Consider the following 60948-nt stretch of genomic DNA (forward strand, 5'->3'; position numbering starts at 1 on the left):
AGGCCCTGCCCATGGCCTAGCCCATCAACCCTCTCAAGGCCCCGTCCGGCCTACCCAAGACCCAGTGTCTTTTTTAGTGAAAAATTATAAAATTTTGATAGAAATTTTTTTAAAAAATAAAACAAAAATGATCAGGCCCACCCAAGCTCAGCCGTAGTCCATCAGGCTGGCCCGAGGCCCGGCTCTCTAGCTCACCCAAGACCGGAATACGCTTGAGCCTGGGCCTAATTTTTTGGTCTCTGGCCGGCCCAGCCCAACCCGAATTTTGAAGGGAACCCGCGAGGCCCAACATGGGCATGACCGGGTCAGGTCAGGCCAGGCCAGATTTATACCCCTATAATCATTCAAAAAAATTTAGTTTTTAAATATTAAAAATTTGAGCAAATTACCTACATCGCCATTGAGATATAGCTAAATTACTAAATAAAATAAAAATTAAAATTTCAAAAATTACATCTCGCTCTTCGAGGTATATATTCGTATAACAATTTATCCCTGCCATGAAGCAACGGTTAAGAATTGTTGGCAAAAGCATGCTGACATCACGAAAATAAATCTTAATGAACGATATTGCCCTTGGTACCTTTCCAATGCACTAAGCAACCTAATTTAACTTGAAATCCTTTTGATTAGCCAACAAAATTTACCAAAGAATTACGTTAAATGAAATAAATAAATAAATAAATAAATAAGGCTCCGTTTGGTTTAGTTTTTGAATTATAATTTGAGTTTGGGGTTATATTTTGAGTTTTGAATTTTTGAAATGAGTTTTAAAAAGAGAAAAGCTGTTTGATTATGAGTTTTGAAAAGAATTTTGAGTTTTAAAAAAAGTTTTGAAGTATATTTTGAGTTTTGAGTTATATTTTGAATTTTTTTAGGTTTATTTTATTCAAGTATTTTATATTTTTATTAATTTTATTTTATTAGGGTAAATATTTATTTATTTTTTATTGTGCACTGTATTTACTATATTTGTGCACTGCATTTTTTAAAAATATTTTAAATAATTTTTTTAATATTTAAAAATTTAAAAATATATTTTTTATTTTATGTCTTTTATTTTTTAATTTTTTAAAATATTTTTTAAAATTTTAAATATTTTGGATCACCCATATATATCTAAATTATAACAAATTATTTGGAAAATACTTAAAAAATAACAAAAAAAATTTCTTCAAAAATAAAAATAAAAAATTCAAAAAAATAATAAATAAAATATAATTTTAAAGAACAAAATAAAAAATATTTTTTTTTGATATTTTTTTAAATAGAGTTTTAAAAAGAATTTGGTTATGAGTTTTGAAATTTTTTTATTCAAATCATGATTTGAGTTATAAACCAAATACTACCTAAGTTTTTGGAACCATGTTGGGTTTGATGTTTAGAAAAAAAAAATATTTTTTTTGAAAAAAGAAAATAAGTTTAAAAAAAATATGAAAAAATATATTTAATTTGGAAAAATTATTGCTAACCTCTCAAAAATAAAATTATATATAAATTATTTTTATTTCTTAACCAAATTAATTTTTAATTTACAAAAAAAAATTTCTAAAACAGGTACTGAGCAACTATTGACTAACTTAACATGATGTATCTGTCAAATATCATCATTTCTCCACATAACACAGTTAGGAGAATTTTACTCAATTTACTATCTCCGTCAACAACATTAATTGCAATGGGGTAGAATGTAATTTTCAAAATCTCAAGAGAGAATCTGTAATTTAACTAAACCCCAAAGGGGTGTAAGTAATTTGTCCTAAACTTTTTTAACCAATAAAATTAACTTTTTAACTGACTCTTAAAGAAATTAATTATATTCCAATTTCGTTCGTTTGGGAAGCCAAGTTTGAGACATTTTTTTTGGCTATTTTAGCCAAAAAAAACAAAATACGTTTTTTTAACCTAATAAGATAAAATATTACATCCAACCCATAATCATTACATTCTTACTCTCTAAAAAAAAATTAAAAAAAGCCAAAAGCACTTTTCAAACAAAACTTATTAACCCCAAGATAAAATAGTCAAAAAACTCAAAAAATTAAAAAATCAACCCACTTCTTTGTTAAATAACTACTTCCAAACCAACTCCTGCTAATTTTATAAAATTGATTTTAAAAAAAGCTTAATCACAGATGGAAACTTAAGGAATCAAGGTTTAGATTTAGAGGTTACATAATAAAACTATTTAAAGATATAACAGGAAGGGGTCTTTTATAATCCACTTCTCAGATTATAACACACTTCCTTCTCTCACAAAAAGTGATTTATAATCAGTTTTTAATTAAAAAATTGATTGTAACCATCTTTCCAAAATAGCCCTAAGTCGTGGTAAGTTACAGATTTAGGCTCTGTTTGGCAAGGAGGTTTGAGACTATTTTAGTCACAACAAACAAAACATCATATCCAACTCATAATCATTACACTCTTCTCTCACAAAAAAAGTCAAAAAACTAAAAAACTCTTCCTAAATCAAACTTTTTAGTCCAAGCCAAAATAACTAAAAAAGTCAAAAAATTAAAAAGCCAACTCACTTCCAAACGGAAGTTTATACATATACAAAAATTTGAATTCAATTGCTTTAATTTTAAAAAAATTTGTCTTGTCAATTATGACTTGTTTTAGAAAGTAAATTAAAGTTAATTTTTTAAATATATATATATATATACATATACATATAGGGGTCTTTTGGAAACAATGGTAAAAAATTAATTTTTTGGTTTTTTAATTTTTTTTAGCCAAAAAAGTTAGTTTTTTTACCCAAAATAATCCAATTTTTTGCCAAAAAAGTCATCAAAAAACCCAAAAAGTTAAAAAATCAGTTTTTTACTAACTTCTCAAAACACCACATATATATAAAGAAATAAAAAAATAATGGCTTAAAACAAATTAAAAACGGGCCAAGTTTGGCATCTTTCAAAAAATCTAAAAAGTCAAAAAGTCACTATCCTATTTAAGTCACATCACCTCTCTAACACATCACTTCAAACCCAACTCAAATCCAACCCATATTTCATAAAAAGTCAAAAAGTGCACTTATTTAGTCTTCCCAAACTTGGGATTGTTTGAGGTGTACTAAATAAGTATACTTTTTGTCTTTTTAGATTAAAGAGTTAAGGAAAAAAATATGATTGTTTGGATTAACTTTTTGACTTTTTATGAAAAAAATGTGTATTAAAAAATTATATAAATTAGTATGTAGGGAAAAATTAGGATTGAGAGTTGTGCAGCCGTAATTTTTGATTTTTGGTGAATAGTGATAACTTTTTAACTTTTTGTAGAACTTTTTGACTTTTTAACAACTTTCCAAACTTAGCCTAAAAAATAATTTTTAGCCAAATTCTCAAAATAATCCTATATTGCATTCGTTTCGTATAAACTAAAATAGAATTTTTTGGCTTAAATAGTTATAGAAAGACAAAATAATTTTTTTTGTTCAATAAGATAAAATGTCACATTTAAGTCATAATTATTTTTTTTTTCATAAAAATTTAAAAAATTATCACAAATAAAATTTTTTAATCCCAAACTAAAATAATCAAAAAATAAATAAATAAATAACTCACATCCCAATCTTGAGAAGAGTCAAACGTGAACCTTAGGCATGCACCACACTTGTGGGGTTAAGAAAATCAGTGGCGATAGATCCCACTAAAAATGGACCACTACATCAGTTCTAATGAGCTGACAGTTTAGAAAATTAAAAAATAAATAAATAAATAAAAAACAAAACATCAAATCAATTAGGAATACAGTATTTTTAAAACTATTAGAACTCATTGTTTTAGTGGTCTCAAACAATTTTATAGGAAAATTGATTTGATCAACACTTGAGCACAAAACGACACAATAAACAATTTACTGGATGGAAGTACCAGCTTCTGAATTACAGGGTTTTTTTTATTTATTTCAAAATTATATGGCAGCTTTAACCAGCCAGCCAAATCATGACAGGTGTCAGGGAGGCAGAAAACGGCTAGACGTTTCCAGAGGATTCTTCTTAACCGTTGGACAATAGAGAGAGAGTACCCACACACTCTGCTTTTCTTCTTTCCTTTTGGCTTTTGTTTTGTTTTGATTTGATGTGATTTAATTTGATTTTTTTGCTTTTGGGGTTGGACAATATATACAACGGTCGCATTTTATTGTTTCAGGGGGTACCGGTACGATGCCATCGGGGCCCGAGTTCGGACCCCACCGTGTGGAAAGCGACCCGTCAATTTTCGGAAGAGAATCGGGTCCCTAATAATAATGATAGTAGTTGGGGTAATTACATTTCAAAATATTTTTATTTTGAATAATGTTATATATATTAATTAATAAAATAATTGATGATGTGATATAATTTAAATTTTTTTTAATATTTATAATGTGATTAATGAGTGGGATCAATAATAATGTCATAATCATAACTAGTGTTGGTACACTAGTTAGTACATTAATTAGTATATGTAACACCACCGTTTTATTTTACACAAATATCATTCGCTACTATATTAATTGATATACTAATTATTGTGTATAATTTTATTTTTTTGAAAATTAATTATAAAATTATGAAGGTGTTTATAATTATATATATTAATGTTTATAATGAATGCTATTGATGTAAAAATATTTTTGTGAGTATACTTGAAGTGATATTTCCTAAAAATAAAAATAAAAAAGGATTTTTATTGATATTGATATTTAATGTTGGTATTTAATGTTTTGATAGTTTTTATGTATTTATTGTTTTATTTCATAAAGTCATTTTTCTTAATTTATATTATTTTCTGAGACTCTTATGTCATTATATTTAATATTGATATTTAATGTTGAGGGGAGGAGAGAGAATAGAAAGGACTAAGGCATAGAAAATTTCATACACAAATTAAATAACATTGATGTTATTATTTTATATTATTATATAATGTGAATATATTTTTAATTGACAAATATTAAAAATAATGTGAACATTCTCTCTCGTTTGATGTGAATATATTTTTAACGTCATCTGATGTGAACATTCACATTCACGTCATCTAATGTGAATATTCATGTCATCATGTACAGTCAATATTTAGATACATAAGAACTACCAAAACATAATGACAATCAATAAAAAAATTATATTTATTTTTTTTTTTTTGTAATATATATCAACATTAAATAGTGGTGTGTAGATAATACATTTTTTTGGAATGAATAGTCATGGGAACTACCAAAATATAATGACAATTAACATTAAATATCAACATTAATGGCAGCAAGAGAGATTGAGGGTGTTTTTGTCTTCTTATATCAAATAGAACCTTATGAAATAGCCAAAAAGAATATGGGTTAGATGAAATAAAACTCTTAGGAAGGGACTTATCAAAAAAATCTCCAAAAAAAAAAAAAATCAACTTTTTGTAATTTTCCTACTTTGTCTCTATCCATCATTCTTATGAACTTTTTTTTATTCATAGGTAAATTGGTAATTTTACATAAAATATAAAAATTGAAAAAATTACCAAACGAGTCAAAAAGTTGAACAATTTATCAAATAAATTATTTTTTTAGTATTAAATTTTTATAAGTTGATTTTGAGTCAATAAATTATGTTTTAGTTAAAATTCTAATAAAGACTATATTTTAGCAAATAGACAGGTTACTTCATTACACATTTATTTGGTTGAGCTCTAAAAATTATGTTTTGAAGAATATTAAAATTTTAAAAATTAGTTTGGTAAAAAAATAATAATATATATTATTTTCATCTAATTTTTTATTTTTGGGTAGGAAATAATTTTTAATTTTTGATATTTATTTATATTAAATTAATTTTTAATATTGAAAAAATAATAATTAAAAACTCAACCAAATGGAGCCTAAACTGAAAAGGAGCGACAAATCTTCTAGAAGCAAATAATCTCTTTGTTGTGCCATGTCGGCAGTACACAAGCAAACAGTGCCTTGTTTTGGAGAAGCTATTAGTCGGTGCATGGTTTCCGTCAAAAAAACCAACGACTATTAACTATTGGAGAATATAGAGCCAAAAACCAAACTGTAGGGGTAAAATTGATACAATTAAAAGTATAGAAATCAAAATGAAGCTACGGATAAATTATAGGGACCATTGCTGTAATTTGTCCATAAAAATTACATTTAACAATCCACATAGACTTTCAAAATTAAAATAAAAAAATTATAATCTGTTCACACACACACATATATATATATATATATATATATTTTTTTTTATTCAAATGAAAATTGGAAAGGAGATAGTATTCAACCTTACAAAACAAAGAGGGGGAATGCTTCCCTCCTCATATTGGCAGAGACCTACTTGTAAAGAAGTTACATTGCTAGGTGGATCCTCAAGGAAGATTAAGGTACCGTTTGATTTAGTTTTTAAATTAATATTTAGATTAAAAAATCAAAAAATGTAAATTTCTTTTTGGTTAACACCAATGTTGGCCAATGCACCAACACTTTGATTGGCTTCTCTTGGCACATGATGGATGGTGCATTTGCATCTTGTCAACATAAAGTTTCCGTCTTTAATCAATGCTATGTACGGTGGGTTCTTTCAACTCCATCACTGATTAGCTTAATTGTTATTTGAGAATCAGTTTCAACTTTATGCCATTCAGTCCATATAAATTGCACAAAATAATTCTTTAACAGACTTTATATAATGTGATAATTGTTTACATAATACTTTCAGTCAATGAAATATTACAATACAAAGTAAGCAAGTCATTTTTTATCTCTTAATTAATTAATGAAAGTGAGAATAGTTTGTCTCACTCTTAAATTTTCTGTAAGTAAATAAACACATAAATGTTTTAAAATTATTGATTAATTACCCAATTTTGAGTCGTAGGAAGAACATAATGAGGATAATTGTTGAAGGAAAGGGCATGGGATTGAAATAGGAATTGATGAAAGCAGGGCCAAGTAGAAAACCATGTTATAATGGAACTTATATGGAAAGAGTAAAGTTAAAGATTGTGGTTTATCAAATTAAGGTCATTTGAAAAAAAATAAAAGAAAAGAAAAGAAAAGAAGATAAACTGGAATTAAATCGTTTCATATGACCTCTCCTGAAATCAAATTCTTTGATGCTTGAGAATATGTTATCACTCACTACAGTACTATTGTACACCCAATTAAAATAACGAATCATGAATGCTCATGCTAAACTTCCCATCATTTAGTTTCCATTTCGTGAAATTGTGAGAAAGTGATTATCGATCATAACTTAATAGATTATACCTTATAGCTGTAAACATAAGTTGTTAACCTATTTGGTGCAATTGTGAGATTATAGATTTAAGCAGCAGAGTAGTATTTGGTTGAAAAATTGTAAAATAACTTTTTACTGTATAATTATCCTTTTTGCCCTTATATGATATAAAAATGATAATTTTGTCATTTTTTCAGTTTTAATTTTTAAAAAAAATTTATTTCATTAATAAAAGTTAATATAATTAGTATTAATTAGTATCAATTAATATAAAAATTGATACATTTGATAAAAATGTAATGGAAGTATTATTGTAACAATTTTTTACATTATAAATTAATTAGTATCAATTAATTGCTTAATTAGTATCAATTAATACTAAAATTATTGATTAGTATCAATTAATGGCTTAATTAGTCTCAATTAATACTAAAATTATTAATTAGTATCAATTAATATTAATAATCAACAATTGCTATTAATTAGTATCAATTAATAATTAATTCATTACAAAAATATACAATATTAATTTATTAATAATTTTGTTTAATTTATTAATTCATTACATATTATTTTATTAATTTATTAACTGCCGCCGGTGGCTAGGGTTTCAACGTTGGAGAACAACGTAGATAGAGAGAGTGAGAGAAAGAGAGAGAGAGATGGCAGTGGTTAGGGTATCATAGAGAGAGAGAGACAGAGAGCACAGGTCGATCCTGACGGTGGCAAACAGTATTGAAGAACAACGCAACCACACAGAGAGAGAGAGAGAGCGAGATGGCAGTGGTTAGGTTTCAGATCGTGATCGTGATGGCGATAGTGACCAAAGGCGACGATGAAGTAGATCGTAAGAGAGAGAGAGAGAGAAGAGATTGTGAAGAGAGAGTAACAGAGAAAAGATAGTTGTTCGTGAAAGAGAGCTCTGGTTTGTTCGCCGAAACTCGCCTCTCTCTCTCTCTCTCTCCTCTCTCTAGTGAGCAAATAACCAGTGTTTTGAGAAAGGAAATTTATATACTTGGGTTTTTTGTAATAGTTGAAATTGATGAGGAGCATTTAAGTAACTTTGCCCTTTGATTTTCAACTTTCCGTTTAAGCTGAAATGGAAAAACAGCTCCTCTCCCACTCAAAGAAAAAGTTGACAATCAGCTTATAATAAGCTATAATCTACACTATTAAGTTATACCAAACACACAAAAATAACTTATTTTAAGCTATAAATTGACTTAAACTAAAAATAAGCTGTGCCAAATAGGCACTTAAACTTTTTTATTGTCAATCACAAATATGGACACATTTGATAGGCATTGGGGAAATTAAAAGGCAACAAAAAGTAAAACCACCTAAAAAAAACTACAAGCATTATTAATGTTTGAATAATACATGGGACTCCTAAAATTTGTGGCATCCATAACTTCTAATTAATTTATGATCACTCATTATTTTTTTTTCCCCTCTATCTCCTCTCTCTCTCTCTCTCTCATGTGTGTCGGGTGTGGGGTCCTGGGCCCCCTATCATTGCTGCTTGATATTGGTGATTTGAATAATTTATTTTTAATATTTATTATGCTGATGATGATATTATTTATTTTAAAAGAAATGTGACTTGATTATATGATTATTGATATTTGATGAATATAGTTTTGACATAAATAATATACTCAACATCAATAGTTAATTACACTTAGCACCTATAATCTCTCTTTAGCCCTTTCATCTTTAATTGTAACAATTACATTTTAAGTTAAATTATAATTCCCTTCTGTTTATTTATTATTAATGAGGTTGATGAAAATTAAAAGCAAATGAATCAAAGTGAAATTTTTAAAAAAAAATGTACGTAATAAATTGAGATTCTGATGAAGTGTAAGGGCGTTACAGAGACAAGAGAATGTCACATTTAGTGTAAGTATTCTACATCTAGTGCCTATGATACAATTTTCTATCGTATTGGAATATTCTCTCTCTATTATTAAAAATAATGGAGGTCATTTCATTTCAATTCTTTAACGTAAGCGAGACACATCCAAAAAACTTTTCCGAAATAATGATGCTTCTGTCTATAGAATAATTGATGAAAAAAAACATTTTTCGTTGTCTAGCAAAAGCAAGAATAATTATCTATCTGGAATGTTTCCCTGCCAAACACATCCAATTTGATTAATTAACAAAATCCTTAAATGATTAAAGATCTTACTAATAAGTGCGCACAAGAACAAGAAAAAAAAAATCTGACATAAAATAAAAGAACACAGAACATTTTCACTGAAATCAATTTTATTTTTATTTTTTTTTTAAAAAAAAAGCTTGTTTTCTTCAATTTCAATATTAAATAATGTTTTAATGATACTCATTAACATCTCCCAATTCAAAGTTAAGTGGGCCCCTTAATAATAAAACATTAGAGGGTGCATCATAATCCAAACTAACTTCCTTAGTTCCAAAGCATCCATCAAATATAGATAAAATAGTTCCATTCCAAATATACAAAATTAGGTAAATTAGTTATGAAAATAATGTTTACAAATCAGCATTAATGGTCGGTTTGACCACACCTAATTGGTGTATAATTAATATGTATATATTGTGCTGGGAAAAAAATCGCACAAAATTTCATCAACGCAACTTGGCTCATGGAAAGTCTAGCAAACATGACTCAAATAATCAAATCACATGTAGTCGAATAATTTTCTTCTATTAATAGAGACATTAAATCACTGTTTCCACATTTATTGTACATACATAGAAATACAGGAGTCAAAGCCTTACTCGTGTGCACAGTGAACGTGGCAACCATATCATGACTGTCGAACCCGTGTTACAATCCAGTGAACCTGTTGAACAAGAAAATGCAGAAAGAGTACAGTGTTATTTTAATTTGGCTGTTAATTTGTTTCAAAGTGAGAAGATGGTTTGGTGGTGATAGTGAAAAGCAGTCGTTGATCTTAACACTTACAACGTTGTTTTCAGGGGCATTCCAGTAGAATCCTTGAATTGCTATAACAGCTAAGTTAGAGCTTACGAGAACAAAAATACTGAGAGCATGTTTTCCAATCCACTCCAGCGCATATGTCAAATGTCTGTGACCATGAATATCTACCTGTAACAGAGAAAATAGGAAGCAGGTCGATTTGATTATGTCTTTGACAATCAGAATCAATATATGAAGAAGTAATTATAAAAGTGATACATTAGAAGTACAGAGCAACAAAATTAAAGAGGCCAATCAATTTGCTCAGCAGATAAAATCCAAATGCAACTACCAGAAGCAATCAATGGCAGTAGAAAATTTTCATTTGAGAAGTCAAACATTCATAGGTCATTCAGGCACAAAATGGAGAGTGATTCAGTGACATTTTGATTGTTCAAGTGGTTGACTAAAAAGAAAGTTCACAAGTCATGTTCTATGCCTTTAGCTCAATTAGTAACAGGAAAAATTCTAAATTTAAAAACTAGAATTAAGAGTTGAAAAAAGTATGTGGCAATGGAAGATAATTTGTGTCTTTACTGAATCTTACTTTAATCACGTTCTATGCTCTTCTTTATTTTTATTTTTTTTGGGAAGGTGAGTATGTGGCAATGGAGGATAAATTGTGTCTTTACTGAATATTACTTTAATCAAGTTCTATCCTCTTTTCCTTCTTTTCTTTTTTTTTTTCTTTTGGGAAAGGTGAGTAAAAGATATTTTTGTTGTCCAAATATTAACAATAAATCCATGAAGTGCTGTCTGAAAGTTTTCAACCATTCAATTTAATGTTATTGTTTAGAACTCACCAATATATACAGAGCAGAAAATGTAATTCCTGCAGATGCAGATGTAACCAGCATGTAACTGATTGTGTACAGAGGTTTGTTCAAAGGGATACCTGAAAGGAAAAGAAAAAGTCAAATATCAGTATCTTGGCTATTGAAGCGTATAAATTTAAATCCAGATTTTAATTTCCTGGCATCCCTCTCAAACGAACAGGAGCACCCAAGGTCAATTTCAGCCAAGTAGAAAAAAAAAACAGAATTCTAACGTTGGCGGTGCAGAAAATCCCTTTTAGCATTATCATTATTTCCCTTACTTTTTTACTTATCCTTCTAATACCGTGTCTTCTTAAAAAGTAAAAATAATAATAAGTTAGGAGAAAAAGGATGGTCATCATTAAGCATACCTACTAGGGCAAGGAACAATCCAATTCCCAAAAATGAAAATGAAAATATGCACCAATTGTATAACCGCTCTTTATGGTCCTGCAACACAATTCAGAAACGTTAGATTCCCTTTATTTATGTAACTGATAGGAACACAACAGATGATTTCGGCCATTCACAGTATGTATCTCTGAGATAAAATTGCGCCTCCATGAATGAATTGTCTTTTGAGTCATCTAATAAAGGGAATGCTTACATTCTAAAAGTGTAATATAAGGCATTAAGCAATTATATTCTTGCAAACTGTCTCATTTTCATCCAGGGAATGCGCGAAAGTATTAACTTAACAACAATAACATATTGCCATTTATCTAGATTTATTCTTAAATCCTGCAGGTATTGGCATTAAATTTTTTTACAAAGTAAACTCACCAATTGAGTTTTGTGAAATGCTAGGCTTCATGAAAAAAATATCAAGAAAAGCTTCATGAAAATTCTCCATCTTTAGATTAGTTTGTAGTGTTTTATTGGATGTCATGCAATCATCCTTAGATTAGTTTCATGAAGTTTTTCTTGATATTTCATTCATGAAGCATGGCATTACTCTTTGAGTTTTCTAAGAATACACGTGCCCATTAATTTATCAAAAAAAAAAAAGAAAAAGAATACATGTGTCCATTAAAGTTTAGCAGTAAACACCAAAATTAAGAGAAAAGATAAAAAGTAGAGAACAAGGGAACAATCAATTGGTGCAAAGATGTCTTACCTGTAATTGTCCAAGAATGTGGCCATACTGAAGTCCAATTATGCACGTCACAGCAGCTGTCAAGGAACTTCAAATACAGGGTGTCAACAGTACACATTACAACTCCTTGAAGGTTTTTTAATAAACTATAAAGTACAGTCACTTCTGCATATCTAAATTCAAACTATTAAACAAATGTGCCTGAATCATGTAAGTTATAGATCTAAATATGCTTTCATGACTAATCCAATTTAAGGAACCATTTAATCATAGCCAAATATAAATGACGTCATATTACAGGTTCAAAATACCAATATTTCACGCGTATTGCATTTTCATGTAATAAAAATGAAGACAGCGACGATAAGATGATACATAATAGAACAGAGGTTTGAAGTGCCATCACGCAGGAAAAAGAAAGGATTAGATTGGTCACCTTAATATACCTTCAGGATCAAAAGCAGCATGACACCATGACGGTGAATTATCTGAAAGTTGGCTACTGCTGGAAATATTGCATTCCTGTGAAGGGGATGCCATATAGGAATCAACTGATTGCAGAATGTAAACCAAAATTTTACAAAATTTTACCTTCAGAATAGAGTTACCTTCAAGTTTCTATAAACGGGTTTTGTATATAGATGATTAAGACCAAGAACATAACGATCTATCATTCCAGCAGCATTACAGGCAGGTCCATGATCTCCTCTTGTGGAACATGTCACCTAATATGACAAACCTCATGAATGGAGGATTTAGATTATTTAACAAGTTTTTGTAATATGGATAATTATCTTCTGTGTAATTTCTCACATATTAGCAAGTATTCAACTATTATGTATGTCCCAATATCAAATAGAAGAAAGAAATGAGTTGATGCTTAACGCAGTAATATTTGAGAATCACTATAATCACTAAGAATGGCATAGACATCCTTTTGTCTTAAGGTGACTTGAACACTGCAAAACATGGTTTCCACAATAAATCACATGCTCTGAAAAAGCATGAAGATTGGAATATTCAAATTCAACACTCCTATTTAGCTTGCTTGTGTTTAGAATAATCAATATGTGGTTAAAGTAATCGAATTTCAACCAAGATATTCTCTTTTGCTACTAAAATGACTGACTTAACACAATGCTTTTACATATTACCTTCAAAAGAAAAACAATTATCCTAGATAAGCATATCTGAGGATGATATACCATTTAAAAAGTGCCTATCAAAACCCTTCAGCAGTGACTGGAGATGAAAGTAAGCTCACACATTCATTCCACTTCAAAGCCAACAAACTCACCTTCCAACCAAGTCACACACACACACACACACACACTCCAAAAAAAAAAAAAAATGTCTCCCTACCAACATCCCTAAAATCTCCAAGAGAGTGTCAACATGACAAATCAGCTGTTGGCGGGAAAGTTAAGAGTGTAGAGCATATCTTACTGTGTAAACAAAGCTTCCATTTTTGGGAGGCATAGAAGTTGAGCTCAGTAACTCAAATTGCCAATCTGGAACATACAGGCCATATGACAACCCCAAGTATACTACCAACAAGGAACATGCAATGCACCTACAAAACAGCATTTCACATTGTCACCAACTATTGAAGGGTGAAAGAGGTAGAAGATAAAAAATGATTTTTTTTTTTTTTTTCCTATTATCTGAATTAACCATTCATTTAAACATAAAATGTTTCAAACTTTGTTTCAAAAACTTTATGAACATCAATTCATCTTGTGAAGAATTAAATGTGGAACAAATGGAAAGTAAGCAATCAACATTGAGTGGGTGGATCATACCCATGTATAAAAATTTGATCTGCCGAATTTCAACAATTATTTGAAAGTTTCAATACCAGAATCACATAGTTGCATTTATTTATTTATTATTTTTAATTTAAGAATAGATAGATTTCTCTCAAAATATATAATTAGGCATAGCAATGTGATTTGGTTGCTTGGTTAATTTTAAGTACAACATATAGTTTTAACTTAGATTATGATTTATGAATTTAAAATCATCTAAGCTTATATGGTGCATGTACGAAATGAGGTGATCCACATTGAACAAGATGTTGCGGTGATCGATTCTACATTTTACTGGTATAATAAGTCACGAGAATGTCTAGTAGGATAGTTGAAAAATTGAAGTAAAGTCAAATATTCCCTTCGGTGTGAAGTGCCACTCTTTTCTTGTTATTCTTCCTTTTGTAATTTTTTTTTTAATTTTTTTTTCAAACTTATGAAAACCACATCTTCCATTTTCTTTCTCATGCTACTTAATTCACAAAAATCCTGAACTTTGCCCAAAGATGTCCAGGTAAATGATTCAAAAACAATTTATTAATTTAAATACAGGCCATTTATGCTAGTTTCTAATTGATTTTGCGAGAAACAATTAGGAAATTAGCTCTTTACTTCTTTTTCTTCTTTTTTTATTTATCGGTAATGCATCATCATACTACCCGATGTTTGGAAGGGTAATAATATTTTTCAGTTTTCATCATGATGCTCAACCTTGTTCAATAGAATAAATGCTTGACAATTTAGCTTATCTGAAGTGAATGAGGCTAAACATCCAAGTATTCATTGTCATCATTATCAAATGTGTTAACTACTCTTTCATGTCTCATAAAAGTTTTGAAAGATGAATCTAAATGTTTAGTAAAATATATTAAGGACACTTAAATATCGACCCAAACCCAATATTTCAACCCATACAAGGAAACAAAAGAAGTGAAATTAAAGTTTCTTCAAGTAAACAACTCCAACTTTTCAAATATTATGCACAAGCCTTGAACATTACAGAACGGAAATTGATGCCAGATATGGTAACTAACCATTGCCAATAATATATCCTGAAAAAACCTATTTCCCTCCACCTTTGACATGGAAGCCATATCTCACACAAAGCTGCGACAATGTACCCAATGGATATCCTCTGGATTGAATGAAAAGATGCAGAAGTTCATTATTCCTAATGAAAGAAAGCAAGGTTGCAATAGAGAAACACTTCCCTTAACTATTAGTTGTACCACACATTCACACTGGTAAATAAGTTTATTATGTTTATGACCTGGGTGATTATCATTGTTTTGACAATATTGCTAGAGTTAGTGAAATTCCTGGCAATTTAGAAATATGATGGTAGCATTTGGTTTAATTTTAGAATCATGATTTGATAATGAAGTTGTATTTTGAGTTTGTGAATTGTTGAATCATGATTTGAGAAGAGAAAATTTGTTTGATTATGAGTTTAGAAAAGAGTTTTGAATTGAGTTTTGACTTTTTGAAATGAGTTTTGACTTTTTGAAATAAGAAAAGTTTTTTTGGTTATGAGTTTTGAAAAGAGTTTTTAAAACTTAATTAAAAAATTTATAACTCATAACCAAATACACAACTCAAAACTCTATTGAAAATTCTATTCAAAGCTCATAACTAAATTCTTTTTAAAATTCAATTCAAAAAAATAATTATTGAAAAAAAAAACTTATTTAAAAAATTCAAAATATCCCGAAAATATTTTTTTTATTTAAATATTAAAAAATATATATTATTTTTTGTTTAAAAAAAATATTCAACTAGTGCTTTAAAATTACTTTTGATTGTATATTTGATGGGAAATTTTTTTTAATTGTTTTATTTAAAAATATTTCATTATTTTTTTAAAATTACTGTGACAAATTAATTTTTATTTAAACTTTTTTTTGTCAATTTTAAATAAATGGCCAAATAATCTGTCATTTTGGATTAAAAATAATAATTTCTATATTTTAATTTAAACATATCAAAAACAAATATATTTTTTTTTTCTTCAAATAGCAGGTGGCAATTGCAAAAAAAAAAAAAAACTGTTCCGGTTGACAAGCCGGACAACCGGATACACCAAAAAATTCATAAACTGTTCGAGAGGCTGTCTAGGCAGACGACAGGGTAGACCCAATTTCAAAATTCAAACACAACACTGAAATAGGAGGGTGGAATTATGATTCAACCCCTAAACCAAACACAGCCGACAGTGTTCTATGTCAAAAAATTTGAACCGGTAAAGTTAATAGCCTATGATTAAGGGATCTTATATTGAATTTGAAGGTGAATTTTAAATGTTTAACATGCTAAAAGATCCATTTTTCGTGAAACCCATGCATATTAACATGCATTGATTACCTCTAAATAATCCCTCTGTTTTCAAAGAGATTGAAGTGATCATGAATCTATGTACAAGTGGGTGGTCATTTGTCGAATGCACATAAAAAAATAGAGGTGGAGTTAGAGATTTTACTTTTCTGACAAGAGTTATCCTTGGCACTAAAAAAAATAGTGCATGTGTAGAAAGAATTGTCAAGACAAACAATAAAAAGAAAAGGCTGAAAGCATGAAAAAGACCTGCAAAATGCCCATCCAACGTATTCTTTCAATGTCAACGCCATATGTCAAAGATGTTATTCCATGCAGATAACCACCTAAAACGAAAGAACACAAGTTCTTAAATTCTACAACTATACCTGGAAATCATATGGTCAAATTTATGTAACAGAAATGATATGAGATGACAGCAGCATAATATAGTTCAAACTGTAAGACAACAGCAAGATCACAGACCAAGAAAATGTGTTAAACCAACAAGGGAAATTGGCCGCACACTCTCATATCTTGTCCTTTATTTAGTTTCAAAAGTGAAATTTGCAGCAATTATACTTCCATCACTCATGGTAAATGAATGTTCTAAATAAAACATAATGCCAATTACAGTATTGACCACTAGAAATAGAAAACAGTTGCTGAGGGCCACAAAGGGTACAGGAATGTTAACTACAAGAATTCTTCTCCTGTAGTTAAAGTGGAATTTGAGTGATTCACTTACTTAACAAACAGAATGGAAAAGTCTTCCACAATAAGCGTGCCATTCATCACGGAATTGTTGGAAGTCTATATATAATGCCCAAAGTGTTTTGCATGGCCCAATTAGATGCGTTTATGTATTATAGGATGTAAGTTGAAAGTTGTGCACAATATTACCTTGAAGAAGAACACCAAGGAAAAAAAGCTTCAACGCCCTAAGCAATGCTTTCTGTGTAGCATCTACTCTGTCTGAAACTCTCTGAAATTAAAAAAAGGGGAGCCTTTAGTACTGAATGATTGACATCCTCAATAATCATTATTTGAGTATATTATTGAGTGCAAATGTCAGGCCAGTATATAATTATATGGAATTTCATAGCATGTAAAGCTAATTATCAAATTTAAGAATAAAAAGTTACAGATCTCTTGGCAAAAAGATTTGTTTTCCTGGATAAATATTCAATCACTACCTTATATCCAAGTGCAAGAGAAACCCCAGCAATGAAAAGAAAGAAAGGCATCACAAAGTCTGCCAAGTGTACACCATTCCATGGGGAATGAGCAATGATTGGAAGAATCGAGCCACCATAATCCACGAGCATCATAAGCTGAAAGCAAATGATACAATATATCATAAATTCCATGAGCTGAAAATATCAATATCAACAGAGTGGTCAGTTGTTATGCTTATGTTTTAAGGCTTGAGTTGAATTTCGGAGGCATTTAACCCAAAATCAATTGGCAATAGTTGCAAAGGTTTCTAGATTATATCAATTAAGTTTGTGTGTCTTAGAAAGAGATGTGAGGCAAGTCTCTAACAATTCTCTGCTCGGGCTCCCGTGTAGTTGATAGACTGATGAACGAAACTAAACAACAGATCCACGACACAGACTTACTTGCCAAGCAATAAATTCAAAATCTGCATTTAAATATAGGTAGTAAATTCACATTAAAAATTTAAAAACTTGTGTCTTTACCAAATATAAGAAATGAAAGCATCATGAGGAATTAATCTGGATTACTTTCATTCTCATTTTATTCATGCAATGCAAGAACCTCCCTTGTAACTCTGCTTTCTCTTCTGATTTAGTTTCACTTCTTCACTAGAAGTTAAAAAATATAGATCTAAGATATGAGAACTCTAAGCTCATCAATAATTAAAATATACAGAATTGATCAATTCTATTGTCAGAATCATCGCATTACAAGTTTATTAATCGTTCATATACACGTTAATGTGTGATGCAATTCACATCTGTATGGAAATCCTACAAGTTGACTTGCTACTAGTACTGCAGACAGAAATTTCAATCGTCTGGATGAATCTGCTTATAATTTCTAAATTAAACTGAAAGTAACAATTTCTGTGGTTTCATACTTCGATTGAAGATAAAACAAGATAACAGCAATTTATGCCAGAAATTTCAAAGCGTTTGGATGAATCTGCTTACAATTTCAATTGTTTCAAACTTTTCATCATGTTGAAATTCGATTGAAAACAACAATTTCTATGGCCGCATTAACAGTATAGCATGATGATCATATCGATCACGTAGCATGATGATCAAAACAATTACAAATACTTGATCGCAGAAATGAAAGAAGAAGAAAAACAGAGTGACAAAGCAAGTTGAAAACAATCGCAAAAACAGAATAAACAAAAAATGAAAAAAAAAATCGAAATGTAGATCGAGAGAGATCGAAATTGAAGTTGGGAGAGAGAAGAGAGTTTACGAAGACGCAGAAGCCGCGAAACAACACATCAAGAGAAGCGACGCGAGTAATTTTTGGATGAATCTGCTTACAATTTCAATTGTTTCAAACATTTCTTCATGTTGAAATTCGATAGAAAGTAACAACTTCTATGGCCGCATTTTGAAAGCATAGCATGATGATCAAAATAACTACAACTACTTGATCGCAAAAACAGACTGACGGAGCAAGTGAAAACGATCGCAAGGACTGAATAAACCAAAAAAGGGAAGAAAAAAAAAAATCGAAATGCAGATCGAAATTGAAGTTGAGAGAGAGGAGAGATTACGAAGACGCAGAGGCCGCGAAAGACATCGAGAGAAGCGACACGTGTAGTTTTTCGAGCTCTGGTCTTGGCGTTGGCGACAGGAACAACGTCCTCTGGCTGTTCTTCGTCTGCTTCGTTGTTCGATAAGGACTCGTACTCTTGCTCTCCCATTTTTCTCTGTTTCAACTGAGAGTTTTGGAAGAGAGGAGACTTTGAGTTGAAAACCGCCAGAACAGAAGCGTCGTTTTGTAGAAAGGGTGAGAGAGGAGTAATTATTCTATGCTTCAGAAATTTATCAGTTTGGCAACAAACTTATAAAAGGATATATAGAAAAATGGGTAAATTATATAAATAGTCCAAATAGTTTATACGATATGTCAATTTAATTTTTGTTATTTTAATTTGTTTGATTTTGTCCATTAATTTAACAAATTATGTCATTTTTGTCCAATAAATAACGGCGGTTAAGTTTGGTAGATGAAAAATCAAATTATGTGTCAATTTGGTCTTTGTAGTTTACACAATGTGTCAATTTGGTCCCGGTCAAAATTGAGAAAATTAAAACTGCAGGGACTAAATTGATATATTGTGTAAACTATAAGGACTAAATTGACACATTATATAGATTTTTCGTCTACCAAACTTAACAGCCGTTATTTATTGGACTAAAATAACATAATCTGTTAAATTAAAGGATAAAATCGAGCAAATTGAACCAATATAGACCAAATTGACACATTGTATAAACTATAGAGACCATTTGCATAATTTATCCTAAAAAAATAAAGACACAACTTCTAGCAACTTGTTAACTAAAACTCATGATAGTCAAACCAAACCTTAAGGATTAGGAGGTGAGATTGGACTATTAGTCTTACCGGACTAATAGTCTATTGTTTGTTTCATTTTTTTTCTTCGGACTAATAGTCCCCCGGACTATTAGTCCCACAAATATGGGACTATCCTATCCCATGGGAGGAGGTGGGATAGAAACCATGGGATTGGTATCCCATGAGATTATTTTGTGAAATGTCCATTTTACCCTCTATGCTATTACTTAGCAAACAATTAGAAAATGATAAAATAGTCTTTTGAACATTTATAAATTATTTTTTTAGTGTTGTTAATTTAAAATTATATATTAAATAAAAAAATTTAATTATAAATTATAAATTATGGCCTTATAAATTAAATTTTTTTAGTGTTGTTAAAAATTTAAATTTACATATTAAATTAAATTATTTTTTCAGTGTTGTTAATTTAAAATTATATATGAAATAAAAAATATAAATTATAAATTAAATTTATTTTAAAATAATAAATAATAAATTATGGCCTTTTAAATTAAATTTTTTTAGTGTTGTTGAAAATTTAATTTATATATTAAATAAAATTATTTTTTATTGTCGTTAATTTAAAATTATATATTAAATAAAAATAAAAATTATAAATTTAATTTAATTGAAAATAATAAATTAAAATAATTAAAATATTGTGCAAAAAATAAAATAAAACAAAATTTTATTTAATCTAACTAAAAATAATTAAAATATTAAAGTTATGTTTAATATTGCTATTACTTAGTAAATAATTGAAAATGATAAAATAGTCATTTGAGCATTTATCATTCTCCATAATATCCCAAACAAACATTGGATAACTAAAAATAATCCAATCCAGACATTTAATCACATGACTAAACAAACATATGATATAAATTTAGTCCAACTCAATAGTTTCGGGACAATGTATCTCAGGACTAATAGTCCGATAGATTACAATCCCTCATTATCCAATCGGTCCAAATAAACGCACCCAAAATTGATTATGTGTCTAGCTGATAGTAAAAGTTAAATAAATACATAAGCTTAATAATGAGACAAGATTATTTTGAAAAAATGATTAAAAATCATCTTTCATTTTTTAATTTATTTTGAAACACATTACTATTTCTCATAATTTTTTACATGTTTTTGTAAAAAAAATTAACTTTTAACTTTTTTCTTAAAATAGGTAAAGAATAATATTTTATTGATCGGGTACATACACGCATAATATTCATGATCTATTAGATAATGTGTGGTGAAAGATAGTGCGTACTACTGCTTTGTTATCCATGGTAGTACCAAAATTAGTTAGGTGGAGAGGCGCCATTGAGCTAGCTGGGCCGATTTGGATTAATTTCTTAACTTATTTGGTAACGTACCTATCAAAGTTTGGTTATCTTTGTTTCTTTAATGCGTATTTGCCTAGTTAAATCTTACCCGATAGTGTAACTATCAAAGTTTGGTTATGTTGATTTCTTTAATGGATATTTACGAAGTACTTGGTTTAGTAGTTGTGGAGAGCTGTTTGTGGTGTGAATTTTGGAATTCAATTCTTCTGAAGTGAAGATTAATATCATTGTGATAGTTAATTTATTTCTCTTCTATTATGGGAGTTATAACTTATATGTAATTAGTAGTGATTGTTAAATTTAGATGAATTGATTGTTAGATCTTACTATTATGAACTAGGAATGACAATTATTTTGATAATTATCTATTTTAGTTGATTTTTTTGACTAATTGACTTGTTATGCTGTTTTTTTTTTATTTTTTAATCTATTACCAAAACAATCTTTACTATTATTTCTTAAAATTTTAATACAAATGTAATGAATCTTATAATATATATCAACAATTATCAAATTTGAAACATCACTTGAACTTGTTCTATAAGTATTGAATAATTCCATATCACTAAGATATGTAGAGCTACTAATCAAAAACCTGTGTTAAGAGCTACATTTTATTCAAGCATTATTATAAAACACAAATTTTGACTAACTTAAAATAATAAAATCTATAATTATAGGTGAGATTAACACTTTGTTTAGTTGAGAGATTTGAAAAAGGGATTTAAAAAGGAAAAAGAAAAATATAAATGAAATATGAACAAAATATATTTATATTGTACTTAATTTCATCCCCATTTTCTTTCTCTTTATAAATTTCTTTTCAAATTCTCTAACCAAATACAGTGTTAGATAATTTTTTGAATGTTTAGATTTACAACTTTAAACTAATCAAATCAAGTTTTTTTTGTTTTTGTTGACATACACTCTAAAAGTGTGTGGTGAAAGCTGAAAAAATCCAAACCGGCAGGTATATCCTATGTGTGGGGGTGTCGTGTTGGGTCTATTTAGTGCTTTGCCTACGCATGGTTCGAAATCGGTTAGGTGGCGAGTTGTGATCGACGAATAAAGAAAAACCAAAGTCTTATCCCGCGTTCCGGTGATGCAGAGCTACCAATATTTTAATGTGTACTTTGGTCATTGATAGTTTTTTTTTTTTTTTTTTTGGGAGGGGGGTGAAAATTGTCGAAATATTCAGTGTAATTTTTTTTTTAATTTTTTTTTTATTTTTATAATTTACAAGACAAAAATATTCTAATAAACTTATAAAGCAGGCAAAGAGTGCTTAATTTCTACTTTTTAATTTTTAATTTTTAATTTGTAAAATGTTACACCAAACAAACTTAATAGGGGAATTGACCAGTAAATCTCATTTTGTGGACTTATAATCCATAAGGTCCTGAATGTTTTCTTAGTGACCGGGTGGTTCATTAATTTGTTTTTTGACAGTTTTGCCACTGCTAGTATTATTGATTGACATTTGGTGTGGGTTTGTATGTGATAAGGTGAATGGGTGTTTGTATGTCACGTTGATTGAAAAAGTACACTAATGCTTTTTTTAATTTAGTAAGTGTGTAACACTCAAAACATGAGACGTGGGTTGTGACGTGAACACAAGTAATTTAACACATTTATTTATTTATTTTGTGACATGGGTTGTGTCACGTTTCGGCTTTCCCACAGTTTGACTCTTTATTTTCCAATTGCCATTTGTGACGTTTCGACATGAATCTTACCATTGGTTGAGTTCACGACATAACCCAAAAACATGGGTCCGAATTACCAAAGCAAGCCCAGGATTGCAAATTCAATGCCGAAACATGTTGCAACGTCGTGTTCTTCAGCGAGTTCTGCACAGGGTGCAGAGCATGCATGCATTGGTTGACATTGAAAACCAGGAAAGAGATTTGAGAGAGAAACAATTTTGGTCAATCCCAATACATAATTCTTTCTCCAATTATGATTATGTAAACAACCTACAAAATCTTCTTTTATATCAGTTATATACATATACATATATATACCACATAAAATATATGAAAACATTATTCACAGAACCCATCAGGTAATCAAGCCATTCAATTAATGAGAAGTTTAGAAAAAGAATCGATAAAAGACATATAATATACACACAAATTGTTAAATTTAGGCAATCAATAATCGATCTGCCCGATTCCGTCATCAACGTCCTGTACTTTGTTTTCGGGTCAATTTGACGATGCGACGTGGTACGCCAACCTGCCGGTTTGACAATCATCTTGTGCCCATTGTTCACGTCGATTTGGGGTTTCTCGATCGAACTCGAACTGGTTACGATCGCTTTAGAAGAGGCCCTGTGAAAAATGGATTTAGTACTGTTCACGTCGATCTTGTGCCCAATGTTCACAACGATCATCTTGTGCCCACTCTTCTTCTTCTCCATCTTCGTCTCCGGTGACCGCTACAGTCTCTTCTTCAGGTGCGTTTCAGAGCATGTGCTTGACAAGTCCCATACGGCGTTTCTCGACATCAAACAATCAGAATTCACCTCTCAGTAACAGAGGATTGAAGGGTACAAGCGGAGGAAATCGCTGATCTTCGGGCGAAAGAAAATGTCTTTCAATGTCCAAAGAAAACATAGAGGAGTGTGTTGCTTACACAGTTCACATCCCTGCAACACCAGATCGGCGAGACATGTCTGAGTCCCAGACTAGCCCCTTTGAAGACAACAAGAAATCAGGGCACCTAATGGGGGGTTCTTACATTAAGGATACTATTTACACTGGAGGATTCAATTCTGTGACGCGAGCCCATTGTAATTGAGAACTAGGTGGATGAACCCAAGGCAGTGAAATCAGAATTGGTTTGTGGAATGAAGGGTTGTTATGAGAAAGCTCAGGATGGTACTTGGAAGGCTCAGTGCGAGTGTGGATTCAAAATTTGCAGAGATATCTCTACTATCACACCTACACCCACCCCCACCAAACGTGGGATTACACATAAAAAAATGAAAACATAACAGCCCATAATTGATGTGGGGGCATATTTGTCCCCCACATAATAATGTAATTTAAAAAAGGAGTTATCAGTAAAATATCTCTACTATTATGGATTGCCCAATCAAACAAAATATTCGTGGGACCAAATGGAATACAATTTCGCCGTATGGGACTTTCTGATAAATTTCACAACTTAATATTATGAGTTCAAAAAAAAAAAAAAAAAAACAAACAAACAAAAACAAACAAACTTATTATTTGTGCTGTTTTTTAATTCAACTTATCAACTACTGTTCTTTAATTTTATTTTTTAAATAATGTTCAAGTTCATCACTTTAAGTTCAATTTACAAAATAAATAAATGAGTTTGTGTATAGATATAATTTTTATTTTTATATTTAATTTATCTTAAATCATTTGTATCAAATTAACTCACACTCAATTTATCTTCACATGGCATAGTTATAAACAACGCACAATTTATTATAAGCTAAAAGTTACTAATCCAAAAGCAAAGCCCAAAACATCTATTATTTAACTCCTAAATAATCACTTTTTTTGAATTTATTTAAGTAATTTTTGCATAATAAATTATAAACAAAAACTGCACTGAACAATTAGATACAAACCCTTAGAATAAAATAAATTATAAACAACTTAGATAAGTTATGTTGGAAATGGTAGAAAAATTCTGGGTAAAATCAGAATTTTTTCTCAAGTTTGGTCTATTTTTTAGGTGAGCCCCGTGCATCGATTTACACGGGTCAAAGTGGTAACGCGTTCTATGCCGCGTTGTGATTCATGTGATATATTTGGTTGCTCAAAACCATTACCGAGTGAATGGGAAATTGAAGCCAAAGTGTGCTCTATGGAAATGGAGTTTTGGTGGAAATTCCTTAAGGTTGTAAATTAGCTTGTCCCACATTGATTTGGTGGGAAGTTTTGAAAAGGTTTATAAGGCTTGGTTGAGATACTTGGCGTGTGCCCCAAGGGGTACCCAAGTGTTTTAGAGGGAGAGGTTATGGGTAAAATGGGCTAAACCCATTGGACCTAAAAATCATCGCGCACGCCGCCGTCCGTCCGATCAGGCGAGCTGGCCTGGGCTTAGGCGTGGTTGGGTTGGGCTTATTCGGCCCAATACTAATCTTTTTAGGCCAAAAATATTTGAATTTAATTTTATTTTTGGTAAAATAAAATCCAGAATTCAAATTAAACTAATTTGGATTTTCTGTACATCCAAACAGGGCCCTTCCCGTTTTCAAACAGAAATAAACTAGTTTGAAATTAGTGCACACCCAAACAGGGCCCTTCTTGTTTTTTGCTATCTGTTTGAATTATTAACAGATTCAAATCTGTTTGAATTCAAAACCAACAGGTATCATACCTGTTCAATTTAAAACCAAAAGCCACCTTTACATCTATAAATAGGACCACCCTCATTTGATGTTTTTCATTGAGAAATTTCGTATTTCACCTCTGCTTATTCTATTCTTCATTTTGTTGCATTTTATTTCTGAAAGAAAGAGTGTAAACACTTAGTGTGTTCGTAAGGCAAATAATTTGTAGTGCTGCTATTGTTTGTGGTAGATCATTTCACCCTAGGAGATAGATGTCCAAATTTTGATAGCACCGTGGAGAGGACGAATCTGTCTTAAGGACACAGTGTCAAACACTGGACTTGATCAGAAAATAATTCGAAGAAATTAAATCAAGTAAGTTATTTAATTTATTTTCAGTGTTGTTTTTATTTATTAAAATTAGATTTAAATTTTGTATTTGTAACAAAATAAAATTTGTTATTTATTTATTTATTTATTTATTATTTCGAGTTTGATTTTTGTAATCAAACAAATTCTCTCATTTTCTTTATTTCTTTATATTCTTGTTGTTGTTTTGTACACAACAGAATTTAATCTATTTAAATACAGTGAAGATTGTCCTACAATCTTAAGACAGACTCATTTTTGGTATCTTCATTGTATTTAATTTTCTGTGTTTTCAAACTAATATTCTGGTTGGAAAAATAAATAGTGATTTATGCTATTTGACAGATAGTAGTAATATACTGTCTCTTTTCTTTGACAACTAGTAGTAATATACTGGTGTCATTAACAATTGCAGAATATTATTTGGTGTTACAGAAAATTATTTTGGTATTTTATTTTTCTAGTTTTAGTAACAAGAAAAATAAAATTATATTATTTTCTAGTTTTAGTAACAAAGGAAATAAAATTATTTTGTATTTTAATTTATTTTCTGATTTTGGTAACTAGAAAATTATTTTGTGTTTGTTCTGATTTTTGTAATCAGATAGTTTTGTAGTATTTTATTTTCTAGTTTTAGTAACAAGGAAAATAAAATTACAGTATTTTCTAGTTTTAGTAACAAGAAAAATAAAATGATTTTGTGTTATAATTTATTTTCTGGTTTAAGTAACTAGAAAATTAATTTGTGGTTTGGTTTTCTGATTTTTGTAATCAGATATTATTTCGGTATTTTATTTTACTAGTTTTAGTAACAAGAAAAATTAAATTATTTTGTATTGTAATTTATTTTCTGGTTTTAGTAACTAGAACAGTAATTTTGTTAATCAATCATGTAACTTTGTGACTCGGTCACAATCTGTTAATTTTGTAAGTAACTTATGGTTTCGTTTGGTAAACCACTTATTTTTGAACCCTTTGTGAAAAAGTGTTAATTATTTTGACTTTATCATAGTTCATCGTGAGTATACATGGAAGAATTTGTTTCTAGAGTCAAATATTAGTTTTACAAACTAATTTTATTTTTATTACAATGTGGATTCATAGTCTTGAATTGTTTCTGCACTTGAGTCGGAAAATATAAATATATATATATATATATATATATATTTTCACAAGAACATTTTAATGCATATTTAATTTGTTTATTTATGTACAAATCAAACTTATTAAATGAAGGTATGTTTTGTCATTTTGAAATTTAAAGTTTAAATGTATTGGATTTTATTTATGAGTTGAGAATCCTTTTATTTCATGATGCAAGTGATGGGATCATGCATGATTAATTTATTTTGTTAATTCATTATTTTTAGTTGATGCGTTTGATATGCATGTATGATATCAACTCAAGTTATTTCTTAATAATAATTTCAAGTGATTTGGAATGATAAATTGTTATGTCGACTTTGGACATAAGCAGGTTAATTTGAATATTTCTAATCAATTTTGAATGGGTGTTTAAACACCAGAGAAATTTGAACATGAAAATGTATGTAATATCGGTCTGTTTAATTGGGAAGTAATTTAAGAAATCTTTTATGTTGATTATTGAATTATGTGACATGAGATGTCATTAATAATTATTTTACTTGCGTAGTAGAATTTGTTAAACCATAAACCATTTTATTAATATGGGGGTGTATCTCTTGCATTAGTTGAGATAATTTAATTTTCTTTTGTCACAAATATTTTTATGACAGTGACATTTATTTGTTGTTGAGTTGCAAGAATGTATACAATCAAATGGGTTTTTGAATTGTTTGATTCTTAGACAAAATTTTTTATAAGGATATGATTTTGTCAAAACATTAATTATTTTAGTTTTTTCTTGAATTTGTTTTAAAATTCATTGATTTATATTAGAAGTGATAGGGGTGGTGAATATGATGCACCATTAAATGTATTTTGTGCACAACATTGCATTATTCACCAAACTACAGCACCCATGTTACTAAGTTCAGGCTTACCACAGAACTTGTGGGGGGAAGCAATTTTTGTCTACTAAGTATGTTCTTAATAGAATACCCCACAAGAAAACCAAAAGCATTCCTTATGAATTGTGAAAAGGTCGACCACCTTCCTACAAATACTTAAAAGTGTGGGGGTGTTTGGCAAAAGTTGAAATACCTGTTCCTAAAAAGACTAAGATTGAACCAAAAACAGTAGATTATGTGTTTATTGGTTATGCTCAGAATAGTAGTGCATATCGGTTTCTGACTTATAAATCAGAAATACCTGATATAAATGTGAACACTATTATAGCGTCAAGGAATGCTGTGTTTTTTGAACATGTCTTTCCTTATAAGAAAGGACAGGAATTAAGTTCACAGAAAAGAACTTATGATTGTACACAAAGTCAAGAGACTAATGACAATCAAACACAAGAGACTAGTAATGGTCTCGACCAGCAGGATTTAACTGATGATGAACCAAGACGAAGTAAGAGAGCGAGAACATCAAAATCCTTTGGTCCAGATTTTCTGACATACTTGTTAGAAAATGAACCTCAAAGCTTTAAGGCAGCAATGACAGGTCCTGAAGTACCTTTGTGGAAAGAGGCTGTTAATAATGAAATTGAATCCATTATGCAAAATCATACTTGGGAATTGGTGGATCTTCCACCGGGTTCTAAACCTCTTGGATATAAATGGATATTCAAGAGAAAAATGAAAGCAGATGGTTCAATTGACAAGTATAAAGCAAGACTTGTTGTTAAAGGTTACAGACAAAAGGAAGGTCTGGATTATTTTGACACATATTCCCCTGTGACAAGAATAACATCCATTCGCATGCTTATTGCTATAGCAGCGTTGTTTAATTTAGAAATACATCAAATGGATGTTAAGACAGCTTTCTTAAACGGTGATCTAAATGAAGAGATCTATATAGAACAACCCGAAGGGTTTGTAGTATCAGGGCAAGAAAAGAAAGTTTGTCGACTTGTAAAATCCCTTTATGGATTAAAACAAGCACCTAAGCAATGGCATGAAAAATTTGATCATGTAATGCTTACTAATGGGTTTAAGATAAACGAATGTGACAAATGCGTCTATGTTAAAAACACTGACCAAGGATATGTCATAGTTTGTCTTTATGTGGATGACATGCTTATCCTTGGAAGCAGTCAAAACATGATCAAATCAACTAAGCAAATGCTTAACAAAAGATTTGATATGAAAGATATGAGGGTCGCAGATGTTATATTAGGAATAAAAATTACTAAAATATCTGACGGATATGCATTATCTCAATCTCATTATATTGAGAAAATTCTTGATAAATTTATCAAGGATGATTTGAATTTAGCTAGAACACCTGTAGACATCAGTCTATATTTATCGAAAAATAAAGGTGATATAGTGTCTCAGTTAAAATACTCCCAAATCATTGGAAGCTTAATGTACCTAATGAATTGTACTCGTCCTGATATAGCTTATGCTATCAGTAAATTGAGTAGGTACACTAGTAACCCCGGAGTAGACCATTGGAAAGCGATCATTCGGGTTCTTAGATATCTAAGATTCACCCGTGATCTTGGTTTGAACTTTACTCGATATCCAGCAGTACTTGAAGGTTATTGTGATGCAAATTGGATATCGGATACTAAAGATTCAAAATCCACAAGTGGATATGTCTTAACTCTAGGAGGCGTTGCTGTTTCTTGGAAATCCACCAAACAAACTTGCATCGCACGATCCACAATGGAATCCGAGTTCATTGTTTTGGACAAAGCAGGAGAAGAAGCAGAATGGCTTCGTCACTTCTTAGAAGACATTCCAATGTGGCCAAAACCTGTACCAGCTATTTGCATTCATTGTGATAGTCAATCTGCAATAGGCAGGGCACAGAATCATATGTATAACGGTAAGTCACGACATATTCGTCGTCGACATAATACAGTAAGGCAATTGTCACGACCCAAACCCGCCCCTATGGGTTTAGCACCGTAACCGGCCAGTAATCCGAGATTACCGAAGGCATGCTTAATAGTAATACAGTAATACAGAGTACAGAGGCTGGCGGAAGCCAATACAGTAAATAAACAATGTCCAATGAGTTGTGACAGTCTGTATGCCAAAAAGACTTTTTATTCAAATATATACAGTCAGACAAAACAGTATGTACAAATATACAATCATTCAGTTCAGGGACCAAATCCCTATCAAACAGTACAGTAACAGTCTATACAGTCGAACAGGACAGATATAGAGACAGGCGGGGAAATTAAAACACCCCTAAGCCGTAGCTTGACAGGCTTGAAACCTCGCATTGAGGCACATAGGTTGGCTTGACAAAACTGGAGTTTATCCCGACGCTTCTAGTTGCGGTCTGGTGCCTGTACACCTACATATATATATGAGCAGTGAGCTAAAGCCCAGTGAATAACACAATGCGTAAAGGGGTTAAGAATGAATGTCATTACAGTAATGAAAACAGTTCATTAAATCAGTATTTCAGTCGTTCAGTCAGTGGAGTCATATGTGGTACATCCATTAGCATAAAGTACAGTAAACAGTAGGTCTTAAAAGACCGAGCAGTAAATGATGGCCATCAGTCAGTAACAGTAGTGGTTCCAACGAGGGAACCGACAGAGATCTCTGTAGCAGTATCAGTAAACAGTAGGTGCTAAGGATGCCACAATACAGTTCAGAATATAGGACATACATTCATTCAGTTAACAGAAATCAGTTCAGAAAGCAATACAGTTCAATTGTTCAGAAGATAATCATTTTGAACATATCTTTACACAGTTGTTACTCACAGAGTGCTGGGCTACAGTAAAGTTAGAGCGCGTCCCCAGTCGCCAACCCTACACAGTTACAGATTGAACACACACTAAGCTACACAGTTGGGAAAGATAACGGCTTAATCCCTAATGACTCGGTGTGTTCTACATCTATATCCTCATTAAGATGCCTTAAGCTAGGCCTAAGACTGCCTAGAATGAGCTGAGGATGTAAAGATGCACTTGAAAAAGCATTTCCAGACTTTTCAGAAAACAGGGGTCACGCTCGAGCGTAGGTTAATCCGCTTGAGTGGACATGCAGACAAAAGTTTCCGCTCGAGCGTAGACTTACCCGCTCGAGCGTTCTGCAAAACAGTCAAAAGTGCTGGATAGGAGAAAATCACGCTCGATTGGGCGCTCGACACCTGCTCGAGCATGAGACATAATGTCCCGCTCGAGCGTCAATTATTCCGCTCGAGCGGACTTCAAAACAGAACACAATGCTGGGAGCATGATTTCCACGCTCGAGCGCCAGTCACCGCGCTCGAGCGTGAGTCCAAATTTTGGAAATTCCAAATTTGAACCTCAAGCTCAAAACCAAGTTTTAAACCATAAATTTTGATCCTCTTGGGCCAATTTTCCAGAAAACACATCAAAACTCATACTTTAACATGATTCTAAAGCTCAATTGTAAAATCAAAGCCCAAGGGTGTTTCAACTAAATCCAATTCAAACCAATTTCATGAATATGGAGAACATGCAAACATGCATGGATTAAAACCATTTCAAAGCTTCAATTTGATGCTCTAAGGAGCCAATTATTCCAAAAACAAGATGAAAACATGGACTTAACATAGCCATGAGCATGCATGAGACAATTCTCCATAGAATCAACTCAAATTCAACAATTCAAACATGCATGCATGGAATGAGTTCCAATTCAACATTAATGAACCAATTCATGCCTTAAATCACTAAAGGCTCAAGAATTATGCAAGAATAAGTTCAAATACACAATAAAGAAGGTCAATGATCTACCTTAGGTCTTGGATTATGGGTCAATGTTGCTATCAACCTTCAATTCTACCAAGATTCATGCCAATTCACAATGAAACAAGTTGAAATCAACTCTTCCAGCTTCTCTCTCTCTCTAAGGTCGGTTGTGTGCAAGAAATGGAAGAAGAAATGTTTTGTTTGAGTGTATGAGGAGATCAAAAGGGTTCAAGTAGTGGGCCACTCAAGTGGCAAAATGGTAAATAAGGCCAACTAGGCAATTTATCTCATTTTAATCTAATTTAATCATACCTAACCAGTTTTCAGATAATTATACCATAAAATCACGTAAATTACGATGATCATAAAACACTAATCGATTTCCGGTTTGGCCGCCGATAGGGCCTTCAATTCGCAAATTAAACATAAACATAAAAGCACGAACAGATAATCAAATAATCAGACAGATAGAAGTACAATTAAACAGATATACTCAATCAATTCAGTTTCAATTTCAGTCAGTCAGTTCAGTAGTTTATTCAGTCCACTTATCAGTCATAATCAGTTCAGTATAACGGTAATCAGTGGTTATCAGTAAACAGTGACGAGGGTTGTTACAGTCTCCCCTCCTTAAAAAGAGTTTAGTCCTCTAAACTCGAGTTACCTTCATTCGGGAAGAAAACAGGGTTCAGTGGAAACAGTTCAGGATATCTTCTAGCCATGTCATATTCCCTTTCCCAAGTGGCATACACGCCACCGTGGTTTTGCCAGTCGACTTTCACTAGCGGGATCTCTTTATTTCTCAATTTCTTGATCCGTCTGTTTACAATCTGTATGGGTCGTTCCTCGTAAGTATAGTCATCACTCAGCACTACACGAGTAGGCTCTATCACATGAAAAGGATCCCGAAGGTAGTCCCTCGACATAGATATGTGGAAGACGTTATGCATATGCTCCATTTCAGGAGGAAGCGCAACTTGATACGCCACTGGATTGATTTTCTCGATAATCTCGTACGGTCCGACATATCTCGGCGCTAACTTGCCTTTGACTCCAAAACGAGTCTAGCCTTTCATCGGTGTCACTTTCACAAAAACGTGATCACCCACTTCATATTCTCTATCCCGTCTTCTAACATCAGCATAACTTTTCTGTCTACTCTGTGCGGTTTTCAGTTTCTGTTGTATTAGTTTTACTTTCTCAGTTGTTTCATATACAATCTCGGGCCCAAGCAAAGGCCCATCTCCAACTTCTGCCCAGCAAATCGGAGATCTACATTTTCTACCATACAATGCCTCGAAAGGCACCATACCAATACTCGAATGGTAGCTGTTGTTGTAGGCGAATTCAGCCAATGGCAAATGGCTTTCCCAGTTTCTCTGAACATCAAGGACACACATTCTCAGTAAATCCTCCAGAGTCTGGATGGTTCTTTCTGACTGGCCATCGGTCTGAGGATGATAAGCACTACTCAGTCTCAATTCAGTACCCAATGCAGTCTGTAAGCTTTGCCAAAATCTCGACGTAAACTTCAAATCCCTGTCATAAACAATGGACACAGGCACTCCATGCAGTCTAACAATTTCATCAATATAGAGTATAGCCAATTTGTCTGCGTTGTAAATGGTCTTAACATGTAAGAAGTGAGTAGATTTAGTCAGTCTATCAACAATAACCCAAATTGAGTCCATACCTTTACTAGAGCGAGGCAATCCCACAATGAAATCCATGGTGATATGCTCCCATTTCCACTCCGGTATCGGTAAGAGCTGCAATAAGCCTGCGGGTCGTTGATGTTCGGCCTTGACTTGTTGGCAATGAAGACATTTTGATACAAAATCAGCAATTTCTTTCTTCATTCCCGGCCACCAGATATTCAGTTTCAGATCTTGATACATTTTCGTATTCCCTAGATAGATAGAAAATTTTGAATTGTGGCCCTCTCGCAGAACTCTTCTTTTCAATTCAAAATCATTTGGTACACACAGTCTTTCTTGAAATTTCAATACATTACTTTCAAATTTGAAACCCGGTCTTGGTCTAGTTTCCCTTTCTTCGATGATCTTCTTCAAGAAATCATCCAATTGTTGTTTCTCTTTAATCTTTTCAATCAGTGCCGGTTGAAAAGAAATAGCAGCTAAGGTTCCACTTTGTTCTCGTACAACAATTTCAATTTCAGATTTTTCAAGGTCACGAAGTAACTCTTTCTGCCCGGTAAGCAAACAGGCTAAATTTCCAATCGATTTTCGACTCAATGCATCGGCAACGGTGTTGGCTTTTCCCGGATGGTACAAAATCTGTAGGTCATAGTCTTTAATCAGTTCTAGCCATCTCCGCTGTCTCATGTTTAGTTCTTTTTGTGTGAAAAAATATTTCAAACTCTTGTGGTCGGTATATACTTCACATGTTGCCTCATAAAGGTAGTGACGCCAGATTTTCAGTGCAAATACTACTGCAACAAGTTCCAGATCATGGGTCGGGTAGTTCTTTTCATGCGGTCTCAGTTGTCGGGAAGCATAGGCAATTACTCTCCCATTCTGCATTAAAACACACCCCAAACCCTTATGAGAAGCATCACTAAATATGGTATAACCGTTCGTACCTGAAGGTAAAGTAAGAACTGGTGCAGTCACGAGTCGAGTCTTCAACTCTTGGAAAGCTGATTCCCTTTGGTCAGTCCAGTCAAATGATATCCCCTTCTGTGTCAGTTGAGTTAATGGTAAGGCAATTTTGGAGAAGTCTTTGACAAATCTTCTGTAATACCCGGCTAGTCCCAAAAAGTTTCGAACTTCTGTCACATTTGTTGGTCTAGGCCAGTTCACTACAGCTTTAATTTTCTGTGGATCAACAGAAATTCCATCTTTGCTAACAACATGCCCTAAAAACATAACATGATCAAGCCAGAATTCGCATTTAGACAGTTTAGCATAAAGTTTCTGTTCTCTTAGGGTCTGTAGGGCAAGTCTCAGATGATTTTCATGTTCTTCTATACTTTTGGAGTAAATCAGTATGTCATCAATGAATACAACAATAAAGTCATCAAGGTACGGTTTAAAGATTCTGTTCATTAGGTCCATAAATGCAGCAGGTGCATTGGTAACTCCAAAAGGCATAACTAAAAATTTGTAATGTCCATACCTCATTCGAAAAGTAGTTTTATCAATGTCTTCTGGTTTAACTTTCAACTGATGGTATCCGGATCTGAGATCGATCTTAGAAAACACTTGAGCACCCTGTAACTGATCAAATAAGTCATCAATACGTGGCAATGGGTATTTATTTTTCACAGTTACCTTGTTCAGTTCACGGTAGTCAATGCACAGTCTCAGTGAGCCGTCTTTCTTCTTTACAAACAAAACAGGTGCACCCCACGGTGAAGTGCTAGGTCTGATGAACTTCTTATCTAACAGTTCCTGCAATTGCACTTTCAATTCCTTCAATTCAGTTGGAGCCATTCGGTAAGGAGCTTTAGATACTGGCTGTGTTCCCGGAATTACATCAACAGTGAATTCAATCTCTCTGTCAGTCAAATCCCCTGGCAGATTATCTGGGAAAACATCTGGAAATTCTCTGACTATAGGAATACTGTTCACGTTAGCATCATCATCAGTAGGTACAGTCAATACAGAACACAGATATCCTTTACACTCCTTTCTAATCAATTTAACAACTTTCACAGATGAAATCAAATACGGAGGCGGTACTACTCCAACCCCATTAAACACAAATTCGGGTAAACCCGGTGGACGGAAAACTACTTGTTTCGCTACACAGTCCATGGTAGCATAGTATTTTGTTAACCAGTCCATTCCCAATATTACATCAAAATGATCAATGTTCAGAGGCAGTAAGTCAATAAACAAATGTGCATCTCCAACAATAATTTCACAAGCAGGGTACATATATGCACAGGTCATAGATTCCCCAATGGGTGATGATACAGCTAACAAATAATTCATGGGTTCTAATGGTCTATTCAGTTTTCGCAAAAAAGCATGCGACACATATGAATGCGTAGACCCCGAATCAATCTGTACATAAGCATTTTGGGTGCAAATAGAGAGAATACCTGACACAACGGTCTCGGTATTCTGCACGTCTCCCGGTACTAGGGCAAACACTCGGCCCTGCCTCATGGGCTCTTTCCCGGTAGCTTCGGGGTTCGGTTTTGGTGCAACAGTTGAGGCTGCCACGCTTGGTGTAGCTTTACTACTGGCTTGCAAAGCAGAGGGGCAGTTTTTAACCATGTGGCCCACCTTGTCACACCTGTAACAAGCTCCAGATATTTTGTAACAGACCCCTTTGTGCTTCTTGCCACACTCAGAACAGGGTGGTATGAAACCACTCCCTTGGCTGGGGGTAGTTGTTGACCCCGTATTCTGTTTCTTATTCAATGGGTTATGCTTGCTTTTCTTGAATTTAAAACCATGCCTCTTACCACGCCATTCGGACGCTGGTGCTTCAGTTTTCAGTGCCTCGATGTTCGACTCGGCCATCAAGGCTCGGTCAAGAACATTTACATAATTCGGTAACTTCAAAACATTTATTCTGTCAAGAATTGCAACATTAAAGCCGCCTTCAAACTTCCTGGCCTTCTTGTACTCGGTGTCCACCATGTGTGGTGCATATCTAGCAAGTTCGGTGAACTTTGTTTCATATTCGGCAACGGACATTGTGCCCTGTTTCAGCAGTTCAAATTCAGTTACTTTTCTATCCCTAACACACTGAGGGAAATACTTCTCGAAGAAGGCTCCTTTGAATTGAGCCCAAGTCATAACAGTATTTTCATTACGGATAAGCATCCACCACCTTCTAGCTTCTTCCTGCAGAGTAAAGGTGGCCAGTAACACTTTATGTGCTTCAGAGCACGGAAAAACCTTAAACAATTTCTCTGTCTCAAGAACCCATGCTTCAGCCTTTAACGGTTCGAGGCCTCCCTGAAAGGATGGCGGTTTCATTTTGCTGAACTTGTGGGTGAGAGCAATTATGTCCCCATCATTAACATTCACATTCTGCTCCGGTACATCCGGAGGAGGAGGTGGGGGCTGTTGATTCTGTTGCTGGTCTAATCTTTCAGTTATCAGTTCCATCATCCGTTCCAGTCTGGTCATTCTGGCCTCAGAGGATGAGGATTCAGTTGCAGTGTTTGCATTATCCATTTCACTATAAACAGTTGTAACAATTATCAATATAGGCAGTCATTATTTACACAGGTTCATACTTTAGCATATATTCAGTCAGTCATATCACACACTTATCATGCTCATGTAATGCCCTAATCACTTTTCTAGGACATCCTATAGCTCATTTGGACACGTGTGTGCGGTATAACTCGTGGTAAGTATCGCTCTGATACCACTCTGTCACGACCCAAACCCGCCCATATGGGTTTAGCATCGTAACCGGCCAGTAATCCGAGATTACCGAAGGCCTGCTTAATAGTAATACAGTAATACAGAGTACAGGGGCTGGTGGAAGCCAATACAGTAAATAAACAATGTCCAATGAGCTGTGACAGTTTGTATACCAAAAAGACTTTTTATTCAAATATATACAGTCAGACAAAATAGTATGTACAAATATACAATCATTCAGTTCAGGGACCAAATCCCTATCAAACAGTACAGTAACAGTCTATACAGTCGAACAAGACAGATACAGAGACAGACGGGGAAATTAAAACACCCCTAAGCCGTAGCTTGACAGGCTCGGAACCTCGCATTGAGGCACATAGGTTGGCTTGACAAAACTGGAGTTTACCCCGACGCTTCTAGTTGCGGTCTGGTGCCTGTACACCTACATATATATATGAGCAGTGAGCTAAAGCCCAGTGAATAACACAATGCGTAAAGGGGTTAAGAATGAATGTCCTTACAGTAATGAAAACAGTTCATTAAATCAGTATTTCAGTCGTTCAGTCAGTGCAGTCATATGTGGTACATCCATTAGCATAACAGTACAGTAAACAGTAGGTCTTAAAAAACCGAGCAGTAAATGATGGCCATCAGTCAGTAACAGTAGTGGTTCCAACGAGGGAACCGACAGATATCTCTGTAGCAGTATCAGTAAACAGTAGGTGCTAAGGATGCCACATACAGTTCAGAATATAGGACATACATTCATTCAGTTAACAGAAATCAGTTCAAAAAGCAGTACAGTTCAATTGTTCAGAAAATAATCATTTTGAACATATCTTTACACCGTTGTTACTCACAGAGTTCTGGGCTACAGTAAAGTTAGAGCGCGTCCCCAGTCGCCAACCCTACACAGTTACAGATTGAACACACACTAAGCTACACAGTTGGGAAAGATAACAGCTTAATCCCTAATGCCTTGGTGTGTTCTACATCTATATCCTCATTAAGATGCCTTAAACTAGGCCTAAGACTGCCTAGAATGAGATGAGGATACAAAGATGCACTTGAAAAAGAATTTCCAGACTTTTCAGAAAACAAGGGTCACGCTCGAGCGTAGGTTAATCCGCTCGAGCGGATATGCAGACAAAGGTTTCCGCTCTAGCGTAGACTTACCCGCTCGAGCGTTCTGCAAAACAGTCAAAAGTGCTGGATAGGTGAAAATCATGCTCGATTGGGCGCTCGACACCCGCTCGAGCATGAGACACAATGTCCCGCTCGAGCAGACTTCAAAACAGAACAAAATGTTGGGAGCACGATTTCCACGCTCGAGCGCCAGTCACCTCGCTCGAGCGTGAGTCCAAAAACAAGATGAAAACATGGACTTAACATAGCCATGAGCATGCATGAGACAATTCTCCATGGAATCAACTCAAATTCAACAATTCAAACATGCATGCATGGAATGAGTTCCAATTCAACATTAATGAACCAATTCAAGCCTTAAATCACTAAAGGCTCAAGAATTATGCAAGAATAAGTTCAAATACACAATAAAGAAGGTCAATGATCTACCTTAAGTCTTGGATTATGGGTCAATGTTGCTATCAACCTTCAATTCTACCAAGATTCAAGCCAATTCACAATGAAACAAGTTGAAATCAACTCTTCCAGCTTCTCTCTCTCTCTAAGGTTGGTTGTGTGCAAGAAATGGAAGAAGAAATGTTTTGTTTGAGTGTATGAGTTGATCAAAAGGGTTCAAGTAGTGGGTCACTCAAGTGGCAAAATGTTAAATAAGGCCAACTATACAATTTATCTCATTTTAATCTAATTTAATCATACCTAACCAGTTTTCAGATAATTATACCATAAAATCACGTAAATTACGATGATCATAAAACACTAATTGGTTTATGGTTCGACCGCCGATAGGGCCTTCAATTCGCAAATTAAACATAAACATAAAAGTACGAACAGATAATCAAATAATCAGACAGATAGAAGTACAATTAAACAGATATACTAAGTCAATTCAGTTTCAATTTCAGTCAGTCAGTTCAGTAGTTTATTCAGTCCACTTATCAGTCATAATCAGTTCAGTTTAACGGTAATCAGTGGTTATCAGTAAACAGTGACGAGGGTTGTTACAGCAATTGTTGTCAAACGGAATAATCTCAATAGATTATATAAAATCTAAAGAGAATATTGCAGATCCGTTAACAAAAGGTTTGACAAAAGAGCTAGTGTATAGTTCATCAAAGGGGATGGGATTAAAGCCTATTACATAAGAGTCATCATAATGGTAACCCTACTTATATGACTGGAGATCCCAAGAACTAAGTTCAAAGGGACAACTAAGTTATGTATGGCTTGCCAGAAATCACCAAGGGATTAAAAATTCCATACCCATTCCTATGGTGAGAGTGATATCTGCAACATATGTTGTATGCACGGGTATAAGGATAAGCTTTGCTTTTAATGATTACTTATATCTTGATTAAGGTATTAAATCAAGACGAGTATAAGAAGATACTCACAATAAGAATTACCTATATGAGTGTTGAACTGGGGCCGGTTCTATGAGAATGAAAAGGCTAAATTCTCTAGAAACACTTATGAAAACCAGGCACGTTCAAGGCCAAAATGAACACAACAATGAGAACCACGATGTGTTAAAAGATATTTTGTGTGAAATCTATTATCTTGGCTTACACAAACGGCTAAACAATTCAAGGCATCGCGTCCATTGGTTAGCCAGTAAGTCCGATAGGTTATCACTAGGGAAGGTTCAAGGCCGAAAACTACCTATCCTGATGCAAGATATTTTCGACTTATACTCTTTTGTAAAAGTCTGCATATTGTTGCATTTCCGTTGTCATCAAATTCCATTCATGTGGGGGATTGTTGGAAATGGTAGAAAAATTCTGGGTAAAACCAGAATTTTTTCTCAAGTTTGGTCTATTTTTTAGGTGGGCCCCGTGCATCGATTTACACGGGTCAAAGTGGTAACGCGTTCTATGCCGCGTTGTGACTCACGTGGTATATTTGGTTGCTCAAAACCATTACCGAGTGAATGAGAAATTGAAGCCAAAGTGTGCTCTATGGAAATGGAGTTTTGGTGAAAATTCCTTAAGGTTGTAAATTGGCTTGTCCCACATTGATTTGGTGGGAAGTTTTGAAAGGGTTTATAAGGCTTGGGTGAGATACTTGGGGTGTGCCCCAAGGGGTACCCAAGTGTTTTAGAGGGAGAGGTTATGGGCAAAATAGGCTAGACCCATTGGACCCAAAAATCACCGCGCACGCCGCCGCCGTCCGTCCGATCGGGTGGGCTGGCCTGGGCTTGGGCGCGGGTGTGTGGTTGGGTTGGATTTATTCGGCCCAATACTAATCTTTTTGGACCAAAAATATTTGAATTTAATTTTATTTTTGGTAAAATAAAATCCAGAATTCAAATTAAACTAATTTGGATTTTCTGTACATCCAAACAGGGCCCTTCCCGTTTTCAAACAAAAATAAACTAGTTTGAAATTAGTGCACACCCAAACAGGGTCCTTCCCGTTTTTTGCTATCTGTTTGAATTATTAACAGATTCAAATCTGTTTGAATTCAAAACCAACAAGTATCATACCTGTTCAATTTAAAACCAAGAGCCACCTTTACATCTATAAATAGGACCACCCTCATTTGATGTTTTTCATTGAGAAATTTCGTATTTCACCTCTGCTTATTCTATTCTTCATTTTGTTGCATTTTATTTCTGAAAGAAAGAGTGTAAACACTTAGTGTGTTCGTAAAGCAAACAATTTGTAGTGCTGCTATTGTTTGTGGTAGATCATTTCATCCTGGGAGATAGATGTCCAAATTCTGATAGCACCGTGGAGAGGACGAATCTATCTTAAGGACACAGTGTCAAACACTGGACTTGATCAGAAAATAATTCGAAGAAATTAAATCAAGTAAGTTATTTAATTTATTTTCAGTGTTGTTTTTATTTATTAAAATCAGATTTAAATTTTGTTTTTGTAACAAAATAAAATCTGTTATTTATTTATTTATTTATTTATTATTTCGAGTTTGATTTTTGTAATCAAACAAATTCTCTCATTTTCTTTATTTCTTTATATTCTTATTGTTATTTTGTACACAACAAAATTTAATCTATTTAAATACAGTGAAAATTATCCTACAAGTTATACCAAACAGCTCCCAATATACCACACTGCTAAGTGAGAGTTTTTAACACTAAAGAAAATGCTAAAGACTCCTAAACATAACACTTTAAATTCACTTCTAGTGACATGGCAAGAGATTGCGTCTTAGGTGATTGGTTTTTAAACCAATCAATAATTGACATAAATTAGTTCATCATCTTTGTAGGCAAATTTGAGCATCATATTTTAACAGGAATCAACAATCCTGTAAGACAAGTAAATCGTCAACTACTTTGTTCCAGTTTTAAAAATTAGTACCAGAATAAGATTTCTTAGAGAAAATTCTCGGCAGATAACTTAAAAGTTTGTAGTGGCTCAACAGCCTTTGAATAGAAGAGAACTTTTTTTGGGTAAGTAACCATTGAATAGAAGAGAACTTGTTAGTGAAGAACATTACCACTATAACACCTATGTAGGGAAAATTTTATTATATAAAAAACAATAAAATTTGTTATCTTTTGCCTACAGAAATATGGGGAGCAGTGGAGAGCACCTTGCCCCTGTTACAATCAATCCAATTCCGAACTTCAGACTAATATTGTGAAGCACCCTACAGCATTCGGCCATTCTCAGTTTTTACACACTTTTAACTCCTGGATAGGCCTCTAAATACTACTTATACAGGTAGTTCAAAACACTATTCTAAAAAAGTATCAGGTATAATTTGATAAATAAAACCACCAATCCTCACAAAATGCATCCACGATCAATCTTCAAAGGAAACAAATAATCTCAAGTTGTGTTTGAGTCACTTCATGTGAAATGAAATGATGATTCTATCATAACGTCTAGCGGCTTTTCACAATTGGTTCACAAAAAATATAATGGAAACTAAAGAAATGATATCATCATCCCATAAGCGAGATAAAATAAAACCATTCTATTTGTTTCACCCTAAGAGACTGCATGATTGATATATTATATACTACCAATGTCTCCATTAGACAAATCAGTAGAGCACAAAAGAGGAGCACAGTTCAATTTCACATTCATTCTAGTGAACCAAATATTAATTAAAAGAGGGGTGATCCAAACACTACCTAAGAGACTGCGTAGATGACCTTGACACTACAATGTCTCCATTAGACAATCAGTGGAGCACACAAGGGAAATCTTCTGCTTAAACAAACTCCAACAACCACCCTGATTACTTTCAACCTGAGATCTGCAAGTTCATCCCTGAGTCATCACAAGGTTACTAGACAACCTATCTTGATCCTATCAGTCCATAATAGTCAAGCTAAACCCTGAGTGTTCTATACAAATCGACGCAAGACAAACTCCATAGAATACTGAGAGAAACAACTATTAACCTATCCAGGGAATCATTCATCTACTAGTGACGAGGTACATACCACAATGGGCAGGAGACACAACATGATATCAATAAACTGATATAAAAAAGACCAACATGCATCAATTTAAGAAAGAAAATGATATACAAATTCACTTTTTAGACCTATTTTTTAGACCCAATAATATATAAGTTATATGATTAATTGATAATTAAAAAAAATATGAGAAAAAATATTGCCTTTAATATCCTAATTGAATACCACATCGTTGAGCTTGAAAAATGCCGCTAATTTTCTGTAGCAATGTTCATTTAAGAATTGCAACCACAAAAAATAAAGGTACAAATTTGTTAAATACCACACTTGCAAAATTTGAAAAACTAACATAGGGTTCGTTTGACATGAAGGTTTGGGTTGGGTTGGGTTGGGACTATTTTAGCTACAAAAAGACAAAATAAACTTTTTAATCTAATAAGACAAAATATCACATCTAAACCAGATTATCATTTTATTCTCTCTCACAAAAGTTAAAAAAAAAAACCAAAAAAACTCCTAGGCTAAAATAGCCAAAAAACCAAAAAGTCAAAAAATTTACTCATCCCAAACGAAGGCATAAAGACCAACATGCATCAATTTAAGAATAGCAAACACAAAGACAAGATAATAGAGAAGGTTCAAATTTGTTAAATACCTTGACGAGGAGGTAAAGGTCGTCTTCACAGTAATATGATACCATATATTTACTAACATAAATGAAATATGCAAAGCTGATACGAAATAGAAATCCTATCATACTAAGCAATATTGCATATTCGCTTGATTTTCACTCAAATGCCCAAGCATTCTCCCTGCGAACCTCCTCTTCTTCGTCAGGAGTGAAGTCATTCTTGATGTTAAATGTCTTGCGGATCTCCTCCGGAGTCTTCCCCTTTATCATGTCAGCCACTGTCTGACAAGTCAAATCTAGCAGGGTCTTGATATTCAGATAATTGGCTGCCTGTATATAAGATAAAACAAACACAAGGATATCACAATTAGTAGTTATAAATAAAGATGGACTATAGAGAAGATGACTAGTTCTAGATAAGTAGATAAAGTTGGTCTGGTCAATTTTTCAATCCAAGCTATCATCAAACCAGAAAAAATCACAAGCTATCAACATTTGAACCGCAGTCAAAATGAACAGCGCACAAAGATACAAGATTTTGCAGAACAAATTTGAAGGGATCCAAAATCTACCAATTTGTGATCTTTAGTACTGAGACAGCACACAAAAACATCTAGACATGAAAAAATAAACTATAGAGCCATTGGCCCAAAAAAACCAAATATGCAAGAACCTTACAAGTTCCACCAAAAAGATAAATAAATTATAAATATATAAAACATAAGAAGTTTCAGGGTTTAATTACAAGAGACGCCTTCAGGTCAGAACATAGAGCACAATACTGTCTAACATTCACCTAACATTATAAATTTACAGAGCTGTTTAACATTATTTGGCTGAACTCTCATCTAGGTAGAGGTGTCAAATGAAGTCCCAAGTGCAATTAGGTGGTAATCATGCAAATACATAATGAACTACGCTTTCAAAGCTAATCTCATACAACCTTTGCAATTTCACATCAGGCAATCAGTACAAATAGTGCAACCAACATAGGCCCTGCTTAGTAGGGCTTATTTTCAGCTTATTTCCACTTTTAGCTTAATTTAAGCTATTTTGATGTGTTTGGTTCAGCTTAACAATACAACTTATACCTTTTTGTAAGTCAAAAATCAACTTATTCTTTGAGTGGGGGAGGAGAAGCTTAATTTATAAGTAAAAAATCAGCTTATGGTCACAACTATAAGCTATAAGCGGTTAGGTTATAAGTTATAATCACGTTCCCACAGTTCTACCAAACGGGCCATAGTTTTAAAAGTCAACACAAAGGCCACCAACCAACCATCCAATAAGGAGAAGCTGCAAGGCATAAAACGTACAATATATGCTGACCTCATCCCGAACCCTTCTCCAAAGCCAGCATATAGAACTCAGACACAATTTCCGGTAGACAAGTTCACATTTTGAAGATTCAAGTGCTACACTAAGGCTTTATGATGCTAAAAAGCACACAATAAGTCATCGGCAGCTATATTTACCAGACCTATATTCCCACACATTTTATTTACAGGATCAAGGAAATAATATAACAGTATCCTTTTCAAACGTTCAAACCCAGACATTTTTGCTGCAAATCATTACAGTGAATTACCCTATATTTGATAGAGTTCACTGCTTCTCTCTGCAATCCAACATGTGTTCCACAATTTATAATTAAGCACTACTAATTTTCATCCAACGCTACCCAATATCCAATACTGTTGCATTAATATGCTATGCCAAATAAAATAATGTCATTATAATAGAGTCAACCAAGCAAACAAGAAACAAAACAAGAAGTAAAAATTACTTGTCAAGAGTATGAATGACACTTCATCAACTACAAGAAATTCAGAAGTGAAAACTACATAAAAACTAACTCCATCTACTTTTTTGGGGAAATATGTTTACACTTTAATAGTATAGTAAGAATTTCCAAAGTTGTCCATCTATTAAATGTATTCAAACTTAACAAAAAGATGATAACAGTATTAGTTTCTTGGCTTTTCAAGATGGTTAACTATTTTGGGACATCCCAAACAACAATGGGAAGGTGGGTGTATGGTACATAATCTGTTAGTTAGTCTAAATATCATCAATATCAATTTTACCAATAATTTCCCAATTTAATATAATGCTTCTTGTTTTCCAAATCAAAGAAACACATAAATATCCCATATCTTGAAGAAAAAGACAAAAAAAGAAAAAGAAAAAAAAAATTATAAGTAACTTGACGTTCAATATATTAAGAATTTTCAACGTTCAATATATTAAGAATTTTCAACGTTGTCCCTCTGTTAAATGCATTCACACAAACCTAACTACCTTGGCTTTGTTAAGCATTTTAGGGCATCAAAATAACAATGGGAAGAGTCTAAATAACATCAATATCAATACAATCAATAATTCCCCAATCTTAACATAATTCTTCTTGTTACCCCAAAAAAAAAAAAAAAAAAAATCCCATATAAGTGAAAAAAAACTCTAGAACCTAACTGCTACTAGAAATCAATAATGAACAATATTGTTTTCTCAACCACAAATTCACGCTTTACATAAATTAACAGATAAGTTTCGAAACCACAATACAATCAAAATCAACAAACCCTAATCACCAAGTCATTAGGCAATCAAAAGGATAAAATCTCAATAATCAATGAGATCAAAAAGGGAGGAGAAAACCAAACCAGAATGAGATCAAAAAGGGTGCCCTGATCTACTTTGACGAACTCGGCATCAAAGTTCTTGAGTTCATCCTCAGCTGTCTTGTCGTCGGACTTGGGGGTATCGACGTGCTTCTTGCAGTACTCGATGACCTTGGCCAAGATCTTACTGGTAACGTTCGGCAGAGGAATGCTGGTATCGGCACAGTCGTCCTCGATCATGTGCTTGATAGTCTGCGACTCAATCGCCACCGCTTCCTCAACCTCGAAGGTCTCGCCATCAGAGCTCTTCAACACGATTGTCTTTGAAGTCGACATAGCTTCTCAATCTCAAAATCGAAGAAGAAGAAAACCCTAACCCTAAGAGAGAGAAATAAAATAGGCAGAAACGATTATGAGAATAGAGCTTCTGAAGAAACCCTTATTTATAGAAGGTCGGGTTCATTGAACCGACTTTTTTAAATTTAAAAATTCATTTCTTCGTTCTTATCGTATTATATGTATATGCAAAAATGTTTCATACCCCTTTCTTCACCCTCTTTGACTCCCTCTCTTTCATTAGTTACATTTTTTTTTTTTCTCTCCATGCTCCTCCAATCATCACTCATCACGTGTCTATAAGATTGTGGGTGGTAATTGGATGAGTCTCTATCACAACTCATGTATATATTTGAGATTTGTGAGTTTCAATAAAATCAACAAAGATATAATCTAAACCTTAATAAAATATATATTTTAATGTATTATAAATAAATAATTAATTAAATAATTTAATAACAGGTTAAGCCGGACCAAGTTAAAAATATAAATTTCAAATCCAACCTATTAAAATTTTCGCCTGAAACCCAATCTTATAAACTGAAATAACCTCTTCAAGTCCTAAAAAAAATATAAGAATGAACCGAGCGGATTAACAAGTCCATATCCATTCCTAACATAGACATGTGATCTTTTTAACTTAGATAAAGGACTGAGGCATGGGGATTGTTCACGGCAAAGATATTTTCATCATTTTAATTTTATAATTTTTTGTGAATTACCTTAGAGTTATGTGATGCCCAAAATTAAAGTTGTAAAAGAATTTAAATTGAGTAATACAGAGTAATATATTTAAATTTAAATTGAGTAATACAGAGTAATACATTTAAATTATTATTATTATTATTATTTTTTAATTTTAAATGTATTTTAATAGGGCTAAACATAGGTCAACCTTGAGTAATTAATTATTATTTTTTTTATAAAAAATATATAATTAAGTTGAGTTAAATAATAAATTATTTAAATTAAATTTTAATTTTAAATTATGTTTAAATTTAATTTATGTAATCTAATCAATTTACCATGATGACGATTAGAGAAAATATAGAAAAAACCAAAAACAAAAACAAAAGCAGATTGGAAGATTGAAACGCCGACAATTTATCTTGAACGCCTCTCTTCTTCTGCGCAAAATCTCAACTGTGAACCATCTTAAAAAATGGAAAGGCTGATCCACTATTCTAACCCTACCCCCTTCAAAATCCGCCTAAAACCCTCTCCTCATCTCCCTCTCTACCGCCCATTCCAGGCCGCAAAGCTCACTACTGTTCCACCCTCGTCCCGGCTGCTCCTCAGATCCCTCTTCCGCAAACACAACCACTCATCATCATCATCTTCTTCTTCTTCTTCTTCTTCTTCCATCACACAATTGTCTCACTCCTCTTCTTCTCCTTCTGTCGTGGATTCACCCCATGGGTCGAAGCCCACGCCCCATTTTGTCAACCAAATCGTGGAAAGATCTTCTGAGCTTCGAAAGGTATGAATCTAGATGCAATTATACTTTTGAATCACATGTTTTCTTGGCATTTTGTTTTCTGGGTATTTTAATAGACTGACTGCTCAATGTAAATTTTAGTTTCTGGAATCTTGGATGTTGTTTTGGTTTTCTGAGAATTGCTATATGGTTGGTGTGGTTCATACTTGAGAGACACAAAAGATATGGTACACAGGTTGTGCCTTAGATTCTAGATTTACATTGGCCTGTTTGGTGGAGCTTTTTTTTAAGTTAAAAGTTGATAATCACACCCTTACCCAGCTTTTAAATAATTAACTTTTTTTCAGTTTATTTAAGGTATTTCTGCCTAATAAGTTATAAATAGAAACTACATCAAATGATCTGGCACAACTCCCAAATCAAAGTAAGTTATAATCACCTCCCCAAACCATAACAAACAGTCCTATTGTGGGCATTGGTGTGTGTCAATGATTTTTTATTTTTATTTATATTGTTGTATCATGTATTTTTATGCTTGGGAGCTGGTTAAGAACAAACTCTTTGTTCCATGACTTCAACCCATATCGGGCAGGAGATCTTGTTGGTACCAAAAATAGGATAATTGATTTTTATATGGAGATATGAGCAATAAACTTATTATAATTCAATGAATCGGGATCAACTATTGAAATCCTCCTTATCGCATTATAATCTATGAAGCACGGATACTTCAAATAGGGAGACGTATCCGTATCGGATACCGATATTCCTTGGTTACTTACGGATACATATCAGATACTTATTAAAAGTATCAGATACTTCTTAATTAATTTTTCATTAATTTTGAAGTATCGGATGCTCCAAGTCACATATTATCGGATACTTTTTAATTAATTTTGAAGTATCAAATGCTCAAGTCGCATATTACTCCTTTTACAAAATTAGAATTGTATCATTTCTTGTATAATATCATAATATAATATAATTGTAAGGATAAATAGAATATTTTTACAATATTTTGCTTAGTTTTTTTATAAAAATAACATGGTAAGTTAAAGTAATAGAATTCATCAAATTGACATATCTTCATTGTATCATGCATGTCCCTTATAACTACATAGAAATAAAAATTAATAAGATAATATAACAATAGTAAAATTAAATATCAATAAATAAATAAGCAAATAAACTTGCATAGAATATTTTTGACTAGTGCAAAAGGAAAAAGTATAGGGTCAAGTTGTGGATTGTTTTGATATTATAATATCAACATATTAGACTTGATATTGAAATGAAATATTTACAAGACATATTGAAAATTTAAAAACTAAACTAACTATTGGCTTAAATTAATATATAATTCTTAAAAATTAGTATTTTGCATTATAAAGTTATTGTGGCTTCTCAACATTTTTGCTTACTATTAATAATTTATTTATTTGTATTTTTTACAAACGTATCCTACCCGTACCCGTATCCTATTTTTTTAGGTTTTGTCGTATCGTCGTATCATATCTCGTATCCGTATCCGTGCGTTCTAGGTTATAATATAATTGTAGATTTGAGTCATTCCATGTTGGTCCTTATCTACCTCAATAAACTATAGAGAGAATGATTGTGAATTTTTTTTTGATAATCGAGGAGAACCCATCTTAGGCAGGTAAACTCAAGGTTCAAAACCCACCCCTAAGCCAGTGAACAGGGCAACCGGGAGGGGATTCAAATCCTCATCAATAATGTGGGGGAGCATGCTCACTTGCCAACTCAGATGGCCCTCAGGTAGAATGATTGTGGACTTGATAGCAGGCTTTGTATGATCATTCTCTCCGACTTTTGTTAAAAGGGTTTTGTTCCATGAATATATTATCAACTTAATGTGAATGTCCAATAGGATACCTTACATTTAAGCTGCACTATTTTATGCAACTTTTTGTTCTTAAAAAGCGTTGCCTTCTCAATTTTTATGCTTGGAAATGCAAAATTTATCATTTTAGCTCAACTAGTGTAGATCGGGAAAAATAGAGCCAAGTACTTTAGCTTTCCCCCTTTTACTTTCAAAGTAAAGCTGGTAGTATTGGTGACTACAATTTTTGTTTAACTCAATTGCGATGCTTGAGTTGCATTGAACTATCATCTTTCAATTTGGCTAGTTAGCTTTGCTGGTGCTTATTGCTTTATATCCTTTCAACTGATGGCAAGACATTATTCTGATAAAGCCCATCACTCTGGTTATGCCAAACTAAAAGCGTTTATTACCTTTATTATATTACTAATTTTGTTGCTCTTTCACTAAATGTGAATGGTACTCTCTTTGTTCGCTGTGGCTTAACCATCTACTAGCAAGTCCCAACCAAGCATACACATGTCGAGGTTCTTGCTTAGTTTTGCACTAGTTGTTTTATGGGTGCATTTCACTTTTTTTCCCCAGATGGAGAGGCGGTTCATAGTTAGGAAATCATCTCATGATTTTATAATATTGATGATGATTGTAGTTTACACTTTTTACCAGTCTGTAATATCAATGGCTTAGACTAGAACAAGAAAATTAGTCATGGAAATTTTAGTGATTTCATAACTTTCTTCTTCTTAATCCAATTTTTACCTTTTGTTTTTGTGTACTTTGTCTTTTCTTAACAATCAGTTAGTTTACTCATCATAATGCTCCTTCATTTAAACTGATAATCGTGTACCAGCTCATTTATATCCTACATATTCTAACGAAGCATTTTCCTCTCCCCAAAATGTTTCAGGAAGTTTCTGCCAGAACGGTTGTACTACTTTCAGCTCTCATCGTGATATTAATCCATCCAGTTATCGTCTCACCTGCTTTTGCTACATTTCAAAATGCCGCTAAGACAGGGGCTCCTGCTAGACTCCTCCGCACCGAATTACTAAGCAGCGCTTGGACCGGTTTCGTTGCCGGTTGCTTACACACACTATCGGGTCCCGATCACCTCGCTGCTTTGGCTCCACTCTCAATTGGCCGCACTCGAATGGAGAGCGCTGCAGTTGGAGCACTGTGGGGTTGCGGTCATGATGCTGGACAAATGATTTTTGGGTTACTGTTCTTACTACTCAAAGATCGGCTCCACATTGAAGTCATCCGAAGGTGGGGAACAAGAGTGGTGGGCTTTACACTACTTGTTATTGGCGCTATGGGAATCAGAGAAGCTTCCGAGGTCCCTACCCCGTGCGTTGCCTTAGAAAATGGCGAGTGTGACGTTAGTGACTATGAAACTCCAACAATTGGGAAGAAGAAGAAGATTGGGTTTGCGACTTTTGCCACGGGAATTGTGCACGGGCTCCAACCTGATGCTCTGATGATGGTTTTGCCAGCACTAGCTTTGCCTTCTCGCTTAGCTGGCGCTGCATTTCTAGGAATGTTCTTGGTTGGGACGGTTGTTGCGATGGGTAGTTATACCGTATTTATTGGCTCATGTAGTGAGGCATTGAAAGAGAGGGTACCTAGAATTACTGAGAAGCTCACTTGGGCTTCCTCTCTGATAGCAATTGCTCTTGGACTAGCAATCATCATTAGCCAGTTTTTTGGGTTTAGCTTATATTGATTTGAGTTTGAGATTTCTTTCATCTGTAGATTTAGGAAAGATTTTGAAGATTAATGGATTTAGGATTGTTACGGCGGGGTGAGAATCATCAATCCTTGTTACTTGTTTTATTGCCTACATTGTTATTTTGATCAAAGTTTTAGTTTTTCTATAAGAGTTCTGATTTGTTTAGTGTGTTTGTTTCATGGGATTAGACTCCATCGTTTAATTAGAAAAGTAAAGGTCAGATTAATAATTAAATACATATTATTTTTAGTTAAATTGTTCAGGACTAATAATCCATTATATTACAATTTTCCTTTATCAAATCTGTCTAAACAGACACTCCGTCATTGGTCAAACTTTATTCAATTGCACATTTTTGTCGCTACGTATAATTGCAAACCTAAGGCATCAGCTTGATTTGAAATGGGTAGGGCTTGCCTTAATGTATCGCAGGCCCATTCCGCCTTGAAGCAGTCCCATTTTTGGGCCCTCTTGGACCTCCTCATTATTGACCCAACCCAGTACCAATTGTGAGACACACCAAGGCACAAACTTCCTTCAATAACTTTTTAATAATTATTTTTAAATTAAAAATCAACAATAAATTTTCACATAGATGATAAAAAAATTGATGACATGACATTTATCAATTTAACAAAAAATTATTAAAATAATCAATGACAATTTTTTTTTCAGTTTAACCAGATGTCATTTTTTAATAATTTATTATTTTCTTAGTAATTAATTTATATTTAGAAGAAAAAGTTGAAAGATAATTTGTTAGTATTAATAAGTTACCAATATCTAAAAATTAAAAAAAAGTTACTCAAACTGGTGAATTGTTACTTCTTGTGCCAAGGCAAGTATGAGCTCAAATCTCAATCACTCTGACATTGCCTTCAATCCCCTTGTGTCCACAGCAAAATTTAGCACTGCAAAAGAACTGTGGTGAATAATCAAATCAATCCAAAACCAAGTTTTTAAAATATTAAAAAAAAAAAAAAAACCCCAAATAGGAAAAGCAATGAAAACGGTGAAAGTAAAAGAGCAATGCTAAGTATCTTGAAAAAACTTTCATGAAAATGATCATGAAAGATTTATGACTCTTGGATTACACTTAAAATAAAACACTACACACTAATCAAGGTAATCCAAGAATCATAAATTTTTCATGACCAGTTTCATGAAAATTTTTTCATGATCCCTATCTTTTCTCAAAGTAAAAAGAGATTGGCTTTTGTCCTGTTCAATTGATTAGTGGAGAGGCTTGTCTACAAATCATCAAGTCTAAAAAACAGAGACCCTAAAAAGTAACATGTGGAAGAAAAAAAAAAAAAAAAAATAGTCAGCCAAAAAAAAAAAAAAGGGTCCTATTACCCGACCAGATCCAAACATTTTCTTTCACGTTTCCCGGAAAATATATGATTTTTCTCAGAAAATCAAATCAGAGCCTCAATGCTAGCTTTCTTTGCCATCCCACAAACTGGGCAAGAATCCAAAAAAGCTTGGCAAGCTTTGCATGAACAGAGATGCCTACAGGGTAGGAAAATCACACACGAATTCCGAGAATTGCAGCTTTTGCAAACCATCTTTCTCGTACCCTGTTCTTCATTTTCTTGCTGATTTTTCTCGTATCCTCTGTTTTCCCCTGTTTCGTTGTCTCCTCTGTAAATCATCACATCACAGCAAGACTCTGCATCTTCAATCCCATCGACCAAACACGCGTTTTCTCTGAGCTGTTTGATTGTGTTGTTCAGAGATACTACCATGGCTTCGTTTTCTTTGGCCACTCTCTGCCATGTTTGGTTCTCGATCTCCATTCTTCTCAAGAAATCTTCAAGCTCCATTGCTCTGTTCATGGCTTTTGCTATTTCTTCGTCTTTTTGATTCAGTAAAACCAGTGTCTTGACTTCGTATTTCCTCAGAATTAATGCAATTTGTTGCTTTCTCTGCTCTTGCAAAGTCAATCTCAATCTCTCATTCTGTTGAAAAACCAAAATGAAAACAAGAACAAAATCAAATTTAACATCTAATTGATTTTTTAAGCCAAACACATATGTAAGTGCTTCGTTTTCTGACCTGTAAGCTGATAACTCGATCAATCTCTTGTCTCTGCTTCTCAATCTGAACCGCAATGCTCTGAGAAAAAGGCATTGATTGATGATTGTTGTTTTTCGAAAGCAACCCATTGTTGTCAAAACACTGGTTTTGTGTTTTCTGCTGTAGATTCTGAGGAAAATTGAAACAGAGCTCATTGAATCCATAACCACTCTCCATCAAATTCTGTGAAACACCCAAAGGAAACCCAAAATTATCTGGATACAACTGTGCTTCAATCGCCATCATATACGCAAACAAGAACAGAATCGAAATGGGTTTTTGATTCAAAACAAGAACTTGATTGATTGTTGTTGAGTCAGAACAGCTTCATCATCTCTGTTTCTCTCTCTTTATAAACTCCTCTGTTTTGGTTTTGGTATGTAATTGTAAGACACATAAAAAAAACAGAGAAGGTTGGGGAGTCTATGTGTATATATATGTGGATTATAATAGAAGGTTGTCTGATTGAATTAAAGTAACTGTTTTGAAAAACTGAAAAGGAGAACAGAGGGAGGGGGGTGGCCTAGGATTCTCTCTCTTTCTCTTTCACTTTCAAATTTCACTTTCTCTCTCTATTTTCTTTTTTTTTTTTTTTTTGTTTTTTCTTGGCATTAAAGATAGAAAATGTGTATGGTTGGAGAGAGAGAGAGGGCAACGTACACATGCAGATTTTGTGACTGAACTATCGGGTCAGAGATTTCAGAGAGGCGTTTGTTGAATGGGAAAATTCAATTCATCAATTTCCCAAGTAGAGGTGAAAGCGTGGGGTCGTGAGGTTGTTTGATATTGTATGTATGTGTGAACGAGTCAGTTCTTTCTTTTGTACCTATATATTTAGATGAGAGAGAGAAAGAGTCAGTTTTTTTTTTTCTTTTTGGAGAGAGAATCGTTTGTAAAGTGCTGAAGAATAGGATTGCTATTACAATATATATAAAAAAAAAAAAACAGTCACGGGTGATTTTGATCCTTTTTAAAGTCAAAGTTCGTGCTATTTACGGTTCATTATATTGTTAAAAAAATTGTGTAAATTACAGTTATTTTTCTTGATATTTTGAAATAATATAATTACTATCACATTTTTAGGAAATTGGGTTTTAGGCTAAGGTAGTTAATAATGATAAAATAGACTAAAATAGTTAAGATAAAATATCATATTTAAATCATAATTATTTTATTAAATTATTTACAAAAAAAACTAACTATCATTACGAACACAATTTTTTTAGACAAGTTAAAATAGTTAAAAAGGCAGCTAAAATAATCTATTTCCAAATATGGCCATAATTTCACTAATTTCTCTTAAAATTTTAATTCACTAGATCCATTTTATTAGTAATTTGTTAGTTGTATGAATAAAAAAAAAATGATATTGTTATCTATTTTCTACTAAAATGTATATTAATATTTATTTATTTCAATATGTATCCATTATTTGTATTAGTTTTGGTCACTTCTTATTAAAAAGAGACTAGTGTAATTATGTAAAAAATATGAAACTAATTGTATTTTTTTCAAATTTCAGAGAGGTAAATGTAATTTGCCCAAAAAAATTGTCAATAATAACAAAATTAATTTTTTAAAAACATTATCAATTTTATAATCAAACATTTTAATATATATTGCTATTATGTGGATGATCATTAACATTTTGTTTAAAACAATAATGAAATTATAAAAAAATATTTGTTTTTTTTTTTTTTTTTTGGGGGGGGGGGGGATCTAAAAGTTATATGATGTTTTCTTTTACAGTTTATAATATAAGCCAATTTCCCGCATTAAGTTAAAGTAGAATTCTTACTATTAGTATCATATTTCTGTCTTTAAATTAATTTTCCAAATTATAATGTTAGGTATTTGCATTATATTTTTTTTTTTGAAACACATAACAAATTTATTTGATTTTTTTTTTTGAAAAGTAATATTTTTATTTTTTGAGAAAAACATATTGTATGGAGGTTAGATCTGAGCAGGGCCACTATTTGTGTAAATTTTTTTTTTTAAAAATTCAAAAGGATAATCAATGATATATTTTAATTAATGAGAACTTATAACTAACATCTTATTTGAAGTGGTAAATTCACTAAATCTAAATAAATACTCATAAAATAAATTTGAGATTTAATTTCTATGATTGATTTTTTATATTTAAATATGAACATATATTTAATACATTATTTAAGAATTTTAGGAAATTAATAATTATACACACACAAAAAAAATTTAAAAAAAAATTAGAAGATTGATATATGATGATGGTCTTTGAAGGTGGTCAAAAGAAAATTTATAGATTCTTTAGTAACGGATAAACCAACTTTAACGGAAGCAATTCTCAAAAACCTTTTCGAAAATGTGCTTTTTTAAATCAAGATTGTAGTTCAAGTTTGTACTCCTATAATATATAACATAAATAAACTACAAAGTCAAAACCCCTATTTTGTTTCCTTTTAATTGACAAGACATATATTTTCCTAATTCATGAAAAAGATTAAAAAAAATAATTTCTTACCTTTTTTTTTTTTTTTAGTTGCTAAAAAAGTTTAAAAAACCTAAAAAAATTAATACAAAAAGTTGTCATAAAGTAAATTATATAGTATAGATTTTAACAATGTAATGCTAGCCATATTCAGAATAAATCTAATCTATACACTTTTATTCTCGTAATATTTTTGTAATTCCTTTACTTATTTATTTCTTTGCTAATCTATGATCCAAACACTATAAAACAATAAGAAATGTCAAATATGTATGTGTAATCTTGATTTGTCTAATTAATATAATACTATATGTTTGGAAACATCGCTATTACCAAAATTATTATTTACCATTTTTGTTTGGCATAAACCACAAAGATTACATATATCTATAGTTGTATACATACATGATACATTGCGCAAAGGCAACATTAGGAATTAATCACCATTTTTTGGGTCATAAAAAATTATTTGAATCTCACATTTGTTGAATAATTATTTGGATCTTTTATTATTCAAAATTCAAATACATGCATGAAAGTTTCAGATAGCATCATATACATATATATATCCCTAGGAAATTTCCACGTAGGTTACAATTTTGGGCTGATCTCACCCATAATGCACGGTTTAATGTGGGTAGATATAATAATTATTATTTTTGAATTTTCGGTTTTATGGCACTATCACAAGAGTGGTTAAATAATGATAGGCCACATTATTGGCATCTCTATTTAGATAATTAAAAAAAAATATTGAGATAAGTTAATTTGAACTAATTAAGCATGATACAATTGACCATAGAGACAAACCATCTACATCAATATACAGTTTACTATTAGAATTATAATATTGCCTTGGACATTAATGCTAATGTTATTTTCTTATTCGTATTAGGTGCCCCTAAATCATGACTATGCACGAGGTCGACAACATGTTCGAACCGAATCAATTATATGGTTTGGTCCAATTTTTGTGATGAAATGGTTCAATTCTAATTCTAAAAAAACCAAACATTGTTTATAAGAACAGCTAAGCAAACCATTTGTATCTCTTGGTTCTAGTTCTGGTTTGATTTAAAAGTTATGTAAAAAAATAAAAAAAAAATTGGACCACATTGAATGATGTAGAGATTAAGAAAGAGATGGAAATCATGTCATGAATTTGTAAAATAGAGTTAAGTTAGTGTTCTATCGGACGCTCTAATACTCAAGTTAATACCGTCTCTATGAATAAGTAATTAATTTAATGTATTCAAATTATGTGTTGCATACCTAACCCTTCGTGAGCATACTTTTTAAATAGGGCATACATTGTCTAACTAGATTGTTGCTCCATTTCTTATAAGATGGTAACCTTATATATGGAGGTGATAAACATTATCCAAATAAATTGTTGAGTTGCTCCTTGATTATCTCGGTAAGGTGAGAAGCCTAACAGAGCATAAATTATTTATTACTTTCAAGAATATTATGTGATTATGTACCCAAATAGTCCATGAAAATACTTGTCAAAAAAGCAACCAAAATCAAACATATCATTTTTTTTTTGGGGTATGAGCTCGTTGATCGAGTGTACCACATACATGTCTAATATCATTTTTTTTGAGTATGATCTCATTAATCAAATGTCTAATATCATTTTGTTTGGTTTCAGTTTTTAGAATTTAATTTTTAAAAAATTTTATTTTTTCGTTTTGTGTATTTTTTTTATTTCACCGAATATTTTTAATATTTTAAGCATTTTTTTTAATACACCTAACATAAATATACTTAAAAATATAATATTTGCGTTAAATACCAAAAATATAAAAAAAAAATTAAAAATTCAGTACATTTTTCATATTTTTATGTATTCATTAATTTTTTAAAATATTTTTTCACAGATATTTTACTATTTGGATATAGTTAATTAAGGTGCATTTAAAAAAATAAAAAAAATTACTTAACATTTTAAAAATATTAAGTAAAAAATAAATATATAAAAAATAAAAAATTTAATTTTTAAAAAACTGAATTTAAAAAATTAAAACTAAACACACTTTTTGTTATTATTTTATATGATGTCAATTGATCAAGGGTACCACCTACACGTCTAGGTTAGCTTGCATTTCAAGAACAATTTCCTCTCCTAAAATAAAGAGGAATCCCATCTACTATTTCCTTGAAAATCTTGATCTTGTTTGTGCTCCTGTCTTTAAGCACCTTCATGCTTATCACCATACGAACGTACCATCAATATTTGTAGGTTTCACCTAACACCCTATACACACATATATGATGTTTTGTTTGTTCCATCTCCATCATCAATAAAGTGCTCTCAACATGTCCCTATACTTCTGCCTAAAATGTACCCATAATAAAGAGAAGCCTCTATTATGTCCACATATTGCACCTACATTTTTCTCTTATTTGCCATGCTTGGACAAGCCTAGTGTGTTTTAGGCTTTTAGGATAGCAATACCATAAGCATATAATGTATGTGTGTTCCTATTAGTACTATTATTGACGGTGATTTAAACTCTGACCTAGTTGCTAGATAGATGTCATGCATGTTGTTCTCTAATTGGGATGAGTAATTTAGGGTTTTGGCATTTTGCCTAAGGCTGTATTGTAGCCTCTATTTATGGGGATTCTAAGCTTAACACCTTTGTTGGCTTGTTTAGTACGGCCTATATGCTCTATGGTTACTTGGGTAAGGAGGCCTTCAAAGTTTATAATCTGTTTGATCTGTTCAGCAAATTTGGAGTGGTCAAAGACGTATTCCTACCACATAAGAGAAGGATAGCAACAAATTTCAGATTTGGGTTTGTTCGGTATGATTGCTCTAATGTAGCTAACGTAGCAGAGCAAAGAGCGAATGGGTTGTGTGTAGACGACAAATCCCTATCAGTCAAAATCGCAGCGTTTGATAAATATACAGATGCACGGCAGCGGGGGAAACACTCCTTATCCAGGCAACCTACGGTAAGAAACCCATCCGTAGTGGCCAAAAGACCCGTCTTGAACCATGGCACTGATGGGAGATCCTTTGCTGAAGTCATTAAAGGAAACCTACCCAGATCTGCCCTGACGACTACAATCAGAGTCGAGGAGATAGGCAACGGTTGGCTTTATGAAAGTTTGATCATGAGACTAAAACCAGAGCTCACCTCTGTACAGGTGAAAAACGAACTAATCAGAAGAGAAGAGCAAAACGTGCTGGTTAGAGAGGGAGGTGGGCGAGATGTGTTTCTTTCATTTCCCTCTAAAGAAGTCTTGCTGGGCAAAAAGGCTATGGTTGAGGAATGGTTCCGTGACTGGTGCGAGTACATCACAGTTTGGAGTCCTGGTCTGTACCTTCAGCAACAGCGGCAAGTTTGGATCAACTGTGTTGGGGTACCCCCAAACCTCTGGAGCTCAAACACATTCAGTAGGATTGGCAGCATATGGGGTAAGGTGGTCTGTTTGGAGGATAATGTCGGTGCTCCAATATCGTTTAGAAGTGGCAGATTCAGATTAGTTACTGATACAATGGAACCGATAAATACAAGTATAAATTTGGAGTGTAAAGGGCGAGTATACCCTATTCGAGTTTTTGAAGAGCTGTGTGTTGTGGATGATAGTCTCAACTGTAAAGAAACTCTCTCTAAGGAGCCAGTTCAAGCTGTCTGTTCCAAAATCCATGGCGTAGTCCATCTCACTCAAAAACACAAACCAGATGAGGAAGATGGTGACTCAGCGGATGACCTGGCAGGAGCGTCTGCTAGAACCACTAAGGGTATGACATCTGGATTGAAGGCTTCGGACGAACTGGATAAAGGAGGCAGCTGGAGCAACACTTCCGTTGTAGCAGAGACGGTAGCTTGTATTGGGAACTCAATCATAGAAGGCACTTGTGTGGCTGATTCACTTCTGACAGTGAACAGTCTACACCATAGTGGTAATCATTTTGCTCAAAAAGGTGTAGTAGAACAGCTAGCTTCGGATACTCTGCAGAAGAGGGTTGAGTGCAATCAAGATCTCCCGTGTTGTCCATTAGTTGGCCCTGCTGTTGAGCGTCATACCTCTACCCCTGGCTTTATTTCAAGCCTTAGTGAGTCTGCAAAAATTAGGCCTGGCATTTGTATTGAGGTCGCTTTAGGCCTTGCTCCAAGTGGGCTGCAGCCCAATAAGCCAGATCCCCAGCTAAATCTACTGCCCATTGAGCCCCTTAATATTGGACCTACCTCCTTAGTTAGAAAGCAGCTGGGTGAAGCATCTGGACGGTGCCCACAACCTAAGGCCAAGGGCTCTGTCAGGCCATCCTGTCCAGGATCCATCAGCAGCCGATTAAAGAAAGGCAAAAAAAATGGTGCTAAAAGAGAAAGGATTCAGCAAAATGTATTTGCAGGAAGATTCTCTGGATTTGCAAGAATGGTAGGGCAAAAAGGGGCTGGTTCAAGCACCGGATACAAAAGAAGAATTAGAGCTAGCTCTTCAGCTACTCTCTCCTCACCTAGTCACATATCAGAATCAATTCACATTTCCTCTTCAAAGGAAATTCTTCAAGAGGCTATTGAAACACTTCAGGTAGGGGAAATCTTGGGGATTGACTACAAGGGCCAGGAGTCTGAGGTTGTCCAGAAATTCATACTTATGGAGGAGCAAGATAAAGTGAGGATGGTTGGAGGTACTGCTGGTGTGGAATAACAAGCTTCTTGTTGGGTGCAATCTGGAGTATAACTGTTTGTATGAAGATCTTAAGCTGGAATGTGAGAGGTCTAGGAAGGCCTAAAAAGAGGAGGAAAATCAGAAAGATTTTGCATGATAAGGCAGTAGATATGGCTTTGCTTCAAGAGACAAAGCAATCATGTGTTGCACACTTGAGGGTAAAAAGCCTTTGGCCTAGAGACAAGATGGAATTCATGACTGTAGATGCTGCAGGGCTGTCAGGGGGATTAATCTGCATCTGGGATCCGGATGTTTTTCATCTCTCAGATTGCTGTAGCAGCAGGAACTTTATTCTCTTATCAGGTAAAGCTCACAATTCTTTTGACTGTGTTTTGGTTAATATTTATGCCCCAAACGATGTATCAAGAAGGAAGGCTATATGGGAGATCCTGTTAAATTTGAAAACAACCTTTGTAAACCCATGGTGCCTTGGTGGAGACTTTAATGAAATTCGGAATGTGGGGGAAAGAATAGGAGTTTCTCGTAGGGATAGAGGCATGCAGGAGTTCAATGATTTCATTGACAATTGTGAGGTGATAGATGTCCAAATGCTAGGCAGAAAATTTACTTGGTGTAATACTCTTGAAGGGAAAAAGTGGAGTAGAATAGATAGATTTC

General features: G+C 32.9%; 4 protein-coding genes across 5 annotated transcripts; 1 reads left to right on the forward strand and 3 right to left on the reverse strand.

The window, feature by feature from the left end:
* Positions 1-9889: 9889 nt before the first annotated feature.
* On the reverse strand, positions 9890-19270 carry LOC114286261 (heparan-alpha-glucosaminide N-acetyltransferase-like protein (DUF1624)). Of its 2 annotated transcripts, none has more exons than XM_082903878.1 (13): positions 18981-19270; positions 17410-17547; positions 17117-17198; positions 16484-16560; positions 14938-15038; positions 13542-13668; positions 12704-12820; positions 12532-12617; positions 12117-12183; positions 11371-11449; positions 10988-11079; positions 10170-10313; positions 9890-10047 (listed from the first exon to the last, which is right to left on the reverse strand). In XM_082903878.1, exons 1-13 carry the CDS (start codon positions 19128-19130, stop codon positions 10012-10014), a joined length of 1296 nt encoding a protein of 431 aa, XP_082760004.1. In that variant the 5' UTR covers positions 19131-19270; the 3' UTR covers positions 9890-10011. The 2 variants fall into 2 exon arrangements, with proteins under 2 accessions (XP_082760004.1, XP_082760010.1); XM_082903884.1 differs by lacking the exon at positions 18981-19270 and adding an exon at positions 18674-18797.
* A 23846-nt stretch (positions 19271-43116) lies between these two features.
* On the reverse strand, positions 43117-46275 carry LOC114286263 (SKP1-like protein 1B). The gene is made up of 2 exons (XM_028229391.2): positions 45786-46275; positions 43117-43452 (listed from the first exon to the last, which is right to left on the reverse strand). Exons 1-2 carry the CDS (start codon positions 46077-46079, stop codon positions 43279-43281), a joined length of 468 nt encoding a protein of 155 aa, XP_028085192.1. The 5' UTR covers positions 46080-46275; the 3' UTR covers positions 43117-43278.
* A 417-nt stretch (positions 46276-46692) lies between these two features.
* On the forward strand, positions 46693-51254 carry LOC114286264 (chloroplast protein FOR GROWTH AND FERTILITY 2). Its single transcript, XM_028229393.2, has 2 exons — positions 46693-47559; positions 50268-51254. Exons 1-2 carry the CDS (start codon positions 47242-47244, stop codon positions 51081-51083), a joined length of 1134 nt encoding a protein of 377 aa, XP_028085194.2. The 5' UTR covers positions 46693-47241; the 3' UTR covers positions 51084-51254.
* Positions 51255-52298: 1044 nt separating this feature from the next.
* LOC114311379 (putative BOI-related E3 ubiquitin-protein ligase 3) lies at positions 52299-54070 on the reverse strand. Its single transcript, XM_028257520.2, has 2 exons — positions 53148-54070; positions 52299-53050 (listed from the first exon to the last, which is right to left on the reverse strand). Exons 1-2 carry the CDS (start codon positions 53412-53414, stop codon positions 52508-52510), a joined length of 810 nt encoding a protein of 269 aa, XP_028113321.1. The 5' UTR covers positions 53415-54070; the 3' UTR covers positions 52299-52507.
* Between the last annotated feature and the right edge of the window lie 6878 nt (positions 54071-60948).

The sequence above is a fragment of the Camellia sinensis genome, chromosome 2 (assembly GCF_055761805.1).
Source record: "Camellia sinensis isolate YWXY chromosome 2, ASM5576180v1, whole genome shotgun sequence".
NCBI classification, from domain to species: domain Eukaryota; kingdom Viridiplantae; phylum Streptophyta; class Magnoliopsida; order Ericales; family Theaceae; genus Camellia; species Camellia sinensis.

What these genes read in the sequence shown, in the direction of transcription:
- LOC114286263 (XM_028229391.2), bottom strand. Translation starts at nt 46,079, where the DNA reads ATGTCGACTTCAAAGACAATCGTGTTGAAGAGCTCTGATGGCGAGACC. An exon ending in CCCTTTTTGATCTCATTCTG is followed by an intron (nt 43,453 to 45,785) that starts GTTTGGTTTTCT and finishes TCTTATATACAG; the next exon opens with GCAGCCAATTATCTGAATAT.
- LOC114286261 (XM_082903878.1), bottom strand. Translation starts at nt 19,130, where the DNA reads ATGGGAGAGCAAGAGTACGAGTCCTTATCGAACAACGAAGCAGACGAA. An exon ending in ACATTCTTGGACAATTACAG is followed by an intron (nt 11,450 to 12,116) that starts GTAAGACATCTT and finishes ATTGTGTTGCAG; the next exon opens with GACCATAAAGAGCGGTTATA. An exon ending in TTTCTGCTCTGTATATATTG is followed by an intron (nt 10,314 to 10,987) that starts GTGAGTTCTAAA and finishes TCTCTGTTACAG; the next exon opens with GTAGATATTCATGGTCACAG.
- LOC114286264 (XM_028229393.2), top strand. Translation starts at nt 47,242, where the DNA reads ATGGAAAGGCTGATCCACTATTCTAACCCTACCCCCTTCAAAATCCGC. An exon ending in GATCTTCTGAGCTTCGAAAG is followed by an intron (nt 47,560 to 50,267) that starts GTATGAATCTAG and finishes AAAATGTTTCAG; the next exon opens with GAAGTTTCTGCCAGAACGGT.
- LOC114311379 (XM_028257520.2), bottom strand. Translation starts at nt 53,414, where the DNA reads ATGATGGCGATTGAAGCACAGTTGTATCCAGATAATTTTGGGTTTCCT. An exon ending in ATCGAGTTATCAGCTTACAG is followed by an intron (nt 53,051 to 53,147) that starts GTCAGAAAACGA and finishes GTTTTTCAACAG; the next exon opens with AATGAGAGATTGAGATTGAC.